This window comes from Schistocerca cancellata, chromosome 4 (genome assembly GCF_023864275.1).
Source record: "Schistocerca cancellata isolate TAMUIC-IGC-003103 chromosome 4, iqSchCanc2.1, whole genome shotgun sequence".
In the NCBI taxonomy this organism is placed as follows: Eukaryota; Metazoa; Arthropoda; class Insecta; order Orthoptera; family Acrididae; genus Schistocerca; species Schistocerca cancellata.
The window spans coordinates 564,963,477-565,035,565 of record NC_064629.1 but is presented as its reverse complement, the minus strand read 5'-3'; the positions used below and the strand labels follow the sequence as shown (position 1 = coordinate 565,035,565).

General features: G+C 38.4%; 1 protein-coding gene across 1 annotated transcript; it reads left to right on the top strand.

Moving 5' to 3' along the window:
• The first annotated feature begins 30,674 nt into the window (after window positions 1-30,674).
• On the top strand, window positions 30,675-71,821 carry LOC126183573 (transmembrane emp24 domain-containing protein 1). The gene is made up of 6 exons (XM_049925666.1): window positions 30,675-30,998; window positions 36,466-36,569; window positions 36,664-36,859; window positions 55,042-55,209; window positions 62,378-62,493; window positions 71,017-71,821. The coding sequence occupies exons 1-5, from the start codon at window positions 30,828-30,830 to the stop codon at window positions 62,450-62,452; spliced, it is 714 nt and encodes a 237-aa protein (XP_049781623.1). The 5' UTR covers window positions 30,675-30,827; the 3' UTR covers window positions 62,453-62,493; window positions 71,017-71,821.
• Window positions 71,822-72,089: the final 268 nt, after the last annotated feature.

Here is a 72,089-nt window from a genome sequence, read left to right as displayed (position 1 = left end):
GGGTTATTTGGTAACCGTGATAGCGTTACGGAGATGTTTAGCAAACTCAAGTGGCAGACTCTGCAAGAGAGGCGCTCTGCATCGTGGTGTAGCTTGCTCGCCAGGTTTCGAGAGGGTGCGTTTCTGGATGAGGTATCGAATATATTGCTTCCCCCTACTTATACCTACCGAGGAGATCACGAATGTAAAATTAGAGAGATTCGAGCGCGCACGGAGGCTTTCAGACAGTCGTTCTTCCCGCGAACCATACGTGACTGGAACAGAAAAGGGAGGCAATGACAGTGGCATGTAAAGTGCCCTCCGCCACACACCGTTGGGTGGCTTGCGGAGTATAAATGTAGATGTAGATGTAGAAGATAGGTCACTTGGGTTACTTCCACTAACCTAAGTCATGCGACCGCCACCTCTTCCTAGGAATTGGAGGGAAAAAGGATTCAGCCTGTGCTGGACATAAGTCTTTATTTTGCATTCCGTCTTTATTTAAACAATTAGAGACAGTACCACCATCAACTGTGTCCACCAAGGGCTCTGGAGACCAACTGACCTTGTATGCAATACTACCACCAGTGGGTGCTGTCATCCCTCCCATGACATAATCCAAGATGGTGGGGGGTGGGGGGGGGGGATGGCGGGAAAAGGACTGGACCTGTGCTGGACAGGATGGATGTAAGTCTTTATTTTGCAGGCAGTCTTCATTTAAATTATTTGAGGCAGTATCTCCATCCAGTGTGTCCACCATGAGGTCCAGAGTCCAACTGACCTACTACACAGTACTGCCACCAGAGGGTGGGTGCAGTCGTCCATCCCGTGACGTAATCCTAGATTGCGGTCTCAGGGGGAAAATGACTCAGCCTGTGATGGGCTGCTGGAGAGAGGAAGGAGTGTACTTTATTTATTTTCGACCAATTTATTTAGGGACAGATTTCACATAGTGCATTTATCATACTGATACAAAACACACGATGTGACATGCTTGGGGTCACACCACACAGCCTACAGAAGTGCAAACTACTCGTAAATCACTGAAATAATGAGGTACACAGATGTGCAGACCTGCAAATTACTCGTAAACCACTGAAATAATTCATATATAATGCTCTGTCAACACACACACAACGCTCAAACAACCGGAAATAATGTAATCCACAAAAACTCATTGCACGTAAAAACGCTTTCGAGCTATCGTCAACGAATCAGACGCTCCAAGGGCGTGCCCACGTCGACGCCTCCGGGAGCCGCCGCCGGACGTAAGCCAGCATGAACCATGACTCTCACGTGTCTGCCGATGGCATGTGAAAATCGCGTCTACAGTTAAAGTTCTTCGAGTGTTATACTGATGTCACATGTCTATCTAAATAAGCACCAAGTCATCCTCTGGGTCACGCGCACAAATGTTTACCCTTGCAGATACCATACCTATGGATACTGATGTCACAGATCTCTCTATAGAAATCTGTTCCAAAATGGCGCAGGCTGCTTTCTCCATATCGATCCTAACAGGACGTACGAGCTGAGTCTAGACGTCCACATGTACCAAGCGTGGCTGACGCATTGCCGAGAAAATGTCCGCGTGGCAACTCACCATCTAAAAGGTTCTCAGTGTTATACTGACATCACATAGCTATGTAAAATAAAAGCCAATCCTACCACTTGGAAATTGTATAGTGTTCCACAAATAGTTAAGGTTGCTTCTGTAGGAGCTTTTGTGATGTCTCAGCTCCTCTGCATGAAAATTCTTGTCCTAACAGAATCTGTTTACGAAAGCAGCGGAGAATATCGCCGATTGCATTCCTCCTGATGGTCCTAACGTGGCACCCCATACATCATGTGTTACCCTTCCTGCTTGCAACATACACAAACGTTCTCACTGCTATGTAGAGGTTCCTATATCCCAGTACAAAGGATGTCTTCTGAATGAATCGAGCATTATGATTGGTTCTTATTGAATTTACCCATTGTGGAGGCACCAACCACCTTCCTCTTCTTCTTTCTGCAGACGAGACTATGAGCAGCAAAAACCTATTTTGCACAGATCACCATATTGCACCAACAATTAAACCTGGCAAAGTGACCTACAGATCGTCAAATACGGGAAGACTCTTACTCAATTACACTGCTCTGCCAGTCAGGAAAGGACCTTGAATATTAGAGCGTGAAACCGATCTCCAACTCAGCAATATATCACTGTGTACCAGACGATGGAGTAAACATACAATTCGTATCCTATGTAATACAAAAATCGCCCGTGTTACATCATTCATATAGCTATCGACCACCAGACACTCATACATACACCGCAAAGACAGACAGCACCATATATACTCCTCGTAGCACGACATATTTTCCCGGAGCCGATGGTAAGAAGTCATCCACTCCCAACGTGTGAGCAGAGCACCCTCAGCGGACCGAAGTCACTCTCAGAACTGTTCTACAAATTCGGCACAGATACATTACTGTTTCTGGTATGGACCTGCTTGCTCGCTTGCTTTCCTACACGCATCTCCAGACTCTAGCATTACAAGAACACATGAATTTTTGCATGATTTGCCATAATATTATAGATTTTCGTTGTACTTCTCGATATCAAGCACCCAGTAGTACCCTACCAATCGCTCGTGCAACCTAATTCCGAAGATATAGACTGGAAATTAGTTCTCTACAAACCCTAAACTTTGGCGAGGTGGAGTGCGCTGTAAACCACTGAGTAACTAGAAACTTGTTCCATCTTTGAAGACCTTTATGTGAGAACACGAAAGAAAAAATAGGGGTAACTGATATTTCCACTCGCGAATACAGATGTCGGTGATGTAACAGATTCCAAACCATCCTTATAATTTGCAATGTCAACTAAGGTGTTTCCCATGTCTAGAGACCCAGCAAATGTGTCTTCCACCCATCATTCACCTGCTAGATGCACACAGTACAATCGATGTTCCCTCAATTAAATATAGGTGCGAAATGTGCGGCCACATGTCCATATTGAATCATCTCAAATTTCCACGTGATCACGAAAGCTATCCAACACATACTAAGTATAAGTTCGCTATTCGGTCATCTAGACGACAACATGGTTAAGTCAGCTACACTCCTATACTCCAACAGGCCTCTCCTTTCAGACGGCACCTACCACTAATGGGAAACGTGAATCATTCCGGCACAGGTTACCAGCACTGCATGCAAAGCACGCATAGATAGAATAATCCTAGGGAAAAAATCGGTCTAATATATATTTTATCCCTGTACTTACAACTAAATGTTACGATTGCGGTCTCAGTTGAATGGCATTTGACAATGAGTGAAATATCAGAAATACACCCTGCTGACAGCCGTGGCTCCGGAAATAGTAATATCGGTACCATTCTTATGACTTGACATACTCTTCCCTTTGCTATCACAGTACTTCCTTACAACTGGAGATAGTTAGTTCCTTGAACATCTCAGAACACAAACACATACTTCATAAGCCTGATGCTCAAGGCTAACCTATCTCGCACCCCCTACTACTAAATATAATACTTCGTCAATAACTGATTGCTGGCAATTCAAAACAATACTGACGGACAATCAACAATGGGTGGACAGGTCTCATAAGTTTGTCTTGCGAGTGCTACCACCGTGTCTTAGAATGAGAGGCGTAATCGTCTTCCAAACCGCTGTATGTTGAAAAAACACAACCATATTACCATCACAAGCGGTCTTGGTTCTACAGGTGCACACAAGTATCCATGTTAAAAGCTATACCCGCTTTATCCGCTTTATAAATACACGTATGGCATTACCTACGAATGACGTAGTTTTTCCAGACAAATACCGTGACCGCTGGAGTGTATATTATCAAACCAGCAGTGCGCTACTCGTCACAGACGGAGCACCCGCGTAATAAAATTTCCGAATTCTGAAAGTTTTTTGGCTAAGAAGCATGGTATGAAACCGAAACAAGTCTTTCCATTCAACTACATACCTGCGTTGGATCCTATGGAGAAGTCCTTTAATGATTACAGCCACTAGTGAATCACATTTCTGGCACTCTCAGATTTCGAAATGAGCCACCTTTCTCGAACCTATCTGGTACAGTAAAATTCCAACATGGTTTTAGGTAGCCCCTATGCATCTTGCAATTACCCCTCACAATCTGTGCTACCGTCTTTGCAACTTTGCGCATGTGATCGTTCCAATGTAAGTTGGAACTGAGCTGAAGTTGCCCGGCCGGAGTGGCTGGGCGGTTCTAGGCGCTTCAGTCTGGAACCGCGCGACCGCTACAGTCGCAGGTTCGAATCCTGCCTCGGGCATGGATGTGTGTGATGTCCTTAGGTTAGTTAGGTTTAAGTAGTTCTAAGCTCTAGGGGACTGATGACCTCAGATGTTAAGTCCCACAGTGCTCAGAGCCATTTGAACCATTTTTTTTTTTTTTTAGTTGAAGTTGGAGAAAGCTAACCAGCACCTTCTCCAACCCGTGTACAGACAGGCGAAGCTCAGTTACTGTGACAGAACTGTGTTTTGGCCATTCTACAGAAATGAAGCCTGCTTCTGCAACACAAGCTAGCATAAAAGACAATATGGGAACTGAGGAAGGACGTGGATTTTCCTACTGCATTGTGGTGCTAGTTCAAACTACAAGCAGGTACTACAGACCCACGTCCCACAGGGCCTATTCACCTTTATGGCCGCAACATTGTATCATCGTTATACTGTACCATCCACCAGAGAAAAATTACGAACCTTAACAGCTCCACCAACTTCATCCGATAGAGAACTCGATAAGATTTTTACCGCATCTCTCCTCCCAAATATCGAAAACTAATACCGCATGCATGCTGCATCAGGCACATGTGACAATCCTATTAAATATACAGGTATTGATCCGCTGCACAAAAGTTTCGTCACCTGTACTGTACGAGGATGACCGTATCCCACAGACCATACTATAAGTCGCAAGAGACGCTCCCTGTGACCCTGTGTCGTTGTTTGAAACATTGTTTTCTTCTGCCTTAACATGCTTTGTAAACAGTCATATATTTTGTTTTTCCGCCACAACTTCGAGGTCTGTGTCAGGTTCTAAACTGACATTAACGCTTTCTGATCCATAGCCTCTCGCAGAAAACTAGACGCCGCAAAGAGTAAATCATGTTGTTACTGCGGTTACCATAACATGCCACACACACTGGATGATTTTAAATAAAATACAGTTACAACATAAGGAAACTAGAAGAGTATGGAGGCGTTGTGGAGAGTTTCCAAACTGCTGTCCGAAAGTGACTGATGACCTCTACATTTAAACTCATCTGTCACAGTGAGAAAATTGCTGATGGCTCTGCGTTCCATTTCGACTGCTTCCTCATATTGCAGTCATGTACGTGATCACTGTTTTGGTGCTATCCACCCCCAGAATATGTAGTCCCTCCACCAAAACCTTTTCTCCAACTCAAACAAGCGATGTCAGTCATCATTATGTAGGAACCAACAGTGTGCAATTGGATGGATGGGGTGGAAAAGACACCATCGATGTACTCTAATAATAAGCATCGCAGTTGATAGTGCGAACAATTTTAGCAATTTTAAAGTAATTTTGACACCGAGCAATGATGTGACAGCATGTTTCCCAACTTTAGTATCATAGCTGAACCGCCCCCTCTCTTCCTTACGAGTATCATTGCGAATGTAGATAGATGACTGTGCAGCACGTCAATTAATTGTTAACTGTTGAGCACACACATCATCAAAGTATACCAGACAGTGCTCTACATATTTCTAGCTCCTTGAGTGTAGTGCATAATTTACGATCTAGCTCTATGCGCGTGGGAGTCACAGAGCATTGCCACACTCGTAGGATAAAAGTAGAGACTGATATGCCCCCAGCACTGTCTTTGACCAGCCCGGCCTGTAGCACCATTAGCGATTTAACCTGCAGCTGACCAGAAGTAGATCGCTGCATTCCAAATCTCATGAATGAATGGAGCTAGCCGAGTCCTCGCCCATCCAAGTACACAGGATTTCACCAGATGCACCCATGTCGAGGAGGTTAGCACCCACTATGGTGCTACAGGCCGGGCTGGTCAAAGACAGTGCTGCGGGCATATCAGTCTCTACTTCTATCCTACGAGTGCGGGAATGCCCTGTGACTCCAACGCGCATAGAGCTAGATCGTAAATTATGCACTACGCTTGAGGAGCTAGAAATATGTAGAGCATTTTCTGGTACACTTTGATGATTTGTGTGCTCAACAGTTAACAATTAATGGACGTGCTGCTCAGTCATCTATCTACATTCACAATGATACTCGCAAGGAAGAGAGAGGGCGGTTCAGCTATGATACTAAAGTTGGGAAACATGCTGTCACATCATTGCTCTGTGTCAAAATTCAGTATCACAATATTTGTCTGGAAAAACCATGTCATTCATAGGTTATGCCATACATGGATTTATAAAGCGGGTATAGCTTTTAACTTGGATACCTTCGTGCATCTGTAGAACCAACCGCACTAGTGATGATAATATGGTTGTGTTTTTTTTTTTTTTTTTTTTTTTGTCATATAGCGGTTTGTAAGACAGTTACGAATCTCTTTCTAAGACACAGTGGTAGCACTCACAAGAAACACTCATGAGACATATCCACCCATCGTTGATTTTCGGTCAGTATTATTTCGTATTGCCAGCAATCAGTCACTGAAGAAGTATTATATTTAGTAGTAGTAGGAGGTGCGTGATCGGTTTGCCTTGGGCATCAGACATATAAACTATGTGTCTGTTGTCTGACATGTTCAAAGGGAATGACTATGTCCATTTGTAATAAAGGTATGGATTTGACGAGGAGTACTGTGACGTCAAGTCAAAGAATGGCACCAATATTTCAATTTCCAGAGCCACAGCCATCAGCAGGGTGAATTCTGATACTTTACTCATTGTCGAATGTCGTTCAACTGAGACCGCAATCGTAACATTTAGTCGTAAGTATAGGGACAAAACATTTATGAAACCGGTTTTCTTTCTAGTATAATTCTGTCTATGTGTGCTTGGCCTGCAACGCTGGTGACCTGTGCGGGAATGATTCACATTTCCCATTAAGAGTAGGTGCCGTCCGAATGAACAGGTTTGTTGGAGTATAGAATGTAGCTGACTTAAGTGTGTTGTCCTCTAGATGGCTGAATAGCGAACTAATACTTAGTATGTGTTGGATAGCTTTCGTGATCACGTGGAAATTTGAGAAGATTCAATATGGATGTGTGTTTGTGTTGGACCATTATTCCCACCTATGTAAATTGTTTGGTTGACTGCTTCTGTGCATTTCGCGCCTTTATTTTGTTGAGGGAACATCGACTGTGGTGTGTGCATCTAGCAGGTGAATGATGGGTAAAAGACACATTTGCTGGTTCTCTAGACATGAGAAACACCTTAGTTGGCTTTGTAAATTATAAGGATGATTTGGAATGGCTTAAATCACCGACATCGGTATTTGTGAGTGGAAATATCGAATTCCTCTACTTTTTTTCGTGTTCTTACATAAAGGTCTTCACAGGTGGGACAAGTTTCTAGTTACTCCATGGTTTACACCACGCTCCACCTCGCTAAAGTTTAGGGTTGGGAGAGAACTAATTTCCAGTTTATATCTTCGGAATTAGGTTGCGTGAGCGATCGGTAGGATACTACTGTGTGCTCGATATCGAGAACTGCAACAAAAATGGTATAATATTATGGCAAACCATGTGGAAAGACATGTATTCCTGTAATCCCAAAGTCTGAAGATGGGTGTAGAAAATCAAGCAAGCAATCAGGTCCAGACCAGAAACGTATTAATTGTATGTTTACTACATTGTCATGGTATGCAATGATCTATTACTGGGTTGGAGATTGGTTTCACGTTCTAATATTCAAGGTCCTGTCTTCAGTGGCAGAGCAGTGTAATTGGTAAGAGTCTTCCCGTATTTGACGATCTGTAGGTCACTTTGTAAGGTTTAATTGTTGGTGCAATATGGTGATCTGTGCAAAATAGTTGTTTTCTGCTGAAAGTCTCGTCTGCAGAAAGAAAAACAGAAAGGCAGACGATGCTTCCACACCGGCAGCATCAGTAATTTGGCGGGTAAGTTTAATAAGAACCAATCATAATGCTCGATTCATTCAGAAGACATCCTTTGTACTGGGATATAGGAACCTCTACATAGCAGTGAGAACGTTTGTGTATGTTGCAAGCAGGAAGGGTAACACATGATGGATGGGGTGCCACGTTAGGACCATCAGGAGGAATGCAATCGGCGATATTCTCCGCTGCTTTCGTAAACAGATTCTGTTAGGACAAGAATTTACATGCAGAGAAGCTGAGACATCACAAAAGCTCCTACAGAAGCAACCTTAACTATTTGTGGAACACTATACAATTTCAGAGAGGTGGACTTGGCTCTCATTTTGCATAGCTATGTGATGTCAGTATAACATTGAGATGGTGAGCTGCCATGCAGACATTTTCTCGGCAATGCGTCGGCCATGCTTGGTACGTGTGGACGGCTAGACACAGCTCATATGTCCCTTTAGGATCACTATGGAGAAAGCAGTCTGTGCCATTTTGGAACAGATGTCTATAGAGCGAGCTGTGATGTCAGTATCCGCAGGTATGGCATCTGCAAGGGTAAACATACATACATGCGACCCAGAGGATGACTTGGTGCTTATTTAGATAGACATGTGACATCAGTATAACACTCGAAGAACTTTAACTATAGATGTGATTTTCACATGCTATCGGCAACCACGTAAGAGTCATGGCTCATGCTAGCTTACGTCCGGCAGTGGCTTGCGGAGGCGTCGACGCTCGCACACTCTCGTAGCGTCGGATTCATTGACGATAGCTCGAAAGTGTTTTTATGTGCAATGAGTGTTTGTGGCCTACATTATTTCTGGCTGTTTAAGCGTTGTGTGCGTGTTGGCAGAGCATTATATATGCATTATTTCAGTGGTTTACGAGTAATTTGCAGGTCTGCACATCAGTGTACCTCATTATTTCGGTGATTTACGATTAGTTTGCAGGTGTTTATGCTGTGTACTGCATTATTTTGACAATTTACGAGTGGATTTCGTGTCTGTACATCAGTGTATTGCATTGTAGTTTGCATGTCTATGTTGTGTGTAGTGCATTATTTCGGTAATTTAGGAGTTGTTTGCGTGTCTGCAGAGCATTTAACATGCGTTATTTCGGTAATTTACAAGTAGTTTGCAGGTCTGTAGAATGTGTGGGGTGACCCCAAGCATGTCAGAGCGTGTTTTGTATCAGTGTAATAAATGAACTATTTGGAATCCGTCCCTAAATAAATTGCTGGAAAATAAATAAAGTACACTCCTTCCTCTCTCCAGCAGCCCATCACAGGCTGAGTCTTTCCCCCATTACCACCATCTAGGATTATGTCACGGGAGCAACGACAGCACCCTCTGGTGGCAGTACTGTGTACTAGGTCAGTTGGACTGTGGACCTCATGGTGGACATACTGGATGAAGGTACTGCCTCAAATTGTTTAAATAATGACTGCCTGCAAAATAAAGACACATCCATCCTATCCAGCACAGGTCCGGTCCTTTTCCCGCCATCCCCCCACCCCCCGCCATCATGGACTACCTCATGGAACGGATGTCAGCAGTCTCTGGTGGCAGTAGTGTGTACCAGGTCAGTTGGACTCCAGAGCCTTTGGTGCACACACTTGATGTTGGTACTGTCTATAATTGTTTAAATAAAGACTGAATGCAAAATAAAGAGTTATGTCCAGCACAGGCGAGTCCATTTCCTCTCCAGTTCCTAGGAAGAGGTGGCGGTCAGATGACTTAGGTTAGTAGAGGTAGCCCAAGTGACCTATCTCCTTACCATTTTCTTAGGTTAGTAGAGGTGGCCATGGTGTGTTGCTTTGTCCTGATGGGATTTGAACTCCCCACCATTTTCTGGGGAAGAGAGGGGAGGGAGGGTTACGTTAGTGGAGGTAGCCCAACTGCCCTTTCTTTTCTGCCATTTTCTTTGATTAGTAGAGATATCCAAAGTACCCTTTCTATCCCGTCATTTTCTTAGGTTTGTGGAGGTAGCCCAACTGCCCTTTCTTTTTGATGTATCTTCCCTCAAAAATTCAAACTTCCCGCCAGGGGAGCATGCCAAATTCCCGCCATCTTGGATAATGGTACTTGCGTCATCAGCTGACATCACAGCAGCCATCTTGAATGACGTCAATCGCGTCATCAGCTGACAACACTTGACGTCACGTACTTGCCTCATCAGCTGTCGTCACCACCGCCATCTTGGATGACATCATCAGCTGATGTCATGGCCTCCATCTTGGATAACGGTACTTTGGATCCTTACGATGGTTGTCCCCCTACTCGCATGTTCATGCTGCTCTTGTTACTGTGGCTGCAGCTTTGCTGCAAAGGCTCCAGAGCTGTCTGATCCAGTGGTTTGCACAATGTTTGGATGTGCAGGGAGGTCGCTGTGAGCAACTGTTGTTCGGAGGACAATGTATTCTCTTGTGAAGGTCATGTGGTCAGTAATATGGACATTATTATTGTTACTGGATGAGAATGTGCAACATCTGAGCGCTCACATTACATGAAGGTGGTTGTGTTATTATACTGTGCTAATCTCGAAATTGATATTGTTTTTGTAGTTATTCTGTTCTACGACAGGTCATTTGTTTCAACTGTCTAATTCTTATTTGTCTAACTACATATTTGTTATGTTCAGCGTTACAAAATGTTGTAAATTTAGGACTCGTGTGACTTAAGAATCAGTGTATAATACAGTATGAAGCATCAGAATGAAATCAGCAAATAAAAAAATGTGTCCCAACCCAGGATCGAACCCTCAACCTCCTGCATTCTAACCTAAAACTCTATCCACTGCAAAAAAAATTCGTCCTGACAGATGTACTTCCCATACATGTGGTTACAGTGTTGCCTGATAGCCACTTTTTAACATTGTTTTTCTTTCAGTTGATATCACGGAGGTTGGAAAATAATAGACAGATTTTCACTGCAAAGATATGATAGAACTGTATGATGTATTTGCCTTCGAAAACCTGAGGGGTATGTCCAGCCACCTAACTTGAAAGCTTTTCTTCCTTCATGAACAATGGCATCTTTTGTTCACATAGTGAGAGAGATAATCGTATGTCTTAGCGTAGTAGCTTAGCTAAGACAGTACTAGCACAGCCTGCATTGTTGCAAGATCCCCCCTTCCATCACATCATCAATGACATCTCACAACACTGCCAGATTTACAAAGTCCACCAACTAGCCCCATCCATCTGTAATAGGCCAATTGCCCCATGTATACAATTGGGTGGCTTCAAAAAATGGTGGAAAATTCAAAATATCCCAATAGCGCTGCAGTTATTTCCTCTGCTCATATGATGTCACTGTGGAAGTTGGGCTGTAGTCCTAGGCATAAATTAGAAATTCAAAAATCCAAGATGGTGCTTTGATGTAATTGCATGAAATTCAAGGATGGTCTATATGACATCAGAATCGAAGATGGCGATCCAATATGGCGGACCTAGTGATACTGGCTCATTCTCTTGGGGATACTGTGCACAGTCTCTACAACATCAGAATCCAAGATAGCGATCCAAGGTGGTCGACCTGAAGATACTGGCACAGGCTCCAAGATGTCAGAATGCAAAATGATGATTCAAGATGTCGGACTAGGAGGTACTGGCACAGGTTCTAAGTAGTCAGAATTGAAGATGGAGATCAAATATGGCTGACCTGTGATGCCGGCCTAGCCCTATGATGTCAGAATTCAAGATGGTGATCCAAGATGGCTGACCTGGAATACTGTTGCACCTGTGACGACATAATTGAAGTTGGTGGACCCTGCGATACTGGTGCAACCTGCATGGTTGTCATATTTTGTGTGTACTAAGTTCAGAACTCTGTCCTAAGTATCAAAAAGTGGGAAACTAAAAGAACTAATTCGTTTTCCTATCACAATACAGTTCACTTGCCCTAAGTTAAGGCTCATTTGTGCTAAGTTTAAACAATCTCCCATCACCCCTCTGATATTATAGCTTAAAAAATTGTCACAGTAAATTTCAAACTCAAGCGCTTCATTCTCCTAACTTTAAAATAGCAGGGGGGGGGGATTCGAAAAAATTCACTTACCCTAAGTTTAAAATGGTAAGGAATTCAAAATCCACTTACCTGGGAAGCCCACTGGTTGTCAGAACTAGACATACTGTATGGGAGCACGAAGTCATTCTCATATCACTCTATTTGTGCAAGTGGAACAGGAAAGGGAATGACTATATAATTTTTACATCCTTCAGTGATTCACAGGTGTCACGCCGGATAATGTTATGAAAGTTGCACATTATTTCAACAAGAATGCTGCTCATTATCTTCTTGTGCCTACTGGTGTGTTGCTGCAGTGGCTCGCCAATATATGTGCTGGTTCACTATAAATGTGCAGGGCCCAGTTAAAGTGTCTGGACTTCGATTCCCCATCTATGTTGACTCATATTCGTTCGCCTGCGACCGACGATGGCTTAGTACTAACATAGCTTGTTCCCATGCCTTGCTAAGTTGCAGTCCCATATCGTCAGATCGTCACTTGTACATCTTTCGACTGCTTCTTTAATGATGGAGTCGCACTATGTGAAGGAAGGCAAAATGATCTTTGTTTCTCGGTAGTTCATGCTATGTCCCATGACGAAACAGTGTTACCAACTGCAGACTTCCTGGCTGACCCGATCTGGTGTGACGTCTATTTCAGCGAATCTGTTTTGACAGTGCGACACGTCTGGCCAGCGTATCATTTCCCATACTAGCATGGGACTGTACATATCCCTGATCTCCTTAGATCTAGATTGTCCTCAATAGAGCCCAGCACCGTTTCCACTCACGCTGTAGGCCAGAGGACACATTTTATGTGATGTTTCATGAACAGCCTGCCGATCTTAAAGAACACACCACTAACATAGGGTAGAAAAAACATCCTCGTGTAGTTCTCGATTTCTTCTGGCTGTTCTTGTGGTTTGGTGCATGCAGGTGGAAATGTATTTAGAATCTCTGTATCAGAGTAATGATTTAGTACAAACACAGAGCAAACGTGGCTTAACTCTGCTGATAAGCTCCCTGGGTCCGAGATAACTCTAGCCCTGTGAAAGAGAGCCTGCAATGGACTACTGCACTGAGATGAGTGGTGGTATTTAGCTCATCAATACAGATCAGTGTGAGTCGCCTTATGGATTAAGACATCTAAAAACGGGACGACTCCATTTTTTTCCACTTCCAATGTGAAGCAAACATTCAGATGGAGGATGTTAAGGTGTTTCAGAAATACTGGAATCGTTGCTGCACTATTTAAACATACTGCAAAGCCTCATCTACATACCTCCATAAACATTTAGGTTTCAAAACCGCCAGCTGAAGTGCTTTTTCTTCGAAGTCTTCCATAAGAAGGTCAGCAACTATGGAAGACAAAGGGCTACCCGTAGCAAGACCGCCAGTTTACTCAAAATATTGTTCAGTAAATAAGAAGTAACGTGAAGTAAACATATGTTTGAATAGATGTAGGATGTTCTCCTCCAACTTAGCTCCTATAAGTTGTAGTGAATACACCACAAGTACTCGTGTGAAAAAAGAGACCACACTGAATCTCACTTACACCTCAGCTCATTTGAGAAACGAAGTTTTCAGTCACTGTATAAAATCTTCAGAGTTTCGAATATAATCTTCGCATTTCCCTATCACAGGGCTCAGGAGAGAAGTCTGATGTTTTGCTAGGTAATATGTTGGGACTCCTATACTGCACACAATGGGCGGAGCAGAACCCCTTCCTTAAGTATCTTAGGCAGCCCACAAAGTCATGGTGAAATTGCTGCTTGTTCTCTTAAGCTCTTTTTAAGGCGTTCAGGAAACTGGTTGGATTTCAGGAGGATGAATGTCTTCCATTTTACTCCATCAGTTGGATCCTTCTGGAGACGACGATACGCTGAATCCTGCAGTAAGTTCGTCATGTTGCCAAAGTAAGACGTTGCAGGCAGAGGAACAGTAGCGTTTTCATTGTCAGTAGATAAAATTACTATTTCTGTGTGCTTTCTTAAGGAACAGAGCACTTTTCTTTCTTCAGTGTGAATGTTCCGATAGGTTACAGATATCTTAGCTGTGGCCTTGCAAGTCTCTTGCCTTATTTCTTCAGCAGTCTCACTAGGAAGTTTCAAGAAACCTTGCTCAACGGCACTGATAAAATCCTACCTGGACAAGGTCTTTAGAGTGGGCGCAAAATTTAGTCCCTTTTCTGTCACCGATATCGTAGTGTCACTCAGTTGTTTATCTGTGAAATTAAATCGATGTTTCTGTATAGTTTATGTACGTGCAATGATTAGCGTGTAATGCGATGGAACCTGAAAGTTTGACGTGCCACAGCCTGTTACCACATCCAGTTTTACATGTGTTAGCAGTACTTTAAACTCCAGTCATCGCTCCTATAAACAGAAAGCGATGTAGTATTCAGGATAGCTCCATAGTTTTTAAGTGATTCGTCAGAAAACTCTAAGTTAGGACATACAATATCTCCAGTGAATTTCTAATGACACTGTCTTCTGAGGTTGAACATTAAGTTGACCTGTGAGCCACGGACCTCATTGTCATAATATTAAAGATGGACACATATACTTTAAGGATAGATATCGCGAGTGTAGATCGGTGGTGACGTCTTGGTTACCCTGCAAAAGTCTCCTATTTACGATAATCCACAAACGCTATTTGGGCGGCTATCTTGCAAAGCAGAGAGTAGTTGGATGACCTGGAAAAGTACTCCAAACTAAGTAGCTGAACTCATATGATAGTCATATGAAAGTCATTGTCTCCATGACAGAAAAACCTGAGAATGCAGTGATTAGCTATACGTCAAGATATTAATGTATATCCAGTGTCAAGGCACCCACACCTCCATACTCATCGAGAATATTTCAGAGAACATGGGTATTGTCGAGTATGTTACAGATAGATGCCTGCATCTATATCTCGAGCCTTACAAACTGCAATGTATCTACTACTATGTAGATCATATGATCGTTAACTCGGAATTCGCTAGGTGATTCTGCCTACCTGTGAGTGATATTGGATGCCTTGCTTCTCTGCACCATTGGTTATAACTTGAGCCTTCGAGCATTTTCTTGTACTTAACCTCAACTAGGGTATCGATGTACGCATCACACTTTCCGCGTTTGCAGATACACTAGGTGACCAAGAGATCCAGACACCTGGCTGAAAATGACTGACAAGTTAGTGGCGCCCTCCATCGGTAATGCTGGAATTCAATACGGTGTGTGCCTACCCTTATGGTTGATGACAGCTTCCACTCTCACAGGAATACGTTCAATCAGGTGCTGGCAGGTTTCTTGGGTAATGGCAGCCCATTCTTCGTGGAGTGCTGCACTGAGATGAGGTATCGAAGTCGGTCGAGTAGGCCTGGCACGAAGTCGGCGTTCCAAAACATCCCAAAGGTGTTCTACAGGATTCAGGTCAGGACTCTGTGCAGACCAGTCCATTACAGGGATGTTATTGTCGTGTAACCACTCCGCCACAGGCCGTGCATTGTGAACAGGTGGTCGATCGTGTTTAAAGATGCAACCAACATCCCCGAATTACTCTTCAACAATGGGAAGCAAGAAGGTGCTTAACACATCAATGTAGGCTTGTGCTGCGACAGTGCCACGCAAAACAACAAAGAGTGCAAGCCCCCTCCATGAAAAACACGATCACGCCGTATCACCACCGCCTCTGAATTTTACTGTTGGCACTAAATACTCTGGAAGATGACGTTCAGCTGGCATTCGCCATACACACACCCTGCCATCGGATCGCCACATTGTGTATCGTGATTCGTCACTCCACACCACGCTGTTCCACTGTTCAATCGTCCAGTTTTTAAGCTCCTTACACAAAGCGAGACATTGCTTGGCATTTACTGGCGTGATGTGTGGCTTATGAGCAGCTGCTCGACTGTGAGATCCAAGTTTTCTCACCTCCCGCCTAATTGTCATAGTACTTGCAGAGGAGCCTGATGCAGTTTGGAATTCCTGTGTGATGGTCTGGACAGATGTCTGCCTATTACACATTACGACCCTCTTCAGCTGTCGGTGGTCGCTGTCAATCAACAGACGAGGTCGGCCTGTATGCTTTTTTGCTGTACGTGTCCCTTCACGTTTCCATTTCACTATCATGTCAGAAACCCGATCAGCTGACCACTTTCGAAGTCCGTGAGTTCCGCGGAGCGCCCCATTCTGCTCTCTCACGACATCTGATGACTGCTGAGGTCACTGACATGGAGTACCTGGCAGCAGGTGGCAGCACAATGCACCTAATACGAAAAGCGTATGCTTTTGGTGGTATCCGGATACTTTTGATCACATAGTGTATTTTAGGACAGGGGTTTCAAAATTTTTCCTCTGATGAAACATTTTGAGAACCCTTGTTTATTTTGAAGTTTCCTAAAATTTTTATAAATGGGAAAAACTTGCTTCGTACAGTGATTACTTCAATTTTGAGCCTAAAAACACAGAAATCATAGTAAAATTTTAAAAAATTAGTAATGTGGAAAAAACGCAATGTTATTAATAGTATAGTTTTTACATAACACTTATTCACTTTGCACAGACCACAAGTTTTCCATGGAACATATTTTGGGAAACCTAATCTTAGAATATTGTGACATAGTAAATATGGAAAATAATATAGGAAATATGGTTTGTAATCCTTGACACTATAGTTTTACTTGCAAACTTCGCGAAAAGTGTTTATTGTTCGAAGCCTCCATTAGTCTTTCACCATGTTTAATAACAGCAATAACTGTCAATCAGTATCATCGGTTATATTTTTCTAGCGTATAGCATGGTGCATTATCTTTGTCCCTCCTAGAATGGTGCTTGAGAACAATTTAAATACAGATATATTTCATTTAAATGTTTGTTGTGTCTTAGATTAAGAATAAGCGTGATTAGTTACATTCAGACTGTCAGTTTGCTTGTCTGCTTCCTGCTTAGCATAATACTTTAACTAAAACGTATTTTTCAGCAGTTATAAGCCTGGTCAGGTTAGTTTTAGGACATCAATTCCATAGGCACACCTTCTAAAATTTCAGCTGTTATTAGACATGGAAAACTAGCATTGGAGTACATACTTAAGAATTTTGGACCCTAATTTTACAAGTGTGTGTAGGCCTATATGTGGAAATTAACACAACAACACTTGCAGTTTCCTTATATGGCAGAAGTAATTTTTATTTAAATATTGAAAAACTGCATCAGTCATTTACATTTTTCATGCTGAGGACAGTACATTTTGAGACTTTATTCTCATTTTCAAGTGCATTTGTTTAAAGGAATGTTTTTGGTGTTCATGTTAACAAAAGAACTTGAAAATATTGAATGTAATGAACGAAATTAAGATGTATTTTTACAGACATTTTAGAATATTGTTACACTTGACAAGCAGCATTGTGTGGAGAATGGTTGGAAAAAATATTGTGGCGTTTGGAAAGCATAAAAGATGTTGTAAATAAGGCTTTTACGACTATTTTGTGCCTTAAGCCCAGAACGAACAATCATCGATCTTACCAGTGCTGTGCTCGTTTTCTTTAGTGCAGCCATCTGTTGTTAGCATGAAGAAACTCTTGGTACAACAAACGAACAATGCACATTGTCTACAGTGCACCCATCTGTTGGCGACAGAAGCAAAGTTAAATGTAAAACAGCAGTTGACCTTTTTTCGCGTTTTTCAGGATTTTGGGGGATAGTATATAAGATAAAACTCATGTTCGACAGTTACATATTTCTAATTCGTTATTTATACTTTATAAGCAAATATTGATTTTTAATTATTTATAGAGAAAAATGCTACCTACTCGTTCCAATATTCAACAGCAAATGATACATAGCTTCAAATGAAATTCACCAGTGTGAGAGGTGAACCATTCCCAAAGCACATTTTTGGAAGTCCGTCTTAATTTACAATGAAACTTTATGATGTGCATGTAGGCTGCATGTATATTTTAATCATTTATACTGACAATTTAGATCTGTCATTATTTAATTTGAAGCCTCATTGTGCTTGCAATGTGTTAGTAATCTCACATATTATGCAATTTTATTTGGCTCGAATTTTCATAGAGGTCTTGCTTATATTGCGATAAGGATGCATTTTCTTAAGTAATACAGACGTGAAAATTACATCTAAAGTTCATATTACTGCGGAACAGTGCAACCTATTGGGATTGGCAAAGAGACATAATCAATGGAAATTCCTACCAGAACTGCAGCTGTCAGCTTGTAATCATTAAAACCCTTAATGAGCTGGAACTGTCATAATATATTCCAATAATAACACTATAGCCTAGTACTGTGAGATTAAGATACACACAACTGCTTTTATAGCAAAGTGAGGTGGCCTCTCCATGAGGCTAGTTGGCATTGCTGCTCAGCATGTTTTCGTGTTTCAACTGCCTGACATGGTACACACACACACACACACACACACACACACACACACACATACACAGTTGACACAACCATCACAAGGCAGTCCACCATTTAGTAATATGTCAGGCACTCCACCTGCTATTGTACTGTTCCATAATGTAAGGTGATTGGTGGACTCACATGCAGATATAGAGTTTCTACAGTGATATGCTTGCTGCAACATAGACCTTCCTCCAGACACGCCATAGACATGTAGTTCTTGACTGACCAAAACGTGTAAAATAGATGTAATTTTCATGTCCATATCATTTATTAAAATGCATGCATTGTAATATAAGCAAGACCTCTATGAAATTACGAGTCAAATAAAATTGTTTAATACATAAGGTTCTAGGCACTTCAGTTTGGAACCGCGTGACCACTACGGTCGCAGGTTCGAATCCTCCCTCAGGCATGGATGTGTGTGCTGTCCTTAGGTTAGTTAGGTTTAAGTAGTTCTAAGTTCTAGGGAACTGATGACCTCAGAAGTTAAGTCCCATAGTGCTCAGACCCATTTGAACCATTCTTGGAGGTGACTCACACATTGCAACCACAATGAGGCTTAAAATTAAATATTGCCATATCTAAATTGTCAGTTTGGCTGATAATATTGGTCATAGACTTTTCATAACTGCAAGCTCCATAGGAGTTGAACGTACCACTAATCATGTGTAGGGTGGGTTCCACTATCGTATTTTGTCCTCACTACGTTGCATTATGCTGGAAATAAGTGAATTCAAACATGTGGAACTATTTCCTACTCTTCAAACACAGTATATGTTCCGAAAACTTAAGAACAACTCTCCAGTATCTGGGCAATGTAACTGATGAACCCATTTCCGCAGCCACAAACATTGTATACACAACACAAGAAAATTGAAGTATGGCACCATACAATATGGTTAGCACATGCTATGGTAATTTCTCACTTAAACAGTTTGCCTTGGTAGTTCTATGGTGATCTCTAAGTGGGCTAATATTTGCTTGGAGGTGACTTTTCGCATATAAGAAGACACCTGCGGCTATAATTTAGTAGATACATGGACTTTTCTGATACTGTGGATTCATTCATATTCAGGAGAAACAGAAACCTCGTATGATTAGAGATAGGACATTATATTCACAAGACATGTACATTAGTATGTTCTGCAGAAATGATTAGCATTTCAGTTACCTCCGTTCAGCATGTGTCCTATTGCCTATTAGGCACAGAGTCTGCCATGGGCTCTGATATCTTGTTCCATTTGTGATGGCATCGACGCTTATAAGGTGCAAATGGGATCCTGTGGTATAACTATCCATTCACCTGATTTCAAAGTTCATCTGTGGTGGCTGGCATTGCACCCGTTGTTTCACCATATCTCACTCATTTTCGATTGGCGACAAATCTGGCGATCTGGCAGGTCAGCGCAAAAGACTGACATCTTATGACACCAAGACGGCACATGTTCGTGCAGCAACATGTGGTTGTGCATTGTCTTGTTGAAAAATGGCGTCTGTGGTGTTGTGCAGGAAGGGTAAGGTACAGGTCGCAGGATGTCATTCACACAGGTCACACTGGTGACAGTGCCCTGGACACGCACCAACTGTGATTTATGATTGTACCCAATAGCACCCCATACCACAAGGCCTTGAGTTGGCGCTGTATGTCTTATGCAAATGCAGTCACTGTGATGCTGCTCCACCTGTCAGCGGCGAATCAAAATGCGGCCATCATTTTCAAACACACAGACCCTGTGTTGGTCTGAAACCAATGTCTGATATCATTCATGTCCCCAGTGACGTCTTTCCATACACCATTGCCATCTAGCATGTTTCTGCACTTTCGTCAAAGGTAGACAGAGAAGTGGATGATGTGCATGTAACCATTGCCATAGTAAATGGCGTTGGACTGTCATCCCTGATAGTTTACGATGTGTTACACTGTTTCACTGTTGCGCCAGAGCTAAGGACTACGCAAGTCTGTCCTGCAATGCAATTCGGATGAAGTGTCGATCCCCTTGGGGGGATGGTGCTACCTTAGCCACCTTGCCGTGTTCTACAGCCTTCCGTGAACAATTCTGCACACACCTATTGCACTGCAGAAACACTATGTCCCAAACGAGCAGCAATTTCTCAGATGCATGCATTACATTCTCTCATGCCAATAATACGACCTCTTTCAAATTCACTTAATTGATGGTATGGTTACGCATGTAGTCTGCAAGGCATCCCGCACATATGCTCAAGTCGCACTGATCCATTACCTTCGGCTTCTAGCAGCAACGAGAACCACAGGCACATTTTACCAAAGGTGGCCTTGCCCTGAAGCCATGGGCCGACATGGTTCAAATGCTAGTCATTTCTGCAGAACATATTAATGTTCATCTCCTGCGAACATGAACGTCCTATCTCTAGTCGTTCAAGGCGTTCTTTTTTTTCTGAACATGAGTGTATCTCTTTAATGTCTAAGGATATTAAAGATAGGCGGTGGTCTTGTTTTTGTATTGTTTACAGACAACACATCAACTCAGCTGTCGTTTACACCAAATAGTCCAGTTTTCGTTTTTGACTTTGAAGTCCTACATTTCTGGTTTTTTGTATACATAACACATTATCCTTGTTTAGGGGCTTATTACTCCAGTATTCAAACTACATAACACCACACATAGATTGGCATTTTTCTGTGTGAAGGGAGGCTCCCCACTGGAATATGACAGCAGTCTGTTATGGAGATCTTCCTTTTCACAGTTAGAAGCTGTTATTTCATCCTTTTTAAACTCTGAAAAGGATTGTTATGTTGTTACTGCCAGAACTTCACTTGCAGCTCAGCACAAAGCTCAGAATCTAAATAAATGGTACAACAGAATCTTATATCTCGAAACAGGATACATAGAGTATTTTGATCCTGTGCAAGACTTCTTAAGTGTATTAACCATAACACTGTGTTTACGATGTGTTCCACTCTCCTCGGTGCCATTTACTTCCATGTGTGATAATTAAGGGGTAATTTATAGAATAGCCACGGTGTGATGTTTAACAACGTTTCCGCTGTTCGGCTACTGGCACATCGGTAAGCCACTAAATACATTGTAACTGCATTTGGCTTTCATAATCTGCTCTGACTTCGACAAATACAACACAGCAGTGCTACACTAAAACAGGGGGAAACATTTTTCTCCACAATTACGCCAGCGGCACAGTCTGCCTTTCGCGATATGGCAGTATGTCACACACAAATGGCAGGATATATCGATTAATTATTTCCGTTACGCTATTATTTCTCGCCTTTTCGTGGGATACACTGTGACATCATTAATTTATACACACGACACATGGGATTCACATACTATTATCTATCACGAAACTAACATATCGGAAATTATCTTTTCCAACAATTTTCTGAAAAGCCGGTCGAGCGGTTCTAGGCGCTTCAGTCTGGAACCGCAACACCGCTACGGTCACAAGTTTGAAACCTGCCTCGGGCATGGATGTGTGTGATGTCCTTAGGTTAGTTAGGTTTGAGTAGTTCTAAGTTCTAGGGGACTGATGAGCTCAGATGTTAAGTTCCATAGTGCTCAGAGCCATTTGAACCATTTTTTTTAATTTTCTGAAAAATTCTTTATACTGTTGAAATTATTTATCGAGAAGATAAAGCATGGTATTAGTACTGGGTGGAATCCGTATTATATCAACAGTCCTTTTATCATCCTCCTAGATGCACAGGTCTCGTTATGTCCAAGCCAATAGTCCAACAAAACCAATGAATTATTTTCCATAAAGGAGACGTTTCGGATATGACATCAAAAATTATCCTCTCCCATTTTTACAGATTTTGCTGCGTAGATTACAAGATTTTTGCAACTTGACAGTCGGTCTGTTTTTTTTTTTTAATTTTTGTGTAATTTGTCTTGATGTTCTCGAAGACAGATATAAAGCAGCAGAAACAGTAGTTCATTGATACTTATGACTGGAATTGTTGTATACAAAACTGTCATAGCATTCATCAGCTGCACAAACGACTCTCTTTTCTTCGCTTGAAATGATGCAGAGTGGTTTGTAAGCAGTTCTTGCACGAAACCTGACCGATTGGTACAGCGTTTTAAGAGAAAACGAAAAGCTTCGTTTTAACTTCAGCTGCGAATTTCTCTGTCATAGTAGGGGCCTATTCCCTATTAATGAAGTCTCCTCTACATGTTTACTTGTGATAAACTTAATAATTTTGCGACTTCCTTTTCGAATAATTTCCTGAATTTGTTTAACGATTTATAAGAAGCCGGGAAACCAGTAATGGTCTTCTCACATGTAATTCAAACTGCCCGGTCTCATAAATATCCCACAGTAACAGGCCGTCAAGCCTGACGAGCAGCTCTACATCTTTCAAATAGTTTTTCTTTCACATTTTAGCGGGTGTCATTTTGGCACATATTTCGTACTTCATGTAAATCTTTCTTCCATTTATATGATTCATGTTTAGATTTCCTTGAACGAAACCGGCGTTGCACAGTGCTTAAGTTTACGTTTTCCTCCCCCCTTCATTTAACCAAAACATTATCAGCCTTTTATTAGTCAATAAAAGGTAATAGTGCACATGTTTTCTTTGGGTATTTTTGTTCTGTACTTCAATTAGCACAAAACTCACCTTTTGAACTATAATTTGCATTATCATATGAGTTATTTCGGTTTTCCTCTAGTACTCGAATTTCCACTATTTCTAACAACATGTCTACAGTAACTAATAAATGACACATATGCAGGCCTTCAGGAGAAGTAGGTGATTTCGACTGCGCACCACGATCTTCATATTTCATCTTTTTGCAAGGTTGAAATACTAAACTTGAACTGAAACCAAGGTCAGGATGATTTTTCAGTCCTTTGTCGTCATCACAGGCATGTTTCCTAGCTGATGCTAGGCAAATTAGTGATTTCCTACTGTTATCATGTGATCAGATTATTTTCAGGTAATTTAGATTGTCTTTCAATGAGTCTATGACTTACCTGACTGCATTTGTCAACCATTAGACATACATAATTATTAATACATGTCCACCTACATCAGTTATCGTACTCGATATATGACATAATATTTCTTCTTCTTCTTGCTGCAGAAATTCCATCTCACTGGGAAACTATCATATCTCTGATACGCTTTCGACATGTTGTTGAAAATTTCTCTCCTTTATACTCTGAGTTTTAGCCATCTCTTAATTCTTGGAATTATGTGAGTGTAATTAATTTCTTCGATAAGGATGTCTCCTGTAACTCTGTTACAAATGTTTCGACAGTTATTATTAGTAGTTTATTACTATTGTTTTCAGATTTCATCTGTGGTCTGTTTTAGCGACTTCTTTCTACCCATAGCAGCTAAACATGCCATCATTACACTACAGAGATCCACATCTGAGCTCACCACATAACTAACAAAAACTCTTGTTTAGATTCTGCACATTTTTCCAGGCAGACATTCATGGACTGCCCCTGGAATGATGTTGCAGATACACAGCTGGCCTGACACCCAAGAAGTGAGGTTAGCTTTCTTCATCACTTCTGTCTCATCCCACAGTGAGCTGAGAATAATCTCAGATCCTTTGTGACATGCATCTTTGGTGACCGCATGGGCCATGACCTGTGACTGACTACATCCTGTGCTCTTGATTGCCTCTGGGGTTGTTTCTTCCATCTGGCAGTTGATTCCTCTTGGAATAACATCGGATTCTTCTTCCTTTCATGAAGCTATTTTCCTAATAGAGCTCACCATGCCCCTTGGACTGCAGCTGCCTACAGGAAAAACACTTCTATGCCCACCAAGACATAACTGAAAGAGAGACAGTGACTCTGGCTCCAGTTCAGTGTCAACAAAGCCAATGCTTCAAACCCATGTTGGTTTGTGAAGGTTTTTGTAGGGGGTACACTGGAAGATGCAACTGGCTAGCTTGAAAGGTCTAGAAACCAGTAACATAATAACGGCTATATTCTGTGTTCATGTAAGAAAAATCCATCCTCCTCTCCTCAAGAGCATAGAATGTGACACTGATGCTTTTATTGAAGTCTATGGCAATGCTTACATAGTCTTTCACTACAGAGAGCACTGTCAGTGCTGTTACCCACACCACACTTATAGTACCTCATTGGGCTGGTATGGAGAAATATCACTGCATTTCAGCTGTTATCGTATGTATAACAACAATCACTTTTAGAAGTTCCATAGCCCTGCTAAAAGGCTTCTGCAAATTATTTTCGAGGAGGAATTGCAGATGTGGGACACCACCTCTGAGAGTTCCAAACTCTTATCCTTGTATAGAGTGCCTAAAGTTCTGTTCTCAGCTTACTGAATTCAAAAGGGTCATTTATAATTCAAGGTCCATGCAGCAATGCTTGTGGGAATAATTGACTTGCAAGCATAACATATTTTTCAGACTTAAACACGTTCTCTGCTGCACCCTGTGATGTCACCACAAACCATAATTTTGTCACATACTTCTTCTGCAGTGACACCAGTTTCTGGAATGTCATTTCTGCTTTTGTCTCTTCACAACATGCAGTAGCTCCCTGTACTTGGAAAGTATCGATGATGTTAGCTCGAATTTTCTGCATGGCACTTTTGAAATGTGCTGCCCCATACCATACAATCAGTGAGCCAACTGCTCATTCATAGTAATTTCAGAGTTCTCTTGCTTGAGTAATTATAGAAATCTGCTGAAACGTAACCTCAACTTTCTCCAGCCATTCTACAGATTAGTTCCATTTCCGTATGTAACTTGCACAGTTCATGGGTTAAAATTTATTTTCATCTTGTAAAATGTGAGGGATTTTTCTGTTCACTATATCCATTGACACAAGTGTTCGATGGGAAGGACTACAAAAAATCTATTTGATATGGTAATTATCATCACTGCTTACTAGGAAGTATCATAAAAAATCTAGTAATCTTACTGAAGCCAGCAAAAAATACTCTGACGTCTGTATGCTGGCTTATTCCTAGGGCCAAAATCAGATTCAACCTATGGATGTAACAATGAACAAAGTAGACACATCTGAAATGATCTTTCAAAATATGAGAACCATTCACAACACCTTCATTACTGTGGCTCTGAAAAATAAATTTATTTGAATTATCCACAATATTCTGTACATTTTCTTAAAAATATTCTGATTTTGCAGCCTGTTTATGAGAAGTCTCTGTAGGTATGTAGATTAATTGTAAGAGAAACTAGAAGCGAGGAAAGGCTGTGAAGATCTGCGGGTTAATTGTTAGACAAACTATGTTTGATAACTATGATTGTGAGATTATTGAAATATCAGTTCAGCTTCTTCCACTGGAGGTACAAGTCCTCCTTCAGGCATGGGTGTCTGTTTCATTCTTAGCATATGTTAGTTTAAGTAGTATTTAAGTCTAAGGACCGATGACCTCAGCAGTTTGGTCCCTTAGGAATTCAAACACATCTGAACATTTTTGAAATATCAGTTGTCTCATCATAAAAACTAATGTAAAGTAAGTAATTTTAATGTATTCAAAGTTGTCATTCCAGTTAGGCTGTACCAAAAATCTTTATTGTTTATATATCACAGCTGCAATTTCGATATTTTGCTATTAGGTGGACTCGAAGCAATCAGTTCTCCCCAAAATAGCACAAAATATACAAATTAAACTATAAGGAAAAATAAGAATGTAGAATTACTTATATGGGGAAATGGTACCCACTTAATGACATAAAGTTCCCATGTATGGCAATGTGGTACTGAACATTATAAATCAACATGGTGGTACAAATCCATCCATTCTTCTGAACACCACACAAGAACACATGTTCCCACACATTGAAAAGTGACAAACACTTCACATAATGATAAAAACTACATGTACAATAAACACATAAAACAAGTTGTAAGTGTGATGAGGGAAACACAAATGGCAGAAAAGTGACAAAGATTGAGCATAAACCTGAGAGCACAGAGATGCTAGTCAATCAGAGTCAATATCATATATTTATGAACATTTACACAGAAAGGAACAGAAATGACGAAAATATTAAATAAAACACAGATGACAGACAACACTGACACATGACTAAAATTAACTGAAACCTAAGCACCTAGGTATATATGTATCTACCATGACTGTTATGTCAAACAGTAATATTAAAGTTGCTTGCCAACGAAAAGAATCAACATTCAAAGATATAATGTAAAATAGTGTCAAAATAAATGTATGCAAAGTATGCATGTGTGAAATATGGTGTAACATCAGAACACACACCAAATGTGAACATTCTCGTTAAAAGCAAGTGACAAGTACTATAAGTACAAGCCATCTGATAAGTGTGGGTAAACTGTATGATGAAGATATAAAGTCACCACCTAGTCACAACAAAATGGCACCCAAAAACATAGCCATAAACGAAGTAAAAATTCCACTAAAAATAAATAAAACCAGTTACCTATATACATATAAGGGCACAAAATAAACAGACTAAAATGTGATGAAATACCAGTAATGAACAAATATAAAATACTATAGAAAAAAACAACACTGATTAGAAACAAGTGCAGCATGGCCCAGAATACTTACTAGAATCGACTCAGGTAGAATAAACTTATCAAAGACTAATTGTAAGATGTTCCCAAAGCAGTAAAAAAAAAACTCCTAATTTTAAGGTCAGTCTACTCATTTGAAATGCATTCCGGCTGGTCTCTAAACCTCCTAAAGATTTCAATCTCTCCTAAATAATTAAGTTACCTAGCTTTACCGACTCTATGTAGAATATCTAATGTGTTCTCAATGTCGCCTAACTTTTGTCTAGTTACTTGAAGATGGTTAGCAAAGGACGATTTACAGTTCTCCCTGGTGTTACAATGTTTCCTAAAACTAGTACTAAAACTTTTATCAGTCTGACCTACATAAAAATTATTACACTCTCCACAGTTAATTCTATAAACATTAGACTGTGTGTAAGGTTTATTATATTGAGTGTTTCTACATATAGTCTGGCCTAATGTGTTGTCAGTACAAATGCCTATACTCATTTTAGTGTTTTTAAATTATTTTGCTACTCTTTCAGACACAAGTCTGTTGTATGGTAGGTATTAATATTTAGTTTACACTCCTTCTTTCTACAACATGATCTCATCAACAACTTTATTCCTATGTAATTTAGCAGGAAACATTCTGTCTACCATTTTCACTGTAAAGCCATTATTCAGTGCTACATGCCCAACAATACTTAGTGCTTTGGCAATTTCGTTTTTCTCTAGGGAGAGACTTACTAGTCTATGAATCATAGTATGAAAAATGCCTTTTTATGGGCCTGTGGGTGACATGAATCATTGTGACTAGTATGATCAGTGCACGTGTGCTTATGATACGTACCAAACATGTATGATTTCAGGCAGTCGAGATCAACAACCACAGCAGTCTATTGATTCCTGCGTACTCTCCTAAAAGCTATAGATTAAAAGGGAATATCTACTGGATTTTTTTGGATCCATCCAAGATAAGTTGGAAAGAAAGGGAATTGGAGGTATTCCAAATGAATGGCTTGGATCTCATCTTACTAACTGACAACAGTAAGTTGTTCTTAAACATGACAAAATAGCTGGAGATATTTTAAAAACAACATACTCCTCAGAAAAAAGCTACAATGAAATATGGTGGGCCACAAGTGTCAATATTAGGTTCAGTCCACTTTCTTTTATATATATGTGACATGAATGAATGAAAAAATTTCCACACCAAACAGAAACCTTTATTTGCTGATGACACCAGTATTTCTATTACAGGCTTAAACCAGAAAGATATCCAAGCATAAACAGCATAAGTTTAAAATTTGTTGATATGAAATTCCTAGAAATCTATCTACAGAGCGACCTAAAATGAAACACATATATTAAAATTCATACAGCTAAACTGTCATCAATCTGTTATGTGCTGTAGATACTAAATACAAGCTGTAACAGAGAAACAATGATACAAGCATATCACACACATTTACAGTCAGCAATAAGATATGGAATATTATTCTGGGAGAATGTACCTTGTAGTAGTTGATCCATATTGAAACTCGTAAAACAACGCATCAGAATCATATTCAACATAAAGAGACAATATTCATATCAACCTTTTTGCATTACATTAAATATACTGAACCCTGCATGCCTATTTATATTCGAAACAACAGTCTTTACAAGGGAATATTTAGGAATCTCCTATGCCTATCAGCAAAATAGCTCTGCACAGCCATAGAAGAAGAAACAGCAATAACGTCCGTGTCTCCTATGCTTGGATATCAACCTATCAGAAAAGTGTTCTTCATAGAGACATGCAATTATATGTTCATATCTCTAAAAATGTGAAATTATTAAAGGAAGGAAGCTTGTTCAAAAAACAACTGAAATCATTTCTATTGGACCACAGATTCTACTATGTATATGAATTACTCATAAATTAAAATGAAATCTTATAATGTAAAACTAGAATCGTGTGTGTGATAAATAACATTAATGGTATGTATGGTATTGTATTAATGTGGTCATTTGCTTTTGCATCAGAATTGTCCAGAGGAGACAGTTGTGAAAAATTCTATCATTGTTATTCTATGTATGTGACACTCAAGCTTATACAAAGCAGTTACTTGTGATAAATTCTATTATTGTTATTATACATATGTAATCTCTATCTCCTCTGTATTTTTATTGACTTATCGTACATCTGTACAAGATGCCACTGGACCAAAACTGAATAAATAAATTGCCTGGTACTTGTAGATGATTTTGCAATACTTTCTGAAAATGTGGGACGAGTAGTCATTCAAATAAATCTTCTGGAAAGAATAGCCAATAGAACTAGTCGCAGAATCTCAGCTGAAGAAACATTATACATGAAAAAATGCGCCAAAATACAAAGAAACACATAATGTAAAATAGGATGAGTTACTACATTTAAATATATTGGAAAAACCATGCCTCGGAATAGACGAGAAAAATTTGCGATATATGCAAGAGTTAATTAAAAGGAAAGAGCGTGTAGTTCGACTAAAAATTTTGCAGCACATACAAAACTAAAACACTACACTTCAGTGGTAAGCCCAAAATGTTTATATGCTTCTGCGTGCTTAATGATGAACTGTAAGCTACACAGATTAGAGATACCTGAAAGTCGAATTGTTAGAAAAATCGTTGGTTAAAGACAAACTACACATGGTTGAAACATTGGAAGTAATGAGGAGCTCTATGAAAATATACAGATAATGGCTGAAGCGGTGGAAAGGCAATTGTTAATCTTATTCGGAAATTCTATTGAATAAATGAGAACAGACTATGGAATCAAATACTCATCTTGAGGTTCTTGTGTCCGTGTTTGCTTACAGATAAACTTGTTTTTCGATGGAATCCAACTTTGGCAAACACAAGTTTTTCTTATATTGATAGGCTTCCCTGAGGCTGTAGCATCTTCAATGGGTTTTTTAAATTTTTTTCGTTGTTACTACATGCTATGGTTCTCGTGGTTTTCTGTTTTGCATTACAGTTTTTTTTCCTTCATAGATTGCCATTTTTTCTGAGACAGAAAAGCAGTTGTAACACAAAACATGGAAAAACAGAGCATGTGGTAACAAGAAAGAAAATATATATAAAAAAATAGAAAACATTGACGAGGCTATGACTTAAGCGAAATACGTTTGGGTAAAAGAAGAAAACATTGTGTTTGCTCAAGGCCGATCCCATTCAAAAACAAATCTAACGAAACAAATATTCCTGTATACTATTTTTTTGTAAAAAAAAGGGAAGATGTCACCAATAGTGTAGATTACAGAAGAGTGAAGGACCTAGAAGGAAACATCAAAGAATCGAAAATAAAAGAAAGAACTTTTTTATGAACAAAATACTATATTTAGCATGCGTTCAAGGCAGAAGAAATAAGAAATCTAGAACATCAGGGACAAAAGAAAGAAAAGACACCACCAGAAGAGAACAGAAGGGTACTGAAAAGTAAAAAAACAACAAAGAAGGAGGAAAAATTGAAGTTATTTTGATATTTTCATTTTGATCAACATGAAAATAAAAATAAAAAGAATCTAGACGGATCGTATGTCGACTTTCAATCACGAGGTAATAGTCACAGAATGTTGTGGTGGTAGTATCTTTCATTATATATGTATGTATGTATGTTATGACACCAAAGAAATCAGTGTGCTAATGCATTAACTGGCGCCAAAATAATGTGTGCGTGGATACTCAGATCCACATCTTGTTAAGTCACTTGGCGTATGAAGTGTATTCTTTGTCTTCAACTTTGATTTTTACATACGTCTTATCTCTGACATTTAGTTTACAAACGTGAGAACTAGAAACGGTCGCAAAGTTAAGGCAACAATGTATATTTTCAATTTTTTGGTTATTGTGTGTGTAATTTTGGTTACTAACTTACATACGTGCCTTGTAAAAGCTCTAGAAAAGGAAATGACCGTTAATATTGATGCTGGAAAGGAAGAATGCTTTTATGAGAATGTTAAAGACGGTCAACTGTTGGAGGTGGATTATCAGGTAAACAATCAGCAATATGTATTATAAGTATAGAATTAATTTTTTTAATAGCTATCAGCCTTGTTTATTCATCAGAACGTTTGTTGTGGTTCTAAGTGTCTTCCCACTTTTGTCACCGTGGTTAGCTACTAGATTCAAACTGGAAAACCGACGTCAAAGCGACTCCGTGAAGTTTTCAGTCACAGATCTGTTTTCTTTTGATTTTCATAACTCAGAATCTGTGTTCCTCGCGTAGCACGAAGTTACTTGTCGTGATTATAAATGTTCTACATGTGACTATTTGTCACACGCATGTTTTAGTCAAAATTTGTTAAAGTTTCTACATACTGGAAAGTTTTTTAATTATGTGTTAGTCAAGCTATGTGGTTACTTTCATCGACAAATCCGTATTGTTTATAGTTACACTGAAAATCTGCAATGCAGTGACTGGTCATTGTCATGACCAAGGTACGTACTGTAATCAGCCTTATTGTGTAAATATATCATACATTATATGAATGAAGTACCAGTGGTATATCACTCGTCATTGATATAACTGAACTACTTCGGTATGTTTGCTGAGAATGTTAAAAAAATGAAGTAACAATGTAAGCTTTGCAGTGGCAATAGTGAAAATCAGAAAATGTTTATTGGAAATATTTAAGGAATCTTCCTTATGGAGGAGATAGATTGCAAGACATTTGTTAGACGTATTATGTAGTGGTGCTTCTCTACCTGTATTGTTACGAACCCATTTTTTAAAGAAGTTGAAAAATTTCAAAGAAGGGTTACCCAATTTGTGATGGGCTTATTTGCTCAGTAACTTCAGTGCAGTACTACAGTATTAGTCTAAAGCTCTGTGGTTTCCAGCTTTAAATTTGTTCAACTTACCAGGAAAGAAGAGACCATACCTTAGGCGTGCTTCATGTAACAGATCAAAAGTGAACATAAAATTTTTGAGGTGCTGCCTTCACATAAAATTCCATTATCGTACTATTTTTTGTAATGTCTTAAATGATATGATGTATTCATTTCCAAAAAAGAAACGGAATTCAGTAACCAGTCACAAATCCAATCCATATTTTATTTCAGATGCAGATTTCAGTTATTGGAGAGCTAGCTGCAGTGCATGTAAACTGAGTCATTTATGATACTATGGCTATTGAGTATCTGAAACCTAAATTTGCAATAAAATACAGATTGTATTTGCAACTGATAGCCGTATTCCTTTCCATTTTTTGAAATATGTGCCTACTGCAGTCGCTGTGCACAACTGTTCTAATGGAATCAAATTTGATATTCAGTTTCTATCCAATACTTTTACTCCATAGTAATCATCATTAATTTGTTATGATGAATCCTTAGTGTAGGCCATGTAAGAGAAAATTAATGCCACAGAGATTTAGCATTTCAGTGTGATAACCTTCAAATCTGTATAATGTAATTATGTTGTGATTTATGTAAGAAAGCCTGTTTCAAATGTTCGGGTATGTAGAATGAAATTTCACTCTGCAGTGTAACGTGTGTTGATTTGAAACTTTGTGGCAGATTAAAACTGTATGCCAGACTGGGACTCGAACCTAGAATCTGTGCCAGGCACATGCTCTGTCAACTGAGTTATCCAGGCACAACTCAGTACCTTTGTGTAAAACTTTACTTTCGCCAGTATGTCCAGGTTTGAGTCCTGGTTTGGTGCCCATTTTTAATTTGCCAGGAATTTTCGCAGTTGGGTATATTTCACAGTATGTAAGAGCAATAATAGCATACTGTGGTATAGTTTGAATGACATTAAATAAATAAATGTAATGTTTGTCATCGTGACAGCTTCTAGTACACCGTTTCTTAATATTTCAGTGTCAGATTAACATACGGAAGATGGGTGCACTAATTGTTGATGCCTATGACATTCATATGATGTAATGTGTACATACAGTGTGACAGAGATTCAGAACTGACTTCTGAGTTCATTTTGGAAACTGGATGTTAATTTTGAAAGTAAATTCCCAATATGCTTGAAACAAAGTCCAGCTTATTTAGAAATGTGCTTCATCTGTAAACAGGAGAAATGTTCAGCTCCAATTAATATACTTCAAATGTGATGAATCTAGGTTTCATGTGATTGTTGTTTGTCTGTTTGGGTTGATCCAACAGAAAACAAATGAAAAGATTGAAGTTTACATATTCTCAAAGGCACAGAATCAAAAACACAGCTACAGTCTTATTTTGTTCATATTTATATTTTATTAACTGCAAAGATTTTTGCTAATGATGGTGACTATTTCAAGATCTTTGTGTATTATGTTTCTGAATGTGTGTAGCTGTTCTTCAAAATGAGTATGTTCACGATAAGTTGAAATTATTTCATGCTAAATAAAATAATCACCCCTACCCATTACATCAGTAGCAATAAACATGGTGTACGATAAAGTTTTTCTCTTTCATCTGTGACCCCTTGCCATTAGTGGAGTTATCATCTGAAAGTTTTAAGCGTTCATTATGAAACATGTTTCTGAAAGCTGTATTTGTTCTCATATTGTGAGGAAAATTTTTCCCTGACAACAATTACTGATAACTTAAGATATCTTTCTGACTTGGGTATTATATATATCTGATTATCATATAAGGATGCAAATTGATAATAACTTCACTTAAATTCCAGTGAATGCACAGTTTCATGGACAGTTAGTGTGATCTTTAAATCTGACAATATCTTGTTTACATAAAGAATTCTAAGTGTGTCTGTGTTGAACTGTGTGTCACACTAAATTCCTTTAAACTGTCTGGGCAAGATGTTGAAAGGAGACAAAAAATTAGCAGTCTCCAGTAGCTTTGTGCTCTCTGAAGTATTGTGATGTGAAAATGAGTCGTGAGTTTCAGGACAACTTTTGTTGGTTGGGTTAATTGAGTTATCTAAGAGGGTCACTCCAAAAGAAATGCACACTATTTTTGTAAAAATACAGTTTTCATTCTGCATGTGTGAAAGTTTTACAGTGTGTGGATACATCCCTCCCACTTGTTTTCAAACTTAGTTCAACCTATTCCCGTAAGTGGTGCTGTCACAGCATGTCTTCAAGATGGCTGCTACACTTGATGTTTGTCAGAAGCAACGTGCTGTCGTAGAATTCCTGTGCTGTGAAATTGAGACAGTGGGAAACACCCAGAAGAGGTTGAAAAAGGTGTATGGAGGTGCTGCTATCGATTGCAGTACAGTTAGTCGGTGGGCAAGCAGGTTACGGGCGGGCATGGCAATATTGAGGATTGTCCTCGCAGTTGCAGTCGTCCTACTGCACACACTCCAGACAATGTGCAGAGAGTTAGCGAATTGGTGACTGTTCACAGACGCATCACAGTGAATGAATTGTCACGCTACATTGGGATAGGGGAAGGAAGTGTTTGCAGAATACTGAAGGTGTTGGTGTTAAAAAATGTTTGTGCCATGTGGGTTCCCAGGATGTTGACAGTGGCTCACAAAGAAACAAGAAAAACAGTATGCAGCGAACTTTTTTAACAATACGAGAATGGTGGAGATGAATTTCTTGGAAGAATTGTGACAGGTGATGAAACATGGCTCTATCATTTTTCACCAGAAACGAAGAGGCAATCAATGGAGTCGCATCATGCAAATTCATCCAAGAAAAAAAAAATTCAGAACCACACCTTCTGCTGGAAAAGTTATGGCTATGGTGTTTTTCGATTCCGTAGGACTCTTGCTTGTGGGCATCATGCCAAGTGGAACCACCATAAATTCTGATGCATATGTGATGACACTTGAGGAACTTCAAGCTCGACTGAGTCATGTTCAACCACATCGGCAAAAGCAGGATGTTTTGCTGTTGCACGACAATGCACGGCCACATGTCAGTTAAAAAAACCATGGAAGCAATCACAAAACTCGGATGGACAACACTGAAACACCTGCTTTACTGTCCTGACTTGGCTCCGTGTGACTATAATCTCTTTGGGAAACTGAAAGACTCTCTTCGTGGAACAAGGTTTGAAGATGATGACTCTCTTGTGCGCGCTGCCAAACAGTGGCTCCAACAGGTTGGTCCAGAATTTTACCGTGTGGGTATACAGGTGCTGGTTCCAAGATGGCATAAGGCAGTTGAGAGGGATGTGGAAATTATGTGTAGAAATGAAAATATTGTTCCTAAAGGATGTATCTACACACTGTAAAACTTTCAAACATGTAGAATAAAAGATGGATTTTTTTAAAAAATGTGTGCATTTCTTATGGAGTGATCCTTGTACAATCTAGAGTTTGTAATTAATGATATTAAATCAGAATGTAGTAACTCACATTTTAAATGTGAAGTATTGACAAATTTGTGACACAGTTTTAAAGTTACCGAAATAAAGTATGAAGGCTGTACTGAAAATTAAGTTGAAATTACACATGGAGGCAATGTGACACTTCCTGTGTTCATATATATATATATATATATATATATATATATATATATACAGTACATGTCACTGTTAATGGTTATATATATATAACCATTAACAGTGACATGTACTGTGAGACACTCTATAGCCTACATAAGTCCGTCAAGAGCAAATGGCCTGGGGTGCTCACGGAAGGGTTGATTCTGTTCCATGATGATGTGTATCCACATGGTTCCAAGGTCACACAAAGTTCCAGTGGTAGCAGCTTCAGCTTCTGCCATACAGTCCAGAAACTTCACCCAGGGACTTCGTGTTTTTGGTTCACTAAAAAAAATATCTCAAAGGGAAGTGCTTCAACTTGGATGACGAACTGAAGGGCACAGTGGAGGACTGGCACCTGTCACAGCTACAGGAATTCTGGGAACAAGGAATCCTTCAGCTATTGAAACAGTGAGATAGGTGTGCTCAGGTCTGGTGATTATTTTTGAATAAAGACTTCAATTATACTCGCAGTGTTTTGTTGTGGTGTAGCTTTTCTTTTGCATACCCCTCATATATACTTGTGCAGTATCTCCTTCCTAATGCATCATCATAAATTCTGAAATGTGTGACTATCTTGTCTGCTATCAATGATGTGGCTGCCAGTCACCATGTCTTTTTATGTTGATCACTGACTCTTAAGCTTGTTTGGCCTTACATAACAATGTAATGCCATTTCATGGGCAGATTATTTCATTTTCTCTCATAATGGTACACTCATGTTTCATCTCCTTCCATGACACCAGAAAAAACTTCTTCACTAGCTTCAAAAATTTAAAGCAGACTTCCACCACAAACTAGAAGATGGCTGCTAATGCCCTCATTCCATACTCTTTCTGGTACCCCAATATGTCCACTATCTTCTGTATGCTTTTGTGGACAAGATTAATAATTAATTAGTTATGACGTCTGTCTGTGTAAATCAACATCTATCCATCATGATTTAAGTTTCTGTTGTAATTGTTAATGTAAGGTTCTTTTCTTAATTGTGGTAGACCTAATATAATTTTTTAGCAAAATCACAGTCTGTGTTGGTATGAATTCATTTCATATTTTCCAGGTTATAGACGGAGGTCAAGGAGATCTAGATATAAATTTTCGCTTATATGCCCCAACAGGACGTACTATAGTGGCTGATTATAAGAAGGCGGATAATACACATAGGTAAGTGAAATGAAGATACTGTATACGATTAAATTATGATTTGGAAATGAAGACAAAGACATTATTTTCACATGTGCAATATGACGGTTGACAGGATAGTTGCTGTAGAGGCTGGAGATTACAGAATGTGTTGGGATAACAAGTTCAGTACATTTAGTAGCAAAACAGTCTTCTTTGAAATTCTAGCTGATTACGAAGGCCAAGCTAGTGATCCTTGGAATGATGCATTGGAAAATTATGAAGGCTTGAGTCCGGAAGAAGTATATGATGTCGAAGCGCAATCTATAGAGGTAATATGTTCACTAATTGTATTAATTTGCTTTCATTCACATCCTTTTTCACAGAATGTGTTGGAGCAGTGACTCCCAGTACTCCAGAAATAAGTTTCCTAACTTCTAATATGTAGTTTTTCTAATGGAAGGTTTTGAATTATGGCACCTGATGTGATAATAAGTTGATAGTTGCCTCTCTCTTTCCTATTGTTTAACCAATTGTACACAGTCCACTGTATTCATCATTGTCCTGTTGCCACAAACATCAGTTTACCTAAGGGAAACAAGTCTCATGTGTCTGAAATGTGTTAACTTTGTTGTGTTCGTTATATTTCAAATTTTTATGTATCATATTTTCTGTGATGAATTTGGGGACCATCCCAGCATTTGTCTAAATCATCTTTTTCTTTTCCCTTTATCCTTTATCTACACAGGGTCGGCCTGTTAATTGTTATTTGTCATGTTAGTGCTCTAGAGGTTGCCTGATGGCCTTCCTGTAACTACCATGTGTTAGCCAGGTGTAAGTGTGAGAATGTATTTGATATGTTTGCAAATCATGTAATTAAGGCAGGACGTGAGTACCAGTTCAATATTCACCCAGTAGGATGTGGTAGACCGTCTAAAAGCCACATCCGGGCTGGCAGGCATGCCAACACTCACTGTTAATGCTGTGGGCGTAGTGGATTCTGAAAGCAGTGTGCTAACAACCCATGCGGCTATTCAGACTGGTCAGCATGTGCCTAAGTGGTTGTGAAAAAATGTCTGTCTGAAAGCATCACTTGAGCTGTCCTGTGTACCAGACCAGTGATTGTTAATCTACTCCACAGATTCAGTTCAGATCTGGCTAATGTCCCTGTCTCTCAAGCTAGTGAGCAACTTGTTAAGCTATATGCACAAGTCAAGTTTGCACATACGCAGTCAAATCAAATTTTTGCTGACTTTAACAGATGGTTTAAACCTAATTCGCTGTCATTAAACTTTGAAAAGACCCACTATATGCACTTTAGAATCTGTAAGAGATTTCCTTTCAGCATGTGTATAACATATGAAGACATGCAGTTTGAAGAGATCAACAGAGTTAAATGTCTCGGATTACAACTCGACAATAAATTCAGTTTGGAAGGGCATACCACAGAATTGCTGGAGTGCCTAAATGAGTCTGTATTTGTAGTGGGAATGATGTCAGATGTAGGAGATATAAATATATAAAAAACTTGCATACTTTGCTTACTTCCGTTGAATTATGTTATATGAGATGATAATCTGGGGTAACTCATCAAACAGAGCAAAAGTTTATAGCGTGCAAACGTGTGCAATAAGACTCATTTGTGGTGTAAATTCAAGAACATCATGCACAAACCTGTTCAAGGAACTCTGCATTCCAATCACTGCTTCTCAGTATGTTCATTCCTTATTGAAATTCGTTGCAAGTAATATATCTCTTTCCAACCAACAGCTCAATACATAGTTTCAATATTAGGAATAAGAACAATCTACATAAAGACCTAAAATGCTAAAATTACTTACCTTTACCCAAAGTGGGGTCCAGTATTCAGGAACACACATTTTCAATAAATTGGAACAGGGATTGTTAGACCAGCTTAAATAAAAATGTCTGTTATGTTTCAGTTTCAACAGCACTTGGTCACAACAGTCAAAATTAGGTATTTTTGTGCGATAAATTTATTAAACTGCATTACTATGTTTCATTCTGACAATGTATTAATTCCGTAAATATTAGCAGTTCCATTTTACTGTAACGTATTCACCTGTTTTGACAATTTCCTGACAAATGATTATATTCAGATGTTTTATGTTACACTTTCTGACATGTTCCACACCCACGGGAATCATTCCATTTTTGGTCTTTGGAACGAAAACTGAATCTAATCTACAATGCTTTTTCCCCACAGCAGCAGAAATGAATTTTATCTTAAACAGAATTCCCTCTAATACTAAATTTAAACAATCAGATAATTTATGGAATGATTGATGAATGGCTTATGTTTCAAATTAATTTGTGTATTATTTTAATTTTTTCTGGGACTCTCAGTTTGAACCCATCTGTGCTGTGTGTTCAGCCATTATGAGTGTCACAAAGACATTCATTCAACTCCAGTAATAGATGCTTAAAGAGGCACTTTACAAACATTCAGGAATGAAGATTAGGATTTAAATTCATAGCAGTAAGATCAGTTGAGAAAGTACAAACTCAGATTGGACAAGGATGGAGAAAGAAACTAGCAGTGTCATTTTCAGAGGAACCACTACAGTATTCATTTTAAGTGATTCAGAGAAACCACAGAAATCTTAATGTGGATGGTCATGTGGGGATTTGAACCACACTCCTTTAGGAATGTAGTCCTTTGCCGTAACCATTGTGCTACATCTCACAGTGAGAGACATTGTGTACAGCAGAGAGGCTTATTGCTTAAGTTTTGGGAGTCCTTGTTTCAAAGAGAGTCAATCAACATATTATTTCCTTCCAGACACCTCATGGTCACCATAGCAATAAAACCAGGAAAATTCAATAAAGTACTGATGTTTCTCAAAAATTATTCTCACAGTTTACCATTCACTAATAGTATAGGAGAAGGGGAAAGTGATGATAGTACAAGTTTAACCCTCTTCACTGTGCTGAGTAAAAATGTAGATTTAGACGTTATAGGCACCAGATTACAAGACTCATCTGGTGTGTCTTGGGTGCTGCTTTGTCGTGCTTCATTTCGTGTGCTGTTTGCTGAATTCTTCCGACGTGCTTGCAGTCTCTCTCATTATTATTATTATTATTATTATTATTATTATTATTTCCTACAACTTTGGACAGGTGCTGGAAGAGTTAAAAGTTTATTTGCATTGTGTACTGTAGTCTCTAACATTAATACAGTAAGTTGACAGAAATTACAGGCTGTACATTGATGGGTCATCTGTCGTTTACAGTGAACATGTACTGTACATTCAAACACCACCTGTTGTGTTTACAGTAAGCTACACAGTTTGGTGTGACTGGTGACCTCACTTTTCAGTCTATTAACCCCTAACCAAACAACTAGCTACAAAGTTTGGTGCTGGTTTTCTGAAACTGTTGAAATTAAACTGACAACTACATGTGTACCGTGCTATCTGCTGGGTGTATAGAAAAAAATAAAATATTATCATAGTTCACCAGAAATGGTAGTCAGATTTACTTTGTATTCCACCACAGCTGCACAATAAACAACTGTATATTTTGAGACTTCTGCAGCAGTTGACCGCTCTGTGGGCATGTCGGCAGTCATTCTCTCTGTAATATAGTATAACAAACACAGTACTTTATGTATCCAGGAATCATTACAGAAATACATAACATAGGATTTATAAGCATAATACAATTAAAAAAAACATGTCATATGTAAAGAGATACATACAGGTATGTTTAATGGAGATAGTAGGTGGTTGGCATTGACCTTGTTGTGGGAACCTCCCTGGAATTTGTCTGACATTATTTAGGAAATCCTAAATCATAACGGCAGGACAGAATGTGAACCTCTGTCCTCAGTCTGGCATCTTGTGCTTTTAAAAATGCACTACATCATTTGGTTGGCACCCAGGGCACGGTACTCTTTGACTACTGTGCCAATCAAAAAAAAAAAAAAAAGAGAGAGAGAGAGAGAGAGAGCAAGATTCTCTTTCAACAGCTGATTTTTAGTGACCAGTGACTGACTTGCAGTGGATAACATGTTTCGTTGCCCTGAAGCTAAACGTGTGTGCGAACCGATTGTTGGTTTTATCAGTGATAGTTATTTACAATAAGATGCACTTCCATACTCAGAAATCTATCATGTTAACTGACTGGTAACAGAAAACTACACAATTATGTTTTGCGTCATCTTAATTAAATGATTTTTATTTGTCTTTAGAATTTTATTTTCCAAAAGTCATCAGTGTGGTATCAGCAGTCTCAGAGTTACAAGCAGAACTAAAATGGGAGTCTTGTAGAAAGGAAATTGCAGAATTCTCATCCTTACTGGCAATTTGAAATAATAATATGTTCAAGATAAAGACCCCAGAATTACATAGTGTTATGTCTTTATCATTTGTAATTAATATTTCTTCATAATAAATAGTGTTGTGGGAATAGCGGGTTATTTAAATCTGGTACATACTACAGCAGAGTGCACTAGAAACACTTAATTGACCATTTAATCAAGCTAATTTTTGCCCTGTTGCATGTGGCTAAAATAAAAATTGATGACTGAAAGAACAGATACCATCTTCATATAAAAATTGATAACTCTCTCAGAAGTAATAAAGATCTAATGGTTTCATTGGTGTGCCCAGGTGCTAAAGTGCGGAATGGCCAATAAATGAGAAATCATATATATATATGTGGATATTTCACTTTTTATAGTTACAGTAACAGTTTAATTTTTTGATTACAGTTTCCATCCATTAATGCTTGTACAAAACTGGTATTTTGTAACATGTATCCCAGTTGTCAAGCATAAAAACTAGAAGTATCTGTGTTTGATCAAAGCAGACTTTTGGAATCAAAACTCATGTAACAGAATTCCTTGTGTACAAATAAATCAGTCAGAACGTTGTCATTATACATTATGGGTTAAAAATATTTTATTGATAATTGAGTCGGGGAAAATTTTATGCTCTAGCCCCCCTCTCTTATATCAACCATTTGATCTGCTACCAGATCCATAAAGGGGTGCAAATTGTCTATGAAGTCTTGCTTATTGAGCATCTTTTGGCAAGCAGACTTCTGTTTGAACAATAACTGACGTAAGAGATAAAAGTCAAGCAACACCAAATACTTTGTGAAAAGACAACAAAATGCTTTATTTATAGAATTATTAAGGAAATTGGTATGTTGGAGACATTATGTAGTATCACAGACATTTTGCAATAAGATTATAAAGGAAAAAGTTCTATTTGGTAGTATATTTATTATTTCTAAGGATGCCAAAGCACATGAATGTTGGTTTTCTCCAGGTCATGGCTGTGTGTCTCCTAATCTGTAACAAATCTGTAAATTAATTTTGATGGACTAGCTGTTAGTGTACTTGGTCACTGGGTGAAATACCACTCAGTGAGAGCTTATAAATATAACATAAGTAATATATTTTGATTAGGGACTGTGCTTTTTTTTACAAAGATTGATTGGGGCCTTGCTTTTTGACAATAACAGTGGAAGGAAAGCGACACTCAGCTATTGTGCCGACTGAAGGCACTTGTGAAAAAATAGTTAACCATATTTTCCAAATAAAATAAAGATTTTTTTTTTAAATCTTTGAGGTACATTCTTGATAGCAGAAACTTAAGAGCCAGTAATTATTCTCTTTTTTGTTTTGTTCTCAAAGTGTGTCTTTCTTTCTTTTTATCAAGTGAAGAATAATTCTTCATGTGAATGTCTGTTCGATTAGTGTGCATGTAAGTTTGGATTGTCATGTGTAGAACTGTCATTTTCTGTACCATTATTTGTATTCTGTCAACTGAAGAGTACAGGTAGCATAAGGGCAGATCAGTTGGCTTTATTTACAGAGATTATGCTGTTTTGTGGGTGGAAAGTACATGAAATAGCTGATATTTTGTTAATTTTTGGGACAGTTATTTCTTTTTCAAGCGCTAAAGAAAGAGGTGAAATGTGAAGGAATTGTGGTGGAAGGAATTGTGGTGAAACATTGAGTGGAAGTGGGTGGAATTGGTTTGGATATTGGACCCATATTCAAGAGGAGCAGATTTCAAATCCATATCCATTAGTCCAGATTCAGGTTTTCTGTAGCTTCTCTAATTCACTTGAAGTGAATATCAGTGTTGTTCTTTTAAAAAGGACATAACCAGTTTCCTCACGTGTCCTATATGAGTTTGTGCTTATTCTCTAATGACTGAATTATTGATAGGATGTTAAACCCTAATCTTTCCTTCTTTATTTTCGTTTTATACAAAATGCATTGTGTTCGATGTACTAAAATTACATGAGGCAAGCAGTAAGCCAAGGTATTCCCAAGGAACTTCACACTAACTGAAACCGTTATTTCATTTTGACTTGTTGACTTACACAGTTGCTGTAAAAGATTGTGTTCTGGCATTTTTTTCAGAGGCATTACTGCAGTGTTTGTGAAGCAGTTGTTTAATAAAAAATTTTACAGAGAAGTTCATACAATTTAATTCCACATCTTTCAGAAATATTCTCAAAAACTAATGTTGCTGAATTACCAATGGATGAGAAAACAGAAAAGTAGTAGTAACTGAAACGTCGAAACTATCACAAAAAGACTATTACAATATGCTTAAAATATGGTGAACCCCTTCATGTTTGTTGCTTTTTATCTTATTATACAATTTCATAAAACATGTTTTTAAGATTATTTTGTTTATTTAGTGTATTTATTAATTGTTTAACTTCAGAACTAAAATTTATTTACGTTTATTTGAAAATAATGATATCTAAACAAGTTAACTGTTCCAAATCATAAACTTCACAAAAAGTTCCCCTATTGTCCAGAAGTCTTTCTGGGAGGATGCCCATTTTTGTAAATACTAAAATCAATACGTACTTAAAATTGTTTTTTTCTTTCTTCCTCACAACCTTATTAAAGAATGGAGATAACTTATAACTCAGTTAAAACAATATAAGTATAAAAAATATTCAGGGCTATCTGGGTTAATAATTTTTTCCCTTTATAGTTTAAGTGTATCCCAGGATTAGAGTGTAGCTCATGATCCAGCTTACTCATATCCACTACAGTGCAGTTTGTGTGTTCAGAATGTAGTTTCTTTATTTAAATGTTTTATTTTTAAATGTCTTTATTTCTACATGAACTGTAGATCAGGTTATGCCCATGAGACACTGTAGTAACTACTTAATTTGTTGATTTATTCTCTTCTTGAAAATTCTGCAGAGCTCTCACCCAAATGTCTGCTTCATTTTTTGCAGTGCCACTAAATCCCATTGTACCAGTTGTAGTCATTTTCTTGCATTATATTTGTTTGACTGCAAAATGTACACATTTTGTTCCCAGTCCAAGGTTCACCACATTAGTCACTGCTATGTCTGGATTTATCTCGCAGAACGTGCTAGATAGTTCCCTGCCTTGGTTGTCTATTACAAAAAAAAAAAAAAAGAATAATCACCTTTGTTATTTTATTTACTTTTTTCCGCGAAATAACCACTTTTAACTTATTGATTGCAGTTTCTCAGTCATTTGCACAGTCTTTATCACAGTCACTTGTTTGCAAAACACCATAGAGGGAAACCCTGCTTTTACACTTTTCAAGGGGCTTCAAAAAATGGTGTAAAATGCGGGAAAATGTGGGAAATAATGTTTTAAGCTGTAAAAGTTATGTATAGGATACCCCCCTTGTACATTATGTATGATATATGTACGTAACAGCCATCAAAAGACATGTCAGAGACTTGTTTATCATCTAATGAAGGTTTATTATCGAATAAAAACCGCTGATGTAACTGGAACTGGTAACTATCTGGGAAGTATGAACGTTCGACTCAATTTCTGACTCAATTTCATATGTCATCATCAATGTTTTTGAAAGCTTGCACCTGTCATTCATTATTTAAATAATGAAATACTGCACTAGTTACGTATTTTTCATGTTTAGTACGACGCTTTTCGAGACTTTTTTCTCATTGTCAAGTGCAAATATGTAAATAAATATTTTGTATGGTGGTTGAATATGTGTTGTTCAGCATCTCTTGCACTGTAGTTGTCTTTTTTAGGTTATCGGGTACTGTGCCTCATCAGTTATGTGGAAAACCAAACACACACATGCAAACTATAACTCACATTGATTGATTGTGTAACATCACAAAAAATACATACGTAAATACTGCACTTGACAAGAAGAATAAATTCTCAAACCACATTTTGCTCAGCATGAATAAAATATGTATCCAGTGCTGTGTTTACACTAAAAACATTTGAGCAACTCAAAGTGCATGACAGTGTCAACTAGCGCTCCAAGTGGCCATATGCCGAAACACGCCCTATATTGTTCAACAGAAGTGTCACGACGATTAGAACAGTCACAAAACTGCATTTGTGCAGTAGAGATAGTTTAGAAATGGTTGTGATTGGTCATGATATCTTCATTTGAACAAACCTAGTTACTCATATCAGCCACCATGCAATGTAGAGCTTGGCAGCGGCGGTAGATACGGCACCAATTGTTCCAACTTTTACACATTTATCACTTCAAATCCGTTGAGTAGAGTGCCCTGGTGTCAAGAAACTTACCCTGTAATATTTTTAAATGCTATTGGATGGTCAACATCATGCCAGTGTCATTTTTTCTCCACAAACATTTTTTCATAATGCGTAAATCACGGGAAAATTGTAAATATTTTGACGCAAAATCAAGTGCAGATTAACATTGTGGGCATAGGAAATTTGACGGGACCAATAAAAAATGTCGTGAATGGCAGGAAAACGTTAATTCCAGGGTTATACTGTATTTGTTTTTATCCATAAATGTACCTGGTTTTGTAAGTTTCTTGCCTGTTTTGCAGCTAAAGTCCTACCTATATGCGTCACTTCCTTCCATGTACACCGCTTATCACTTTCATACTGAGTAACTTTACTTCAGTTTTGCTTTGATTGCAGTTTCTCGTTTTTATTCTTGAGTGTGTCACTGTCTGTTCTTAAGGCATTGGCTATGAATTATAAGCTAGAAAATCTTTCAGTTAATTTTGTTATTTCAACTTTACAATTATCTCAAACTCTCTAACTGCATAACTGTAACTTTTTCTCATATTAATACTTACCATATAGTGGAGATGTTGAGTTGCAGATAGGCACAACAAAAAGACTGTCAAACAAGTCAACTTTCGACCAAAAAGGCCTTCATTCAAACCAGAAAACACACACACACACACACACACACACACACACACACACACACACAGTCTCTGGCTGCTGAGACATCCAACCTGGATTTTCCATTGTTTGTTTGTTATCCCCCCCCCTCAATTAGAATTATGCACTTCTGCACTTGTGGCAACCTCGAATAATAGTTAATCTGTGGTCATTGCAGAAGCGTATGAAAATGCATGCTTAACAGGAGAAGTCATTCTTAATAGCTCATATTGGATCGTACTTAACCCCTATTTTGATGCAGTTCAGCAATTTTCTAGGATAGTCATTCATAGTTCACTAGTTGTTGCAGAATCGTACATAATTTGTCATTTAGTAAAATTGTTGTGTCAGTCAATACCAGTTTGATGGGACATACAAAGTGCTAAATTTAAACTATTATTAAGAGCAAGGACTTCATTTCCATTGACTTTACATGAAGAACTAGTACTTCTTTACTGCCATGCAAAGTGTGACACAGATTTGTTACCCATTATTTATGTAGTTCTACAAGTTTCAGTTGCTTTTGTGGATAGCAGGAAGGTTTTCAACTGAAACTTTGAATAAGAAATAATCATCTCATATTTAACCTGTAACTGATTATGTAACATGGGTCGCAAATCAAGATAACTGTTTATGTATTGTTAGGATGCTGGATGCTTACAAGACTTCAAAATGTAGCAGTAAGCATAAATGATGTTTGTTATTTTTAATTTATGAGAAATACAGATACAAGCTTCAGGTCTAAAATGCAAGAAAACTCGAACAGTAGTATTTCTTTTTGTATTTATATTAATCATGAGGCATGAGGCAAAATTGGCTGCACAACTCATTTTGAACCCTCAAAATTGTTTGATGAAATATGGATCAGGAATTCGAACCTATTTTAACCCAGCTTCCTAAATTGATAGGTCACCTTGTAGACCCTTACAAGTGGTGCTCTTCCCAGTCTTGCTGCATCTGACATGGCTGATAACTTAGTCCATTGTCCAGCATCAAGCTGGCACTTAAAAACCCTCAAGTTGTATTTTCCATAACTGTCTGTCTCAGGTTCACAATTTCTGTCAGTACAAATGTACAATTTCTATGTCCTGAATGCTAGTGTGAGTCTAAATACACAAGATAATGCAGACAGTTTCATCTCAAATCATACAGGACCTGTCAATTCATGATGAATTTCTCTGGAAAAAATATGTGGCAGACCTCTATATAACATGTGTTAAGAAATGAAGTATGGCAGATGTGTTGTTTTAAAGCTCCCTCTTTATTTGTACAAATTTAGTTGTCTCTCTTTCACACACGCGCACAATCACACACACACACACACACACACACACACACACACTCTCTCTCTCTCTCTCTCTCTCTCTCTCTCTCTCTCTCTCCACCCCCCACCCATCCCCCCTCCCTCTTCCCCTCTTTCTCTGTTATGAGGTTTCTTGTAAGTTACAAATTTAAGAAAAAAGTACAAAAGCTTTAATTTTTCTACTGAAAAAAGTTTTTTTAAAAATTTCCTAGATACGACTGATTTAATAGTAAACATCATCTTCTGTGCTCCAGATATGTATATTATGTAAATATTTATTACTAAAAATTTAAAAAATTACATTTTTGAGTTTTTCCGGATTATTTACTTAAAGACCCCCATCACAAAACTTGTGAAAACTGCACAATATATTGTTTGGTTAATGTGTTAGTAGTTACTGCAGTCAAAGTGGGCAGTATATTTCTCTGTAAAGTGTTAGAAATTTTTCAATATTCTGTATATTTCACATCATTGAACTTCTAGTGTAAAATATGCATGTTGGCAACACTGTTTCCAGCTCTCTTCTGTTTATAACAAATGAGTGAGAACTTGCACATGACTCATTCTACATAGAGTTTTGTGTTTGATTTGAACTTTTTGTTAGATATAATGTCAGTGAGGAAATACAGTAGTGAAAGGATGAGGTGTGTGGACTATCAAAAAAGACACACGGAGGTGGTATTTAAGAAAAGTGAAAAACACTTCACAATTGTTGGAAATCTGTCAGCCATATTGCAGAAATATCTTGGTCCTCAAGTAACTGTGTTACTATCACATCCATTGTGCAGGAATAGCTGTACTTGTTACATAAAGATATTTAGTGATAATCAGCTTGAACGATCACTGTCACCGGAATGTGAAACTGAAGAAGACAGTGCAGATGTTTATATTCCTGGGTGGTTTCAAAACCTAAACACTTCTATCTTGGCAGCCACCTATACCAAAAGATACAATTACTGACACTGATACCAGATATCTACTCCAAGCATCAGATACAGAAATACATTCCCACTTCCACACATTATTTAATTTTAAAAGGTAGTAAAATAAAGAATGAAAAAGATATGTGGGCTTGCCTAGATTTCTACTGCAGGCAGTCATTGCAAGATGATACACTTAATGGTGCTTTGGAAGGTTACCTAAGTGATGACAAAGATTGCAGCAGGCCAAGTCCTAATCAGGCTGATGTTATCTCCTTCAGTGAAAATTGTGAAAAGGATAAAAAGATATATGACAAGATCAGAAAGAGAAGCGTATCTCCTAATGAAAAGAAAAAGGAGAACCCAAATTTAAAAATTTCTCTCTCTCAGTTCTACTCCTTACAACCAAAAGGGGTAAAATGCCAGCCAGTGAAGGAAGTATGCACATTTATTTCCTGCACTAATTTGAAACTTACTTGTTTCACCATAAGTAGTGTCACAGGGAAGAAGTAGTCAGAGATGGACCTGATGCTTTTGTTATGTGTCAAGAGCCATAAGAAAAATGCTGGTTGCAGGAGTGTGCATTGTGTCCTGGTTGTTCTGAATGGGTGACCATTGAAGCATTACACCTTCAGGATGCTGATAGTGACATAACCTATGCATTGTGGGGGAGAGGAGAGTTGGTGAAGAAGATAGTGAACCTAGGGAACTTCGTTACAGAGGTCATGAAAGGAGTAGCTCATCATCACATCCACGGGATTTAGAGACAGGCCATAGCAGAAGTAAAATCAGCCACATCCTAGAGTACTGACACATTAGTTCTTGATTTTGACTTTGCTGAGAACTGGTTTGGTGCTTTGCAGAACAAAATTCAAAGTTATCACTGGCACAAATCACAAGTGTCATATTCACATGTGTTGCACATTTCCTTGGAACATCACACAGTTTTGCTGTTGTCAGTGTTGATCTCATTCATGACAGTGCACGTGCATGCTATGGTATACTGTCAGCACGATAATAGGTGATATGGCATACGTTTCCTAAACATGTGTATGTGACTGATGTTGCAGTACCTCATTTTAAAAATTGCTTTCAGATTTAGGAACTTGGAAAACACTGTACAGGAATTGAGTCATAAGATGGATATTTTCAGTAACAAGTCATGGAAAAAGTGCATGTGATGGGGTAGGAGGTGTGCAGAAACACCTTGCAACAAGATTTAATCTCCAATATGAAGCTGTTGATGCTATAAGAGATGCTGTTGGATTTTTACAGACCATATCAAAATTACTACAAAACATTACAGTCTTACAGAAATGGAAGTACATTAAAGGAATTCCATTTAAAAAAGATAGTGTGCTCTGCTATTAAGCCAGTGGTAGGAATTCAGTCAAGTCACTGCTGGCTTGCATTCCAGAGTGGCATATATATTGCAAGAACAGTTCTCCACAAAATGCACTGTTAGTGTGTGTGAAATGCAGAGACCTCAGTATAATTTAGAAGACTGAAAAATTTGGTGGGTGGGACAAATAATTAGCTTCTCTCATGAGCTGCAGAATGTAACCGTCTCCTTTATGACACCTCATCAACAGATCAGTGTACAGCTCCCATTTCCTGAGTACTGCTCTTGTTGGGTAATCCTTGCCCATGTACAAATTCATCTCGGCTGTATAAGTTCAGTGAGGAGCAGATAATAAAAAAAACTCTTCAACGTGCAGTGTTGATTGTTACAGTGGAGGCAGTTTTTAATTAATGGAATGTCATAAAGAACTAAAATCATGATGGAAGACTTTAAAATTTGTAAATAGTATGAGAAACAGAAAAGTGTGTATACAAAGCTATTTTCTATATCTAATGTTTTTTATAAAAAAGTTGTTTTCCCGCACTCTTATAAGGCTGTAAAATAATTATTTTGATTAAGATATACCAGTTTCGCATTACATTTACTGAACATCAGGAAGCAATTAAAATTTTGAAATGTCCAGGATTTTTTGACCTTGAAAGTAACTAGATTTAATGTACAAACTTCTCAAATTTTTTGCACTGTAAAGTATTGCCCAATCTTGACTATACCTTCCATAAGTAAAATGACCAACTAACATACCATGCAATTTTTAGGATATTCCGGATGGGGATTTTAGAGAGAATAATTTATAACTACTCAAAAAATTTCAGATTCTCTTATCTTTATGTAGAAATATTTTGATAGTGTGAGAATTTGGGGCATTAAAGTCATAGCTGACAATCGTCTTTCTCAAGACAGTTAACATCCTGTGACTATTCATATTTTCAAAACATAATTTTAAAGTTTGCTAAAAGTTACAAATTTTCGTAGTTTATTTTTCCAAATTAAAGATGAAAGAAGCTCAGAAGTGTGTATGTGTTAATCATATCTGATGGTACAGTGAACAACAATTTTATTAAAAATAATTTCAGATCTCTATTGCTTGTAGTTTTTTATTACAATTATTTTTATTTTCTCTTTCATTACAATGTTTTCACAAATATTTTAGTTTTCGAGAGGTGTCTTGTGGAACTTCAATTATATACATATTTTCAGAAAACTTTGAAATAATGTTGTGACACATTCACTCTTGATCTGTAAGATATGAGATGAAATTGCTCATGCATGCTGTCATGCTGATTAAATGAAGGGATAGCAGGAAGTTGAGTGGTAGATAGTTAATCTAAAATCAATAAAAAATATAGTTAGCATGAATGCATAATTTGACTAGCTTATAATAGTGCTAAAATTTAACACTGACTACCAAAGTGACGCATCATTCTAATGAAAACTTACCTGCCCATTCTGCGAGTGCTGTCAGTTATTTGTCACTTTTTTAAATTTAAATTAAGGGCAATTAAAACCTTAGTGGACTTATTTAAAATGGACTTATTTAAAACGTATATTTCACAAATAGTGTGTGGTGTATCGTAGCAGATGTCACATTGTTATTAGATGTAACTGTGCCAGCTGTGGTGGCCAAGCGGTTAAAGGCGCTACAGTCTGGAACCGCGCGGCTGCTATGGTCGCAGGTTCGAATCCTGCCTCAGGCATGGATGTGTGTGATGTCCTTAGGTTAGTTAGGTTTAAGTAGTTCTAAGTTCTAGGGGACTGATGACCTTAGAAGTTAAGTCCCATAGTGCTCAGAGCCATTTTTTAGATGTAACTGTCTTCATTGATCAGTAATCAAACATTTAATTAAATAAAAGCATATCTTATCAACACAATATTATGATGTGAGCAACAGTAGGTACCTCAAAAGATATGTTTTACAGGACTCTTTAATATAACATTGATTGTTACTGTATCAACCTTAGTTAATCACCAATTTTCAAGGTTTTTGACATACAAATTTCTTCACCCTGATGAAACTCAATAAATTCGTATCATTCTGATACATATACGGCATCAAAATGTTCAGTACATCACATTCTTTAAAATGATTTATCTTGCTTGTCTGTACGTTGTATAATTGCCATGATACAATGAGATAGTTAACATTGTACAAATACTAGTGCCACATGTACTCAGATGACCAGTATGACATAAGTTCCAGATGTACTAAAACTTTGCTGCCTCTTGCCTCTACATGGCCAGCACGTGATACCATGACTCTGCACTGACAGCTTCCATCAGCTGTACCATCCACCTCTATTGCCTGGCATGCTAAGCCCTTGGGAGTGCCTTTCAACTCCCAAACTGCTGTGCTTAAAACTCAGGATTTGCATTCATTTTTGTGGGGTTGAAGTCTTTATCTTGTCTGACATCTTGATTTAGGTTTTCTGTGGGTTCCCTGAGTTGTTGGTGAGTGTCAAAATAATTCCTGTGAAAAGGATATGTCTTCCGTGCTTCCCCATTCTTGCTCTATCAGGGTTTGTGTTCTGTTTCTAACAACTGTGTCATTGATGGAATGTTAAGCACTCCCTCCCTCTGTTTCCTTCTTATCCTACATACACTATGTGATCAAAAGTATCCAGACACCCCCAAAAACAAATGTTTTTCATATTAGGTGCATTGTGCCGCCACTTACTGCCAGGTACTCCATATCAGCGACCTCATTAGTCATTAGCCATTAGCCATTGTGAGAGAGCAGGATGGGGCACTCCTCGGAACTCATGGACTTCGAACGTGGTCAGGTGATTGTGTGTCACTTGTCATGCGTGTGTACATGAGATTTTCACACTCCTAAACATCCCTAGGTCCACTGTTTCTGGTGTGATACTAAAGTGGAAACGTGAAGGAACATGTACAATACAAAAACGCACAGGCCGACCTCGTCTGTTGACTGATAGAGACAGCCGACAGTTGAATAGGATCGTAATGTGTATTAGGCAGACATCTATCCAGACCATCACACAGGAATTGCAAACTGCGTCAGGATCCACTGCAAGTACTATGACAGTTCGGCGGTAGGAGAGAAAACTTGGATCTCATGGTCGAGTGGCTGCTCATAAGCCACAACTCACGCCGGTAAATGCCAAGCGATGCCTCGCTTCGTGTAAGGAGCGCAAACATTGCACGATTGGACAGTGGAGAAATGTTGTGTGGAGTGATGAATCACGGTACACAATGTGGTGATCCGATGGCAGGGTGTGGGTATGGCGAATGCCTGGTGAACGTCATGTGTCAGCGTGTGTAGTGCCAACAGTAAAATTCAGAGGCGGTGGTGATATGGTGTGATCATGTTTTAACATGATTGAGCACTGTTTATAATGCACGGCCTGTGGCAGTGTGGTTACACGACAGTAACATCGCTGTAATGGACTGGCCTGCAGAGACTCCTGACCTGAATCCTACAGAGCACCTCTGGGATGTCTTGGAACTCCAACTTTGTAACAGGCCTCACCGACCGACATCAATACCTCTCCTCAGTGTGACAGTCCGTGAAGAATGGGCTGCCATTCCCCAAGAAACCTTCCAGCACCTGACTGAACGTATGCCTGTGAGAGTGGAAGATGTCATCAAGGCTAAGGGTGGGCCAACACCATATTGAATTCCAGCATTACTGATGGAGAGTGCCACGAACTTGTAAGTTATTTTCAGCTAGGTATCCGGATACTTTTGATCATATAGTGTATACAGTGGGTGCAAAAGTCCACATATGCTTGTGAGGTATTATTTCTAACAGTTTCCACCTGTTCGATGGGCTGTTTTTCCACAAAAATGAAATAGGTACTCCACCCTACATTATCATTGTTTCACATCTGCATATTATCCATGCCAGTTGTATGTTAATGAAGTCTTGCCCTCATCTGGACTATTGCTTAATAATGCAGCACTGCTATCTACCTTAATGGCAACTGCTTATGGTTCTTGAGTTTGTGATGCAGAGCCATGCTGTTTGTTCTTGTGTGATAGTGGCAAGTTTTCAAACATATTTGACACTATTTGAGACAAGAGACATCACTTAAAAATTGTCATCATGCCAATAATTCTGTAATTCTGTATAGTAGCTGGCCTGAATTTGTGAGAGGTAAACCTGTTTCGTAAGTGTTAAACGAATATGTGACGGTAGGAAGTGTCCCATGCAAAAATTTATTATTAAGGAAAAAAGAGATAGGAAAGGACAGATGCCTCCCAGGAGCTAGATAAAAATAATTTAGTTTGTTGTTTCTTCCATGGATCATGCACGTGACAATTCATTATAATATGAAACACATCAGTATATCAGCTCAAATTTTTTTTACAGCTGCGTTTTGCTTGTTTGCATACTTGACAGCTTCCTGTTGATTTTTGTCTCAAGTTCTTTCACCAACATTTGTTTAACAAGTATTAAACATCAGCTGAAGATCCCAAGTGGCCACAGAAGCTTCAACAATTTTGTTTACGTAGTTGTTCTTAAACTTGTACATTGTATGATTATTATAAATGGGCTGTATACTTACTCACTTCAAGACTCATTGAGAACTAAGAAGAGGGTTCAGTAATGTGGAACTTAATTACAGAATATTTGAAAATTATTAAAGGTGGAGACGAATTGAATGTAAAGTGCTGATTTTTTTTTTTTTTTTGGGTGGGGGGGGGACTCATTTACAAGAAAGAATGCTATAAATAACCATGACAGCTAAGTAATTGAAGAAAAACTACGTAATGGCTGCACTAAAGTTTTTATTGAAGTAGAGAAAATACTTGACCAAGTGAGGGAAAGGCAGTGGCATTGTAACTAAGTAAGAGAATAGATCCATCATTGTTGCGACATTAATGAAATTGCTTTCAGATTGGATTTGCACATAGAATGTTACACACACACACACACACACACACACACACACACGACTGCAGTCTCAGGCAACTGAAACCACACTCAAAAATATACATCAATCAAAATCAGTATTTTTATTAAGCACAACATGTAATAATGCAGAGTTTCAGATGTAGAAGAATGATGTAGTTGGAGAGTAACACAGTCTTATTATCAAGAGAGAAAGATTACGAGGAGAAACATTAAGGACATGTAAATTGAAAGCTGTATGTTGAAAGAGGACGTCAGAGTACTAAATGACCATCCATGAGCTGGATACCAGAGAATGTTCTGTTTGTGCTAAACTTAATGACGACACATGTTGCATCTGTCGCTAACTACCGATTAACTGAAAGTTAAACACCGAGATATGTCTCTTAACATTTCTTAATGCTCAGAACAGTTGTTAAAATGTTCAGACAAAGATAATGCAGCCAGATGATGCCTTTGACAACAACCAATATTTCAATAGGTGAACACTGCCATTTTCAAGGCAAAAACGAAATGAAGATGTTGTGGTTAAGCTGTAACAAACAGTGGAACCTAACTGCAAGTGATGTGAAGAAAATTATTTTCAAAATTCTCATACTAATGATGTAGTTGTGGAAAAGATTGTTTACAGACCATTTCACTTTTCTGAGTCAGATTCTCTGGTGTTCAGGTAGGGATTGGGAGGGGCGGAGGCAGAGGGGGGAGTGGAGAGAGAGAGAGAGAGAGAGAGAGAGAGAGAGAGAGGTAGGGAGGTAATTATGGAGAATTACATAGTACATTTATGTAAAACATAATTTTAAACATAGAGTAACAATGTTAAAGAAACAAAATTCCACTTCAGTTCTAAACCTTGACATATTATTTTGCGTGTTTATAGGAAATAATACTCAGAGTTCGCTCAAATCTAAAGAAGGTGCAGCATCTCCAAGAACAAACTCGTGCATTTGAAGCAAGGGATCGAAATGTAGCAGAGAGCAATTATGTTCGTGTAAATGTTTGGTCTGTTATACAGATTATTGTAATGCTTGTGGTTGGATTTATTCAGGTATGTATATGCAGTTATAAATGTTTCTGTAGTGTACATTTTCTATTGCACAAATAAATTTTCTTATCACCTTACAGTTGTATTTGTGTGTAAAGTGATAAAATACATTTAAAGCTGTTTATCAATATGTTACTAATTATACAAATGTTCATTTAGAATTACTCTGGAATGGTTGTCATTATCGCAACTGTACAGCCACTTTAATATATTTTCCATTGTTTTTATATGTTAGTACTGCCTTTTTCAATATTTCTATCTTAAGAGAGTTATTAATCACACAATTTTCACAAACACAATGTTTAGAAATACACAAAAAAGAAAATATAACCTTGGATGAGCATGAGACAGTTTTGATTGGCCTAAATCAGTGTTTAGATGAATGAGAGATAAGGTGACTGTTCATAATAAATGTGTTACCGTATTTACTTGAATCTAAGCCGCACCTGAAAAATGAGACTCGAAATCAAGGAAAAAAAAATTCCCGAATCTAAGCCGCACCTGTAATTTTAGACTCGAAATTCAAGGGGGGAGAAAAGTTTTAGGCCGCACCTCCAAACCGAAACAAAGTTGGTCCATTGTAATATGAGACACAATTTAGGTGGAATGAATGACGATACAGCTACAGTAGTTTGGTTCGAGTCGTAAGCATAGCAGTTAAGCTTTACCAGGTAGCCATTGCTATGCGTCAGGCGCTCCGTCCGTATTTATTCAGGTACCCTTCCTTTTTCACGTGCTTCGTCTGGTTTGAATCGATTGCTTAGTTTGCTTCGATCTGATAATTGCCGTTTTCTTTGTCATAGGTGTTTACGTCACTCTTAAGCTGAAAAATGCATTACTGTACTGTGTCATGCATTGTTTGTCGCATTCTGATAGTGTATGTTTACGGCCTGTCGTGGCTCGCGGCATGGCTTGCTTTTGTGCGCGCTACCGCCACTTAAAAAAAAAGAGGAATCGTCTCATTAGCGAAACAGCGAAACAATGGCAAGAGACTGCTATTTGTTGTTACTTACACTGCTGCTTTCTTTGATAATGATCAACAAGAACCAAATAATAGACTGCGTATGATAGAACATGTTCTGAACGAGAGTTAGGCGAAAATTTTTCTCCATTTGAAAATCTTTGCGGCCGCTTCTTTAGTACATCAAATTCTGCACAGAAATTAGTCATCTTAGGTTTAAAAATCTAGTCAGTTGCTGTGCTTCATTTCTGACTGTATCACTATTAGGCATAAGAATAATACGAATATAAACATGACACGATACGTATATTCTTCCGCGTTTGCTGTTGTCTCACTCTAGTTTCGTAGTTTATTAGGCAGACAGGATTTAAATGAGATAGCAGCAAACATGAAAAATACATGGCAAAATATTTATATACGTATTATTTTTATGGTGAAGAGAATACTGCATGTGATTCACATTTCATCAGGTTCCTATTAGCAACCATCGCTTCTCACAGGTAGGAAAAAATTGAGAACGTAGAGTTGGCCATATTGACAAACATCCCAAACAGTCTTGCCAGTCGGATTTTCATAGTACATTGAAATGCTGTTACATTCGAAGATGAACAATACGGAATTTGTATTTACTTCGTTGGCTGGCGCAGAGGTTTTGGCGCCAGTATTTATCTTTGTGCCTACAAAGCTTGCCTGTGTAGCGCTACATATATTCGACGGCAGAAGTTAGTTGTGGCGGCACCTACCAACATTTTTCAGAACTTCCGCTTGCTTTGCACTCGATTCTAAGCCGCAGCCGGCTTTTTGGATTAAAAAAAAAAAAACGAAAAAAAGTGCGGCTTAGATTCGAGTAAATACGGTATGTATTGTTCACCTAATCAACAGTGCATAAAATTCAAATGTCAAATCTAAGGGCGAAAAATAATGTTGATGATGTCTTATTTTATTTATTATTGGAGTACTCCCTCACTTAGTTGTATCAGAATGATTTGACAGTGGTCCAAATTTTCCTTCTAGGAGCAGTTCCGTGGAACTATCAGAAAAGAAGTACAAATCCCTCATGTAACAATCAGTCTGTTAGTGATGAATCTACATCACATGTTTTATTGTAATTGTAATGTATAGTTTGTGCCCTTTTCTATCTTGATGCTTTTTCTAAATAAGGAAGGATAACACTGTTTCCCATTCAGTGACAAGAAATTGATTTCAGTGAGAGTAAGCACAGAAAGATCAACTTATGAGTTACACTCTTCATAGATCCTGTGGTATTTTTTTTCCCTAGGAAAAAAACAAGCTGATAATAGAAACTCTTTAATACTCAACATTTGCTTCAAAGATATTCAACAAACAAAACAAGCTGATGTATTGATGCCAATCACATCTGATTTTTCTTATTGTAAGAATATACTGGAATTGTTAGTTTACAAACTATGACAGTAGAAAAGGAAAGTTATAACAAACACAACAGTGGTTATATTCATTAAAAATTTAGTGTGTTACAACTTTGAAGTATTATACATAATGTTTACTAAATGCCCAGAGTTTTTATAACCACACAATTATTTTGGTGTAACACAAGAAGAGAATGAAGACAGTGAAATTTCTAGAATGTTTCATAATTAAAATATGACTTTTAAGAACTATTCACAGTGTGTTTGCATGATGACCTACTTTGTGGCATTTCTCTTTCATAGAAATAGATATTCTGTTTGTGGACCTCCTTTCTTATGTCACATCTAAATGTGTTTTACCCCAAACCCTCAACTACAAACACCATTTCACCACATTAAAATGGTTCTCTACTGGTTTCAGACACAATTTTTTTTATCATAGGTATTACAGATACAGAAATATGTAGCAACCATATATTACTCGCATAGTCATGGAAATGAACCAAAACTTCATTGTGTGTTGGCTTCAGAGAGTACTCTACAGCATTGGTCCCTTGCTTAGCTTCCATTTATTTTGAATATGTAGTCCAGCAGAAAGTCCCAAGCAACTGAAAGAAAGTGCAGCTGAGTCCTGAGTGTAAGACGGGTAAAAGAATATATCCGCAAAATTACAAGTCCATCTCCTTAATGTCAGCTTACTGCAGAATTTGTGAACATGTTTTCAGTCTGAATATAATACATTTCCTTGAGACAGAAAAGCTTCTGTCAACAAATCAGCAGGGATCCTGTTGGAGGAACATCCACAACTGAGCATTATACCAGAGATAGAAAATACCACTTCATTTGTAAAGTTCTTTTACTATCACACGGCTAGTGTCGGGCTCTTACATGCCCATCTCCAGGTGTCGTACTGAAATAGCCAGAGACAAGATAATTTTTTACATGCAGCAATACACATAAAAAAAATCACAAAACATTTCAAAACTGCTGGTCCGGCTCACCATAGGAAGCAGGCATATGCCATACATTCATTAAACCTCATTTAAAATTTGCCTGTCTTTCATGATGTAAAATGCGTCTCAGGTCTTATCTTATGTAAGCCTTGATTTGTTGTTGACTTTAGTTAGAGACTGTGAAATGTCTCAAGGACTATGCACATTACAACGAACAGCTTTCGACATGTATTTCTGGTGGGCTGTGTTTTGATGAGCATGAAATCACAACTATTTACATTTCTAAAGGGCTCTGCAGACAAGCAATGGATCCCAGCAGTCTGTCTCATGAGTGACCGATCTCTTTGTAGCTTGCAGGTGTGTAGGCGGATTGCAGTAGTTGATCACTGATCACTGTTGATTTGTGCTTGCAGTATGACTGCCTGGCTGGTTAGCAGCAGTGTGTGGCAACATGGCTGTGACTCAATTTCTCTATTTATCAAGTGGGGTCGTGCAGTTTTATTTATGTTTGAATTTCTTGTTAACCATGGACCACAGACTGCTCCGAGAAATGAAGTGGAAGCGGAAGATTCCATTTGTATTAAGAAGTAACACAAAATACGCCCTCCAATTTTGCAATGATGAGCATTTTGAAGCTTGCACTACAGAAGTAAAAGTGATGGGAAGTTTGTAGCAGTAGTCACGATACAGTGGGTACAATCTTATGATTTTTGTGTTATTTATGAAAATAATTATACGCATTAGTAAAGTTCTTAACTTCTAAGCAGAATGATATACGTACCTACTGTAATGTTAAGAGGACATTTTAATTTTAAATGTTCAGCGTGAATCTATTATATAGTTATACTCAAGCCCTTGTCATTTCATATAATCTAATTTTCCTCCATACAATGTATGATAAGAGTTGGTGTAATCAGTAGCGCTGCTATTCACAGCATCTCTATGGAAACATCAAGTAAATTGTGTAGGTCTAAAGATTGCGGTTAATCAATAAGACTAATGAATAAAAATAAAGATAATAAAAACAAAAGTAAATGTTAAATGAAATGTATTGATTTACACAACCCAATTGGCGGCAGAGGAAAATGTAATATATTCTGTAAAGTAACCTAAAGTTCCCAAGAAAAGCATTTCAAAACAAGTTTAATAACTTGTCGTCTTCCCTCCAGAGATTCCCATCATCAGAGTTCAAGAAGCACCCCCATAACACTCACATGTCGATCCAGAGTGTATACGCAGACAAAAAAGAGCTCCCGGATTCCCGGTTAGAAGTACACTTTTTCTCGAGTGAAAATACAGTTTTTCCCTGGTGAAAGTATATTTTTTTCCACGTTAAGTGACAATATACTTTTCCTTAGAAAGTGTTTTGATCTTCGGGGTGAGCAATATTTACACAGCATATTTTCATATTAGGAAAGTATGAACACAAATTCCACCAAATACAGCACAGCAGCTCCAAAAGCACTGAAATCAAGATAGCAATGTGCTTTGGTCAACCAATTAAAGCTCATGTCACATGACTTGCCAGCCAATGACAGTAGATATTCAGAGCACATGATGTAGTCAGCCAACAACATCATCATTGTTATGTACCGCAAACACACAATTAAGAAAAGTTAATGGTTTAAATAAATATGCATACAGTACAGCTACAAGAAAAGCTAAGCTTTCACATACAATAATGGTTGTCAAAAAGTTTTTGCTGTTTCTTATGAGGGTGTGGTTAGGGAGGATCCTAAGAGCACAGCTTAAATTTCAGCAGCTGAATATTTCTGACGAGCACAATCATAAATTTCACTGTTGTGCACCAAACATTTCTGCATCTGGTTGCTGCCACGACACACCACATAAGAGCAATTTGCCAAACAATTGCAATCAGTATTACGAACATCGCTGTGTCGAGGAGTTCTGCTATGGCAAATGAACTGCTATGTTTTGCAGCAGTTCCAGTTGATTTCCATATCTCTAAGAGTACTTGCAAAACATATTTAAAATAGACCAGAATTATAAGTTTTTAAACTTGTTTTGAAATGCTTTTCTTGGGAACTCTAGGTATTTTACAGAATATATTACATTTTCCTCTGCCGCCAGTTGGGTTGTGTAAATCAATACATTTCATTTCACATTTATTATTGTTTTTATTATCTTTAATTTTATTCATTAGTCTTATTGTTTAACCGCAATCTTTAGACCTACACAATTTACTTGATGTTTCTATAGAGATGCTGTGAATAGCAGCGCTACTGATTACACCACCTCCTATCATACATTGTATGGAGGAAAATTAGATTATACGAAATGACAAGGGCTTGAGTATAACTGTATAATAGATTCGCGCTGAACATTTAAAATTAAAATGTCCTCTTAACATTACAGTAGGTATGTATGTCATTCTGCTTAGAAGTTAAGAACTTTACTAATGCGTATAATTATTTCATAAATAACACAAAAATCATAAGATTGTACCCACTGTATCGTGACTACTGCTACAAACTTCCCATCACTTTTACTTCTGTAGTGCAAGCTTCAAAATGCTCATCATTGCAAAATTGGAGGGCGTATTTTGTGTTACTTCTTAATACAAATGGGATCTTCCACTTCCACTTCATTTCTCGGAGCAGTCTGTGGTCCATGGTTAACAAGAAATTCAAACATAAATAAAACTGCACGACCCCACTTGATAAATAGAGAAATTGAGTCACAGCCATGTTGCCACACACGGCTGCTAACCAGCCAGGCAGTCATACTGCAAGCACAAATCAACAGTGATCAGTGACCAACTACTGCAATCTGCCTACACACCAGCAAGCTACAAAGATATTGGTCACTCATGAGACAGATTTCTGGGATCCATTGCTTGTCTGCGGAGCCCTTTAGAAATGTAAATAGTTGTGATTTCATGCTCATCAAAACACAGCCCACCAGAAATACATGTCGAAAGCTGTTCGTTGTTATGTGCATAGTCCTTGAGACATTTCGCAGTGTCTAACTAGTCGACAACAAATCAAGGCTTACATAAGATAAGACCTGAAACACATTTTACATCATGAAAGACGGGCAAATTTTAAATGAGGCTTAATGAATGTATGGCATATGCCTGTTTCCTATGGTGAGGTCTGCAAACATTCTAGTAGTACTCAAGGATAGGTCACACAAAGCATTCTGTATGTCCTTTATAGCAGCTACACTTTCCTAGAAATCTGTGACTAAATACACGTTGACCAAGTCATCCTGTATCCTCCTACAGTCATTCATCAAGGATGCTTTCCTGTACACAACAGTGTCATTAGCAAACATTCACAATTAAGAGGGTACTTAAGATCTCTACATGTTTCAAATATGAGAGTACATGCAGAAACACAGGAACTTAAGACTATTGATTAGCAACAATCGTTTGTGTTAGCTACTTAAAACATATATTGGTGCTGTTTCTTTGCATCTCTTACCCATGTAATCTTTAAGAGTATGGTAGATTTTGCTATAAACAACTTTCTAGAGAGGCTGAAGTCAGATAAGTTAGGTTAGATTATTCAGAAGTAGAGCTAAAAGTTCTATTTCAGCTGCTGTGCTTTAAGCTTTTTTCTTTACTTCCTTAGCAACTTCTCTTAAATTTTGAGCCATGGCCACTATCCAGCTCTGACAATCCTGTTATTGACATGGCATGAAGCTTTAGCCTTCTAGATGGCTAAACAGCTTTTTTGACTTTGTTATCTGTAAATTTGATCTGTTATTGCATCATACAACTGTAATTGAAGTGCACTGTTTAGGGTGAAATGGTTACTACTTTAATTGTTAGGTACAAATATTGTTTCTTCCGGTTTTGTAAAAATTTAATGTAATTGTGTTAAATTTTGTTATTATTTTTTCAGGTTGTTATGGTGAAGAGCCTCTTTGATGACAAATCCTGCCTACATCAAATATGGAAAAAGGTTTATTCTTCTTGAATTCCATGCTTTCCATGTGTGCTGCTCCAACATTTCTTTTGGTGAGTAATACTGCTTCTCTTGAAATAATTGTATGTTAGTGGATTACAGACACTCCTTCACTCCCACAGTATAATTTTCTGGATTCACTCATGAGCAACTAAGCTACCTCATGAGTAGTTTTACTACACCCCATTTTTGCCCTGTTAATAGTACTGATACACAGGGTGTACAACTCAGGACAACCTGGAGATCCGGGAAAAACCCGGGAATTTTTTCATGCGACAGAAAACCGGGGAAAACCTGGGAATTTTTTTAGAATTCTGGGAATTTGCCATTGTTTTAGTTTTCAGTTACATTTTTGTAATTTTGACTGGTAAGAACCGATACTCTAACAAAGGATATTACTGTATCCCGCTACTGCAGAAATCCTGTAAAACATAAACAAGAGAAAAAATGAAAATAACTTAAATTGCAAAGGAAATGCGCCATATACAACGATGACACACAGTGCTCATACAAGCATCTGCCAACAGCAAAATGTGTCAAAGGCTTAGGAAGACTACGCAATGCTTCGTAACAACAAATTGCCTCCGATGAGCATGAAGTCACAACTGTTTACATTAGATTCATTTTAGCAGTTACGAGTAGGCTCATGCGCATATGCAGTTGGATACAGGAATGTGGCTGTTGGCTGTACAAGCAATCGCAGCAAGCAGCTAGATGCTACCGGGAAAAGGGGGCGCCAAATTCATATTCTTGAGGAAAAAAAAAAAAAAAAACTTGTTTCACAAAGCGCCTGACATCCAGCGCATGTTGGTCTATCGATTGTTCATATGATTTTGAAATGCATCACTGTTGATTTTTGAACATTTTTGAACACATTTTAATTTGATTTCTAAATGAATCATAAGTTGATTTTTGAACGCGTGCATAATGTATGTGATGTCTCTGTCAGGAGAATCCTCGTTGCCTCTAGAAACACTTTCTGCAGACAAAAGGCGATGGGGCTATACAAGCTGAGCAGAGTAAAGCTGAATGGATGAATGCCAATCGCTGTCTGATTATGTGGCTGATTGGGTTTGTGAATGATCAACGTTATAATTACTAGCAAAATCCATAGATTCAGACTACCGGAATGGAAATAAACAACTAACAGTAATAACAAGTAAGAAAGATTACTTATTATCTTCTCAGTGTATCTAAGACAATGAAGTTTTGACAGAAAATTTTTGGTCAGATCACTACACTAGTAAGGACCAGTTCTACAGTCCCTGGCTAGCAGCCACTTAAGTTCTATTCAACATAGGAAACTTGTTGTAAGAACATGTAACAATGCCTAACCAGAGAATAATCGCGGGATAACTTAACCTGGCAGGATTAGTGAAGTTAATCGGCAAACAAATTTTGACAATGGCAGGAATTGGTGATGAAAAGATTGTTTGTTAGAACGAGGAAGGAAAAGAAATGGGGACATCACACAAATTATGGGAGAATAAGACAATTCCAAATTTATATAAAAATTTCGTAATACTACTTTTCGATCTCATGCTTGACAAATTGGTGCGTATGAGTGAAATGTGAAACTATTTCCTAACATAAAGCTTTTTGCTTGTTGTAGGCCTAATAGGTATATGATACTCGTACTTCGTGAATTACATTCTGTCGAGTTATAAAAATGACCATTTGTGCAGTCTCGTTTATTTGGTGTGTGTTACAAAATTGCTGCAATATTAGAAAGGCCTATTTTGTTTTATCTAGCAGACAGTGACAAAATAGACGTAATCAGATCGAGAAACCACACCAGTCTTGGGTATCATGTGTATTAACTGCTTTTTCGGTATTAGATAACAACATTTCAGTTTTTCATGTAGCAAAACATTTGATGAACTTTGATGAGGTGGTAATAGATTCTTTCGCAGAAAGGAAAGCATGCCATGTAAAGCTGTAGCAAGATTAGAGAGAGAGGAAAAAATGCTAGGAGCTAAGGATTGAAAAAATGTGTACTTTCTTGTTTGTCTCTTGTCTTTATTTATTTTAGGTGTCCTACATTTAATTTCATATCACACAAAACAGCAAACTAATAGGCCATAAAGAATGCAAATTTTCTGAAGAGTTCTTGTTCTCCCAATTACAAATAATCCCATCTGCTATTAATTGTGAAATTTTTTTAGAAAAGGGGCAGGCTGTCAAACCGGCCGACTGGGAGCAGGAAAGGCACCACAGGACTTTTCAATTTACACTGTGCTGAATATAGTTTGATGGCATCCATTATAAAATAATCATGTTTCAATTCCACAGAGCGAAATACAGTGATGTGCGATAGAAGAATGCTGTATGAAGAGGTGTGGCACTGCACTTTGGCACACTTAAGACCAAATAACATATCCTACATTTCCTCGAACACATATGTTTTATGTTTCTGACTTTTCAGAAAGATGTGCGCTACAAGATGAACATATTTTTGAAAATTCTAGTTTTTTAGCATTGACCTGGTTCGCAAATATCGTATATCCGGGGCTGATGCGCCGAGCAGTCTTCCCCAGCGTTTACTCTCACATCAAATGAAAACAAAATGGATATCTGTGGCCGGGAGCTACCAAGTGAATTAAAATACATTCACATAATTATGGAAGGCTAAAATATGCTATTAATTTTAGATTTTATTTTATTTCCACTTTTCTGACAGTCAGTCATTAATCACCTTGCAGAACAATGAAGTTATTTTTGTCTGTTTGCTAAAGAAATTTGACTTTTATTAATCTTTTCTGTAGAGGCAGTAAATGTATTTGTAACAAAGTGTTTAATTCCACCGTACTGCCTAGTTTCAACTGTTCGCTGCATTCCAAGTGCATGTTTTCATTTTCTAGCATGTATGGCATTATGCCATAATAAAGAACCAAACATGAGGTAATACAGTACTGGTGATCCAAGACAATTTACATCCTGAAAACCACTCTGAAAAGCTTAATATCAGGTCGAGGTCTATGTCATTGGGAATCTTGGGCATACATATTTGCACTTTAAATGTGCACATTTTAGCATGGTTCACAAAATTCTGATGCTCTTGGAGTATCCTCTGATGTCTTGTTTCTTTTATGACATAATGTATGATCTTTTAATGTTTTACACATATGTACATACGGGCTTCCTGCATCATGGTAGCTGCACAAACGCGGTGTCGCCTGTTATATGCGCTCTCTGGCAACTGCTAAAACGAACCTATTTTTAACAGGTTGCAGTAAAATATTGCGAATGGTGATTTGAAAAACGTTACTTTCAAAGCAAATATCCTTTTACGTAAGTTGAATTATGTGCGAGAATGTACCATGTATTTCTTAAATCACAGAACGTTTGACTCTCATTTAAAAATAAATTCTTTGATGATGAGCCATTTAGAAGAATTTTGAACCCTGAAGATCAGACATTTATGTCATTATTAAAAATTTTACTGGCACATTTGTGTGATATATCTTAAAGTGTAACATGCGCAAAAAAGATCAATGTTATATGTGAAAGCTTAGGTACTCTTGCAGCTTATTAACCTTAGTGACCAATATTATATGTGAAAGCTTTGTTTTTCTTGTAGCAACACTATGTATATTAATTTAAACTATTAACTTTCCCTGTTTGTGTGTTCGTGCTACTTACCAGTGATGTTGCTGTTGGCTGACTACATCACGTGTCCCATGCTCTGAATATCCGCTGTCATCGGCTGGCGAGATCACTTGACATGAGCTATGACTGGCTTACAAAAGCGCATCGCAATCTCGATTTCAGTTATTTGAGAAGTAACATACGGTGTTTGGTGGAATTCGAATGTATACTTTCGTAATATGAAAATACGCAGCTTACATGTTGCTTCACATCAAAAATATTTCCAAAACGTGTCTTTCCCTGAGTTTCGTTTTCTAAAGTGCCGGGAAATTCTACGCCCATGTATAAAACCATAACCATTCAAAGGATTGATAGGTTTTGCAGTTCCGAGGGAAAATATACTGTCACTTAACATGAAAAAAATGTGTTTTACCTGGGAGAAAGTGCATTTTTAACTGGGAAATTGGGGAATTTTTTTTTCCTTTTCCACGTATGCACCCTGGATACATCATATCATGCACTCCATGAGATACTGGAAAGTGCCAGGGAGCAATCTTGATCTGTGACCACTGCCATTCTCAGTTCTTGGAGATTGTTGAAAGTTAAGTACACTCACTCAATGGTAACTCATGTGTGCCCAGTTGGATTGAGGTGTGGTGACTTTGGGAGGGGGAGGCTCATTTGTGCCCCTTGAGTTTTCATCTAACTGAGTTGGGGAGTGAAGGGTTGGAGCATTTTATTCATGCAGATGCAGGTGACGTGGAGGTACCTCTAGGCAGTGTCACTGATGCACGACATCTGACAGTAGATGTGTATTTGTTTATCTGTGAGAGGGAATGGCAGACATTTCAAGAACCTCATTCATGGTTACACAAACATCCCCTTGAAGAGACTACATCACCTATCAGCCTGAATGGTGCCCTGCTGGCTAGTGTGATGCGTGACCTCATGTGGTTTTCAACAAATTACCTACCATCAGCACTTACCACTCACCTGTCTAGGCTACTTGGAGATGTTGTTTGATGATTCTTTAAATTTTACGATAACTTTCAGTCGATGAAGTCTGTTTTGGTATGTGCATGTCCATGCAGATATATGCATGTGGATTGACTTCAATGTATAAATATGTAAAGCTTCTAGCAGAATGCCGAGCGGTTCTGGGTGCTTCAGTCTGGAACCATGCGACCGCTACGGTCGCAGGTTCAAATCATGCCTCGGGCATTGATGTGTGTGAGGTCATTAGGTTAGTTAGGTTTAAGTAGTTCTAAGTTCTAAGGGACTGATGACCTCAGATGTTAAGTCCCATAGTACTCAGAGCCATTTGAATTTTTTCTAGCTGAATGCTGTTATTAACAAGATAGTTGAGTAATAGACCCCTAAACTAAAAATATTAATCTTGAGTCAGGTTATTCTATGTGCCATATCCTACCCAGGGATGCTAGTCCGGTTTGCTGAGCAGTAAAGCCAGCTTGAAATTTGAGAAATAAGCAGTTCTGTGATTCTGCTGGAATGTTGTGTGAAATCTTGAGATTTCATACATTAGTTCAGAGGGTTGCAAACTTAGTGCCTTGTGATGTGGATTATGTGTGTAGCACCACAAATACACTCCTGTCAGTTAGTTAAGGGATCTTCAAAATTCGTTAAACAACATGAGGCAAGTTGATAATGTGTATGCTAAAAGGTGCCAAGGCAACAGTGTGACACAGTGACATGGTTATATAGTATGAGTTTACTGTAGGTGGTACTTAACGTGTGTAGAGTGTATCCGGCACAGGCATACAGAGATGATATGCCATCATTTGGCAATACTCGTCAGCTTACTCACATTTTTGTTACATAAACCCATCATGAAGGAGAGCCCCAGGGATATGCAGTGAGTGAAGCTATTGACAAATGTGTAGAAACATGGTACTTCTATAAAGTATACAAACAGTCAGCTAGGTCTAGTGATAATCTGCTCACATTCATATGTATTGGAATTACATACATAAACATAAATGCAGCTACTTTGAAAAGACCACACTGTTCACCTCTGTTTTTATAACGATGATCTTTCAGCTTAAGTTGTTACTATTTACATTTGTGTCTTCAAAGACAGGTTGGGTTTAATAGTTTTGATTCCTGGTGTGGCAATGGCATTAGTGGAAGCTGTGGTACATATACATTAGTATATGCATACTACAGTTGGGCATCCTGAAACATCATGCTCAACATACTGGACAAAAAATTTAAGTATGTGTTGCTTTTCAGTGTAGATTACTACAAGAACACAATGATGGTTCAGTATGTTGGCTTGTAACTTACCTGAATAGTATCTTTCTGTATTTTGGGTCACACAATGTGAATCTATAAAGGTTATGATCTTTTATGACGAATTGCTCTCTTTGTATGTGTGATATTATTATCTTTTCAGATAATTGTTTACTAAGCATCCAGCGTTAAATGATGAGCAAACACTTACGAATACTGCTCACAGCAAATTTGAATGCCAGCTGGTGGCATTGTGGACATGACACCATCAGGAATCGCAGTTCGCGTCAGAGAGCTTGTCTCCAGGCTTGGGGTTTTCCCTCTTCCACCTCTTTTGCGGGCCCCTCTGTGTACACCACTGTGGTGTGTGCCCTGCCCATGCCTTCGGCTCAATTGGCACAGGGCCCGAAGGACTCGGTCCCTCCTAAGGCCTTCCGCCGCTGCTTTCTTTCCATCCTTGCCACGTATCAGGGCTCTGATGTTGTCTACACTGACGGTTTGATGGTTGCTGGTCGTGTCGGCTATGCTCTCATTCTAGGGGACCATTGCGAACAACACTCATTGCCGGCTGGCTGCAGCGTTTTCACTGCTGAGCTGGTCGCCATCTCTCGTGCCCTAGAGTATATCAGCTCCTACTCAGGTGAGTCCTTCGTTTTCTGTAGCGACTCCCTAAGCGGTTTACGAGCTGTTGACCAGTGTTTCCCTTTCTCTCGTCTGGTGATGGCTATCCAGGAGTCCCTCCGTACTCTTGCCCGTTGCGGCCGCTCTGTGGTCTTTGTGTGGACCCCTGGTCGTGTCGGCATCCCGGGCAATGAACGTGTTGACATGCTGGCCAAACAGGCTGTCGGTGCACCAGCCTTATCGATTTGGCTTTCGGAGAGTGACCTCAGGGCATTTTTGCGGCAGAATGTACTTCGCGTCTGGGGTGAAGAATGGCGCACCCTGCCTTCACCAAACAAACTTCGGGCCATCAAGGAGGCTACCGGTGCGTGGCGCTCCTCCTTGTGGGTCTCCCGCAAGGAGTCTGTTGTCCTGGGCCGGCTGCGTATTGGGCACACCCGGATGACGCACAGCCACTTATTGCGCTGTGAGGACCCATCTCTATGTCGCTGCGGATCCGCTTTGACAGTGGTTCACATTTTGTTGGCCTGTCCCCTTTTAGCTGTGCACAAGCAGATGTTTGCACTGCCTGAAGCATTCCCTGCCCTTTTAACAGATGACACTGCCATGGCAGGCTTAGTTTTGCGTTTTATTTGGGCAGGGAGCTTTTATCACTTAATCTGAGTGATTGTCATTTTTTGTTTTGAGTCTGGCCTTTGGCCTACGATTTTAGACTGGGTTATTTTTTTAGTGTGTCTCTAGGTGGTTGGCTTTTCCTTTTTTGTCTCTGTGGTTGGCCAACCACTGTCACACTCTGTGTGCTTTTAATTCCTTTTGTCTGGTCTCTGTCTGTGTCTTTCTTGTCCTGTGTCGTCTGTTGTCATCTCCATTGTTCATTTTTATTCTGTGTGGGTGTTTGAAGTTTTGGAAAAAGGGACTGATGACCATAGCAGTCTGGTCCCTTCAATCCCACAAACCAACCAACCAACCATCAGGAAACAATAGTAGCGGAGCAGACATAAATGGAGGAATCATTGTAGCATAGCTATGGACTGAAAATGGGAAAACCCACTGCCATGCAGAATCACTGCTGTATTACATTCTGAAGGTGGAACAACACACTTTGAGGCAGGCGCTCATAATATTTTCGCTCATCAGTGTATGTGCTAATATTTGACTGAATGTGACACACTTTACAGAGTTGCTTTTTCTCTATCAAAAATGTTCTGTAAGTGCAAAAGGATTCACCACCTCCCAAGCTGTGTCTAAATAAGTACCATGAACTTTATGGTGTATCTACAGTCAGTTTTATCATAGAGAATCTAATGCAGATTTCCTCCTCCATTGTTTCAAATGGAACTGCCACTATATGAAAATTGATACAAAATTAATCTACATACAGTTAATATGTTTCATATATTAGTTAGTCAATGATCTATGTATTAGCAACTAACAAAATTTGGTAGAGTGCTGTATAAACAGTAATCAGTCATCTTAAGCGTGAAAAACCATATGCAGCTGAGAGAATTTTAAATTGCTTTTGGTAATTTGTTTGTGACCTAATTGGGACAGATGTGTGGTCTGTTGTTGAATCCCTCCCCCTCTCTCCTCCCCCCTCCCCCCTCCCCCGCTGCCTCCCCCTACCCCTCCCACACAATTGAATTACGGCAACATTATGCTATTCCCTTCCAACTGTATTTTGAAAAATTAAATTTACTTTCTGTTTTAAAGTGTTCGGGATCTTTACATCGTGCTGGGTTACTTGTTGTGTGTTATAAATCATTAAGAGTGAAACTATATGACAGTCTCATTTTCAGATAGCTAATTTTTTTTCGGATTTGAACAAGTAAGTAAACTCAAATATTTAGGCACATGCATTTGGGGTGGGAGGGGGGGGGGGGGGTCAGCGCACATACAGGCAGGTCAAAACTTTGAGCCAGTTGTGAAGTATCTTTAGATGGCTCAGTTGGTAAGCAATGGCCATTGTCCAAATCCTTGTTCAGCACACTGTCTTAATCAGTTTTTAAGGCACTGCTTTTAAAAAGCAGTGTAGTTTTCAAAATTGTGTCACAATTAATGTTAAGTTAGTTTCACCATTTGTCATTTATTACAAAAAAATCACCCTTCTTTTATTGCAGGTTTTTAGTATATGGAACATGCAGTCTGTGTAGCAGTTTGACGCGGACTTCAGGATCTTAATGTGAAGACTGCAGATCATCTATAGCACCTCCAATTATATTTGAGTTATCAGTTGAACTGAATTTGGTTGAAAGAAAGAGTTGGAGTACTATTAAGAGACATAGTGAAGGCCCTTAATTCCCAGTGTATCAATGCCACAAGTAGGTGGGACAAATGTCCACCTTAAAAGATACAACCAGTTGTTCAGTGTTATTAATAAGAAATGCATTCATAAAATGCAACATTTTAGATTGGTTGTTTGTCATTTTTTGTCTTCAAGTATCAGCAGATTTAATGTGTATATAAGACTAAATGCATTGTAAAATTCGTATGTGAACTTTAATTAATTGTGTTTGTAATACTCCAGTATGTTGTTTGGAAACCACTGCTATCTCCACTATATGTTTGTAAAAATAGTGTTTTTGTTTGAAGCAGCTAAGAAGTACTGGTAGATTGGAGATAGGTCATGTACCTAGGTACCTCATTGCCTCTGAAAGCTGAGACTCTGTGTTCAACTTACAATCTGACACACAGTATGAATCTGCCAGGAAGTCTCGTAAGTGAATAGATTGAACTGCAGCATGTTTTGTCACTGTGTAGTGTTGTAGTGTAGGGTCACTTGGTGTAAGTTGTTTTAACAGCTTTCTCTTAACAGGACGCCATATCAAAAAATCTGATGAACAAACAATAGGTTTACTGTCTGATTAAAAGTAGTTAACGTATTGATGCACTCATTTTATTTCACATTTTTCTTTTTCACTCAGAGTTCACAGGGTGTTACTTTTAAACTGTATCAGAAGCTTCATAGAGAAGGTGATTTCAGGATACATGAATACTCATCTCTGGGAAGATTTTCCTGAACTCTAATCTCAAGTTAACTGAAGTGGATATTATGTAATGAGATGTTTGCATCAAAATGTCTTCTGTATTGATTAACCTTTTATTGTTTTTGTTTGTTTGTGTGCGTGTGTGCAGACTGTAATCTAGATGCACAAATACAACTTCAGTGATAGGATAGTGGATGACGAGTGTT

Bases quoted from the DNA above. Each gene is read 5' to 3' on its own strand.
- LOC126183573 (XM_049925666.1), top strand. From the start codon at position 30,828: ATGTATATTTTCAATTTTTTGGTTATTGTGTGTGTAATTTTGGTTACT. The intron at 30,999-36,465 runs GTAAACAATCAG...CATATTTTCCAG, and splicing joins TGTTGGAGGTGGATTATCAG to GTTATAGACGGAGGTCAAGG. The intron at 36,860-55,041 runs GTAATATGTTCA...GCGTGTTTATAG, and splicing joins TCGAAGCGCAATCTATAGAG to GAAATAATACTCAGAGTTCG.